This window comes from Erythrolamprus reginae, chromosome 2 (assembly GCF_031021105.1).
Source record: "Erythrolamprus reginae isolate rEryReg1 chromosome 2, rEryReg1.hap1, whole genome shotgun sequence".
Classification (NCBI taxonomy): domain Eukaryota; kingdom Metazoa; phylum Chordata; class Lepidosauria; order Squamata; family Dipsadidae; genus Erythrolamprus; species Erythrolamprus reginae.
In genome coordinates, this window is record NC_091951.1 from 99,070,244 (window position 1) to 99,133,186 (window position 62,943).

General features: G+C 42.3%; 3 protein-coding genes across 5 annotated transcripts; 1 reads left to right on the forward strand and 2 right to left on the reverse strand.

The window, feature by feature from the left end:
• The first annotated feature begins 349 nt into the window (after nt 1-349).
• On the forward strand, nt 350-3,019 carry LOC139160673 (alpha-2Da adrenergic receptor-like). The gene has a single exon (XM_070738819.1). The coding sequence runs from the start codon at nt 884-886 to the stop codon at nt 2,081-2,083; it is 1,200 nt and encodes a 399-aa protein (XP_070594920.1). The 5' UTR covers nt 350-883; the 3' UTR covers nt 2,084-3,019.
• An 11,536-nt stretch (nt 3,020-14,555) lies between these two features.
• Nucleotides 14,556-38,802, reverse strand: F12 (coagulation factor XII). Of its 3 annotated transcripts, none has more exons than XR_011557993.1 (14): nt 38,694-38,788; nt 35,012-35,048; nt 33,242-33,341; nt 32,965-33,035; nt 32,634-32,741; nt 31,408-31,542; nt 26,989-27,093; nt 24,641-24,812; nt 20,806-20,906; nt 20,452-20,725; nt 19,494-19,630; nt 18,836-18,979; nt 17,036-17,155; nt 14,556-15,192 (listed from the first exon to the last, which is right to left on the reverse strand). XR_011557993.1 is itself a non-coding variant. In XM_070738837.1 (14 exons), exons 1-14 carry the CDS (start codon nt 38,754-38,756, stop codon nt 15,037-15,039), a joined length of 1,752 nt encoding a protein of 583 aa, XP_070594938.1. In that variant the 5' UTR covers nt 38,757-38,802; the 3' UTR covers nt 14,556-15,036. The 3 variants fall into 3 exon arrangements, 2 of the variants coding, with proteins under 2 accessions (XP_070594938.1, XP_070594939.1); XM_070738837.1 differs by having other exon boundaries at nt 17,036-17,184; nt 38,694-38,802; XM_070738838.1 differs by lacking the exon at nt 35,012-35,048 and having other exon boundaries at nt 17,036-17,184; nt 38,694-38,802.
• Nucleotides 38,803-46,504: 7,702 nt separating this feature from the next.
• Nucleotides 46,505-53,838, reverse strand: LOC139158507 (uracil nucleotide/cysteinyl leukotriene receptor-like). The gene is made up of 2 exons (XM_070735828.1): nt 53,785-53,838; nt 46,505-49,345 (listed from the first exon to the last, which is right to left on the reverse strand). Exon 2 carries the CDS (start codon nt 49,343-49,345, stop codon nt 48,284-48,286), a length of 1,062 nt encoding a protein of 353 aa, XP_070591929.1. The 5' UTR covers nt 53,785-53,838; the 3' UTR covers nt 46,505-48,283.
• Nucleotides 53,839-62,943: the final 9,105 nt, after the last annotated feature.

Genomic DNA, 62,943 nt, shown 5'->3' on the forward strand with positions numbered 1-62,943 from the left:
AAAATAAAGATCTTGGGGTTGTTTTTCTTTTTCCATTCCCTCCCCGACTGGACAAACAAGGGCTGCAAATCCCAGTGCACTTTCTTAGAAGGATTTTATGTTGAGAGCCATGTTCGGCAGTGTTATAATTTCAAAAATAGTTGGGAATAGGTGACTGAGGCAGCTGGGCAAAGTCCTTCCCCCCCCACCCCATTCGCTGCCAGTTTGCACTTACCAGGTGGGGCAATAGAAAGTAACTCAGGGAGACTCTCCGAAGCTCATTAACATTGGTAGCAAACAGACTCTCCCACCACCAGTTAAATCTGGCTGGGTGCCTGCAGGCCGAACCGTGACTCCCTCAGCCCCTCCCTTCCCTCCTCTACAGGGAGCGCAAAGACCAGGCTCCGAGAGACTCAAGCCTGAGCAGCCCAGAAGAGGTTCACATCATTTCAACAACAACAACAAAAGGAAGTGTCCAAGAAGACTGGAGTTTTCCACCTTCCCACCAACATTGGATACTCCCAATAAACTCAAATCTGGAAAGGTTACAGCAGCAAGGAAGAACCGGTGATAATAGCTGGAGTGAAGCTGGGGGAAACTCTTAGATCTGCCGTCGGTCTCAAAGTATTCTGGAATCCAGACGGCCTCTCCAGGATCCATCCGACTCTTCAAGGTCCATCATGCCTTCTTGAAGACGGTGGTTCTGCCTTAACACCCAACGGGATAGCTTGAATTCTGCTATCAGGTTTGTGCTGTAGCTTAGAATGGTGTCTACCGAGAAGAAGGTTGGTGGCAGCGCCATGCTTTTCTGCAGCTACCCTGACTATACAACTTGCCATACCTGAGCAAGACTTGGGAGCTGGTGAACATAGCGCAGGCAGTCGGGGCATGGCCTGGTCTGGGGATGAATGGGATGGAGCTGCAGCAAAATGGATCTGGCAATCAGAGTGAGCAGGGACCCACCACCTTTCCGCACTCGCCCCTGGCCACAGCTCTCATCCTTGCGGCAGTACTGACGGTGGCTCTTGTGACGCTTACAGGGAACGTGCTGGTGGTGTTAGCTGTGTACACCAGCCGTGCCCTTCGGGCCCCACAGAATCTCTTCCTGGTGTCTATGGCCACAGCCGACATCCTGGTAGCCACCCTCATTATCCCATTCTCCTTGGCCAATGAGATCATGGGCTACTGGTGTTTCGGGGGTCTTTGGTGCAGCTTTTACTTGTCGCTGGACGTCCTGTTCTGCACCGCCTCCATCATGCACCTGTGTGCCATCAGCTTAGACCGCTACTGGGCGGTCACCCGAGCTGCCCGCTATAATCTGAAGAGGAGCCCCCAGAGGGTCAAATGTATGATTGGGACTGTCTGGGTCATTGCCGCTGTTGTATCCCTACCACCACTGTTTAAGTCCAGGCAGCAGGACCAGGTCTGCCTCCTGCATGACGATACCTGGTACGTGCTGGCCTCTTGCACTGCCTCCTTCTATGCCCCTTGCCTCATCATGGTTGCAGTCTATTGCCGGATTTATCATGTGGCCAAGCACAGGAACTCTATGGTCATTGCAGCACGGCGGCTGTCCTACCCCAACTTCATCCCTGTGGTCAAGTACAGAGGAAGCACCCAGCCTCCTGGAGAAACGCAGAAGATGGGAATGGAGTCCGGCCAGCTTCCTCATCCCCAGACTAACTTGCCGCGGCTCTCTCGGCAATGGAGAGTAGACGACGGGAGCCACAGCAATGCTCGGCCACCAAGGACCCCAAGGCTTTCTTGGTCGCTTCCCTCCAATCCCCACCACCGTAGAAGCAGGGACATGTCCCTCTCCACCAATCGGCTGATGCAGGCCCGGGAGCGCAGATTCACCTTTGTCCTTTCTTTCATCATTGGAGCGTTTGTCCTCTGTTGGTTCCCGTTCTTCTTTACCTACAGCCTGGAATCTGTGCTTGGGGAAGGCTGCTGCATCTCCGAGCCTCTCTTCAAGTTCTTCTTCTGGATCGGTTACTGCAACAGCAGCTTCAACCCCATCATCTATACGGTCTTCAACCGGGACTTCCGCAGAGCTTTCCAGAAACTCCTGTCGCCCATCCACTCGTCCCTGTGCCGAAAATGAGGACTCTGCTAGAGCAGGGGGTCTCCAACCTTGGCCACTTTGCGACGTGCGGACTTCAACTCCCAGAGTTCCTCAGCCAGCATGTGCTGGCTGAGGAATTCTGGGAACTGAAGTCCACACATCATAAAATGGCCAAGGTTGGAGACCACTGTGCTAGAGGGTTGTTGGAACCTCAGAGAGGCACGATGGACAGGGGTCTGGCTACAGAACATCCCCCTGGGGTCCCGGAGAAGGTAACTAGTGGAGGTTGGGGAGCTGAGTATTTCTGCAGTTGCTTTTTAATGAACATTTCCTCACCCCAGGCATGCATGTAGCTTGAAGAACAGAAGGGCCACATGAAGCAAGATTTCTGTGACTTACTGGCATGCAGTTAGTTGGCAAGAGACAGCTTCACACTCCTGCCTGTTTCTTTAGCTTGCTGTGGTTGCCTGGTCTATTGTTCAGCAAGCTAATTAACTGAGGTAGCGGGAGCAGAGGGTAGCTGAGGTAAAATGATCGATGTACTGTAATGGCTGCTAGGGAAGCTTTGACCCCCCTTGAAGACTTGCCCCCAATTTTGGTCATTGTTGTGATAAACCAGCAAATGTATGTCCTTGGTTAAACTAACCCTAATCTTTGGTTTTAGGAATGCAAGTTATATTGAACCACCTCAGTGGCTGGGCTCCATCCTTTAATCCTAAAACGGAAATTCTGCTCCAAAACCCAGTTCTAACTCAGAGAAGCTTTGGAAGTAACGTCCATTTATCCCAGCTGCTCTGTGGGAAGGGGAAAGAGAAACAGATTCTATTCAAGGGGATTCAGCAGGCTGGCTATTTTGGTACTGGAACTAAAAATGTACGTCTGTGTATTTTTCTGTCTCACGTATGCTGTCCCTTGCCAAAACAAGGGTGGGGGCATTTGGAGGAATCGGGGGCCTATTAAAATCATAAGAAGATCCATCTAGTGGTCTCGTACTCCGTCAGAAACACAGGGCAGAATGCGACATAATCACAACGATAGCCTCATGTTTTCTCTCATGGCATAATGGTAGCGAGAATGCCTCTGAGCATTATTTCCTTGTTATTTTGGGTCTGAGGCTCTTGACGTTTGGCTGATGTCCTCCACAGAAAGAGCGAACAGAAAAGGAGCAAAATCATGGATGTCCTAAGATAACCTTTCCCAGTCCCCAGAGCCCTCTGGGGTGGGCTACTGGCTGGACCCGGTGGGGGGGGATGCAGCGCGGTAGCAAAAATGGAGCTCCACCCCAGAGCACCCAATTTGCACTGAAAGATGTTGAAAAAAAAATGCATAAGCCACGCCCACAGTGTGGTAGTAAAAATTTTGGTAGCCCATCACTGCCTCTGGGGATCCCATATACACAGCTGTTGCTCTCACAGATTGGGGGTTTTGAGGGCATCAAGATGGGAATAACTTTTTCCAAGGACTGTAGATGATTTGACCAAGGAACCAACTTATCCTAGGGATGTTCTGGCATTGCAGTAGATGAACAGACCAACAGGGAGAGGGAGAATATTTCCTGCAGCATCAGTGGATGAGGGTACATTAAGTTTAAGTTTAAGTTTAATCAGATTTGTATGCCGCCCCTCTCCGCAGACTCGGGGCGGCTCACAGCAATAACAATACAATGTAAAACAAATCTAATATTTAAGTTAATTTAAAAAACACCACAAATTAAAACCAATCATACATACTAGCGTACCATGCATAAATTTTATAAGCCTAGGGGGAGGGAACATGTCAATTCCCCCATGCCTGACGACAGAGGTGGGTTTTAAGGAGCTTACGAAAGGCTAGGAGGGTGGGGGCAACTCTGATATCTGGGGGGAGTTGGTTCCAAAGGGTTGGGGCCGCCACAGAGAAGGCTCTTCCCCTGGGTTCCGCCAAACGACATTGTTTAGTTGACCCGGAGAAGGCCAACTCTGTGGGACCTAACTGGTCGCTGGGATTCGTGCGGCAGAAGGCGGTCCCGGAGATATTCTGGTCCAGTGCCATGAAGGGCTTTATAGGTCATAACCAACACTTTGAATTGTGATCGGAAACTGATCGGCAACCAATGCAGACTGCGGAGTGTTGGTGTGACATGGGCATATTTAGGAAAGCCCATGATTGCTCTCGCAGCTGCATTCTGCACGATCTGAAGTTTCCGAACACTCTTCAAAGGTAGCCCCATCTAGAGAGCATTACAATAGTCGAGCCTCGAGGTGATGAGGGCATGAGTGACTGTGAGCAGTGACTCCCGGTCCAAATAGGGCCGCAACTGGGCCGCAACATTACTTGGTGGTGTGGAATTGCCAGCTTCGGAGTCCTCTGGCTAGCCTGCCTTAAAGTTCAGGGAAAGCTGAGCTAAACAAGGGACACGCTGCAAAGCTTACTTAACCATCTGGCTCGAGGAAACATTACTTCTGATCCTGCTTCTGGGCAAATGCCAGGCATAGGACTTGGCAAAGAGGTTCCTGTCAATCATACTAAAGGTGTCTTCCATATTGCCTCCAGCGATTAAGTTTTTCCTGTTGTTCCAGTTTGTTGAGATTAGTTTTTCAAGCCACAGCCAAGCACCTGCCATCTCTTAGGCACTTCTGCCCAACAATCAACTTTTTTGGGGGGGTAAATGTCCCATAGGCTTAGCCAGATAACTCATGCTATTGCCCTGAATCACAACTGAGGCACAAGTTTGGGTTCTGGGCTCCTGCCTCATATTCCAACCTTCACCTTAACAGGCATTCAACCTATTGTTTGCTTCCTGGTTCTGTAAGGGAGTGGGGTGGACAGCGATGCAAGTCAAGTTCCCTTTGCCAAGAATTTAATTGATGTCTTAGACTTCGAGGCTCTTTAAGGACAGAGAAAGAGGCAACCTTTGTAACCCAGGGCCAATTCACAGAACATACCTTGCAGTCACGGGGCTGCATAGCTTTAATATGCTTCCCTGTGTATAAAATGGCTTTTCTACCCATCTGTCGCCTGTGACTGGACTGTGGATGTGGCTTTAAGCCCCCCCAATAGGCCTACTGCCTTGTCCTATTATGATAAATAATTATCAATGAGAGTGATTTCATGTGAGGTCTTTCTATAAGCATGGCTGATTATGTTGCTAAGGAGACCGATCCACCAATAAAGCTCCAAGCAAGGCAAGCATTTCTACCAGCTAATAGAGCGACATCTGGTAGCTCATTCTTCCCAGAAAACAGAGCAAACCAAGGATGGCATAAATTAGGTATCCACGGAGATAGGCTCATTTAGTTCCCAGTTCCAGACACCTAGAAGGGCAGCTGGTGTCCAAACTATTATCTCTCAGAGAGTTTGGGTAAACTATGTTCTCATGTACAGATTGATCAATGAGATAAACTGGAAGGAAAAAAGAACCCGAAAGAAATAAATTCTTGTTTTTTTCTAACATCTCAATGAACATGACACTAAAAGAGTTACCTTTTCATTATAAAGGATGTTACCTGTCATGCTTCAAGTACACACCAGCACCCAACCTGGAAGTCTACACTGCTTGTTCTCTTTCTACCCAGAAGTGGATTAAAATGTCTCCACCTCTCAACATTTCACTTTCGTCTTCCTGGGTTGCGTCCTCTGTACAACTTCCACTAATTCTACAGGGTTGACATTTTGCATTCTTCCAAGGTGTTTTGTTTAGTCCTAATAAAGGGTTGGTCTAATTTTGTTTGGTTTTTTGTTTTGTTCCCCCCTCCCTTTAAATGGAGCAACTTTGGCATTTGATCAACATGATGGGCAGTCATTTCAAGGTAGCCTGGACAAAGCATCTTCTACAGACTATTGCTCTGTGCCAGGGGTAGGCAAAGTTGGCTCTTCTATGACTTGTGGACTTCAACTCCCAGAATTCCTGAGCCAATCATGCTAAGTCAGGAATTCTGGGAGTTGAAGTCCACATGTCATAGAAGAGCCAACTTTGCCTACCCCTGCCCTGTGGTATGCTGGGATCATGAAAGGGTGAAGGTTTCCATCCAGAACCACTCTCTGGCTGGTCAGTTTAGCAAATTTGGTGGGTTTTATTTTAACAGAATGGCCTTTGCAACATCAAGGAGGGGGGAAACAGCTTCAGATCAGTGGAGTATCTTTTAAACTCTGTGTGTGTGTTATGTAGTGCTGCTACCACATCTTCTGTGAAACATTGAATTCCTGGATTGTCTAAGTTCTATTTTCAATGGAATGGGTGGGGTTGTTTATTATTTTTTAATAGGCAAATTACACCTACCTACATTCTGTAATTTTAAATTTAGCGAAAAGGCCGCATGATTCTGCAGCACGAATCCCAGCGACCAGTTAGGTCACACAGAGTGGGCCTTCTCCGGGTCCCGTCAACTAAACAATGTTGGTTGGCGGGGGCCAGGGGAAGAGCCTTCTCTGTGGCGGCCCTGGCCCTCTGGAACCAACTCCCCCCAGAGATTAGAATAGCCCCCACCCTCCTTGCCTTTCGTAAGCTCCTCAAAACCCACCTCTGCCGTCAGGCATGGGGGAACTAAGATAATCTTTCCCCCTAGGCTTCTACAATTTATGCATGGTATGTTTGTATGTATGATTGGTTTTATAACAAGGTTTTTTAGCTGTTTAGTATTGGATTTTTACATTCTGTTTTTATCACTGTTGTTAGCCGCCCCAAGTCCACGGAGGGGGCGGCATACAAATCCAATAAATAAATAAATAAATAAATAAATGAATGAATGAATGAATGAATGAATGAATGAACGAACGAACAAACAAACAAACAAACAAATAAACAAATAAACAAATAAATGTCACATGATTTCCACATGGGATTGTCCAGGATTCGGACAAATGTTAAATACCTGGTTCATGCAGATTGCAGTAAATAAATCCATATCCTAGGTAGTAAGATGCAGCTTGTTTGAATTGCATTAAAACATTTATGGCAATGGCCCTTCCCCATTAGGACATCTCTGAGTTGTAGGCAGCCAGCCGGCATGGGAGAGAATAGGGCTGGAAATGAATTGTGATATCTAAAGGGGGAGATGGGACCCTAGGGAGCAGTGTTGAAATGATGGAGCAGGGAAGCAAAAAGAGCAGCATGTTCTCAGAGTGTTTCCTGTTCCAGTTGTTATTTTATATCCCTCCCTTTTCTTCAGTTTCCCTATGCAAGTATCACCTTGGGGCAGAGAGTCCTGAGCCAAGATGGGAGATGGGCAATCCAGTTCTTTTGCAGTTTTGACCTTGGCTCCTAAGACATAGAAACATAGAAGATTGACGGCAGAAAAAGATCTCATGATCCATCTAGTCTGCCCTTATACTATTTCCTGTATTTTATCTTAGGATGGACTAGTCATGCAGTCATTTAAAAGATGAAATTTGGGTATCTGTATGTTAGCAGGGGGATATTTACTCTTCCTTTTCAAGCTCTTTTCTTCTCTTTTCAGTTAACAGGTTACTATCCCTGAAACCCCTTTTTAAAAAATTTCCACCAAATGGAAGATTAAGAAGTTAGATGAAGATGCAATGTAGCTATCATATATTTCAGAGTATAAGACTCACTTTAATTTTGGGGCAGGAAAATAGGAGAAAAAATCTACCTACTAGGTATTCATCTGGCTAGCGTCTTTAGTCTGGTCAGCTTCAGCACCTTATTTTATCCCCTGGTTAGGGCTTAAAAAAACTTTTTCGGAGGGGGTAACAATGAAATCAAGCCTGTAAAGACTTAGGGCTGGAAAAACACTTCTTTGGAATAGCAATGAAAAAAATCTGGCAAGCTGGGGAATTGCTGGGAATATCATTAGCATCTTGTTAGAGCTGCGGAAAAAAGCTTCGAAAAAGTTACATTCTGAATTTAAGACACACCCAAATTTTCAGCCTCTTTTGGGTGGTGGTGCATTTTATACTCCAAAAAATGCAGGTACTTTGTGCTGTTTCTATTGGTGCCGTTGGACTGTATCATAAAACGTATCAGGAAAGACTTAATGAACTCAATCTGTATAGTCTGGAGGACATAAGGAAAAGGGGGGACATGATCGAAACATTTAAATATGTTAAAGGGTTAAATAAGATCCAGGAGGGAAGTGTTTTTAATAGGAAAGTGAACACAAGAACAAGGGGACACAATCTGAGGTTAGTTGGGGGAAAGATCAAAAGCAACATGAGAAAATATTATTTTACTGAAAGAGTAGTAGATCCTTGGAACAAACTTCTAGCAGACGTGGTAGATAAATCCACAGTAACTGAATTTAAACATGCCTGGGATAAACATATATCCATCCTAAGATAAAATACAGAAAATAGTATAAGGGCAGACTAGATGGACCATGAGGTCTTTTTCTGCCGTCAGTCTTCTATGTTTCTATGTTTTGGGTTCCAAGAAGTTGCTGGTGAGGCAGCTGCCGAGAGGGCAGAAGGTGAGAGATGGTGAGGTGGCCCATGGATGGTGAGAGGCAGCCCAGAATTCCTAGGAGGGAAGACCTTGCAGCTTTCTGGAAGAGTCCAGTGACCTGGCATTTCTCACACAACATTTCCACCAGGGCGAAGTAGCTGAAGCTGACGAGGCTGTAATGTGTGTATGGAAAGACGGCCATGCAAAGGGGCATGAGAAGATTAAGTGACAGAGTGGGGAAAGTCTCCTCAAGAGGCAGGGTGGAATGCAACTTGGATCCGAAAGGACTAGACCGGCCAGCCCTCTTGGCTCAGACATGCAGAGGCAAGAAGCTGAGCCATTTCCCCAGCTTTGGGGCTGAAAATAGAAAAACTTGAAACACTGACCCTCAACCTATCTAAAAACAGCTGTTGGCGCCAAGGGAGCTGGATTCCACAAGCCAGAGGGCCTAGCTGCAAACGCCAGCCCTCCCTTTAGTTTCCAAGCTTTTTGCGGTCGTTTGTCTGAGCCGCTGCTCTTCAGAAGGAGATTGTACTAAACAACCATCAGAGCTTAGGTTGGTTTGAGGCTGGGCTTGTATGATGGACTCCACTCTTTTTCAGTTATATCACTTGCTGAGGAGCTCTGCAAGCAAACCTTAGTAACATTTCTTAGACTTTAGCTAGCAACGCTAGCTGGGGAATTCTGGGAGTTGAAGTCCACACATCTTCAAACTACTAAGGTTGAGAAACACTGCTTTAGAATATTCATACACACCCGCAGGCTGCATTCATTCCACACGGTTAATCACTGTTGATCACCATATTTCCGGATGCATGTGAACCTACCCAAGGTGATCATTAACTAAGCTGAATTATGTTTAGCAATGTTGATTGATTTCACCTGGGAAAGCATATTATCTAAAGGCGGTTGTGATGTTTAAGGATGACTGGGGGGGGGAGCAATTGTGTTTCTTTTGTGCATTCCCTGTGACTGAAAAGGGAATTTTAAAAAATTGGAATAAAGATATTTGCTATAGCTGCTCCTTCTCTCTCCCCCCCCCCCATACACACCAAAATTGTTCCAGGACTCTCCCTGCCTGCCAGCAGCAGGAAGAGAAAGTTAATTCTCTGTTAACCCTTTCTTTTCCTATTTCTATAATATGGCTAAGATTAAATAATCACAGGTGGTATTCAATTTATGTCCACAATTGAGCTCCAAATTTATATTGTTAAGCGAGGTTTTTTTGAGTGAGTTTTGCCCCATTTTATGACTTTTCTCACAGCATTTGTTAAGTGAATCACTGCTGGTCTTAAATTAGTAACACAATTGTTAAGTGAATCTCTCGTCGCCATTGATTTTGCTTGTCAGAAGGTTGCCAAAGGAGATCACATGACTCCAGTACACTGCAACATAAATGCGAGTCAGTTTTCAAGCTTTTGAATATAAATCACAAACCATCGTAAGTGTGAAAAATGGTCAGAAGTCATTTTTTTTCAGTGCCGTTGCAACTTCGAACGGTCATTAAATGAACTGTTGTAACTTGAGGACTACCTGTAAATTCCCTCTAAACCCAATGCCAAGTGGATGTAGCTATTTACACAGTACACTAGCTCTTATTTGACTCAGTTAAAGTTGTTGGCAACAGGGTCATGGTATATCAGAGCAACAGTTGGATTCCTGGGTTTATTTTACATAGGGACGATCTGAAAAATTCTATTTGTTATGGGTTTTTGATTTTCAATACTATTATATATACAAGAGTTTGGATCTGATATTGTTGGCACCATATTAAGCATACATATTAAGTAAAATATTAAGCATGTGACTCTGAGGCACAGATCATCTCGATGTTTCATAATCTACATGGTATTTATAGGTAACCATAACAAAAACAAAGATCAGAGCCATCTGCATACAATAGCCAAATGCAATTGTAGATCCAAATGTTTTGGGCACAACTCGGAACAAAGATAAATATTTACATGATTGTATTTGTTTGTTTGTTTGTTCGTTTAATTTATTTGACTTCTATGCCACCCTATCCCGAAGGACTCAGGGCGGCTTACCACAATATAAAAGATACAATAAAATAAAAATGGGATTGCCATGATTTACATGACATCTCTATTGAACTAGCAGCAAAGAATAAATCGCCATACGCATCCTGTTGTTTCCAGAGGACGGTTGGAAAATGTGGCCCGCCCCTTATCCTTGGGCGGGAAAATACAGAGCATAGATTGGCTGGCTCTGCCTGGCAGCAAGGGATATAAATAGCTGCCAGGCACGGCCATCTTGTTGTTGTTAGCAGTTGCAGTTGAACATTACTGTTAGTATCTCACAATAAACCATTCGAGAGTTTCCCTGGCCTACCGGTGTCTTATTTGGCAGATTTTACACATCCGTACACATTTGAGGTTCTCCAGTTGTAGATGTGCCACTTTCTTCTACTTGTATAATGTACAATATGGTTCTAAGCTAGGGATTTTCTTAATAAATGCTGAGAAATTTGGTTTATTATTTGCTTATCATTTCAGGAGAATCCAATGTAAACATCTTATAAAATCAGGAGGATTCCTGTTTGCTGTCTTGGGTACAACTTCCCAATTTTTCCCTTATATTCCGCCCACCAATTATAAACATATATATCGTGCAGTAATAATAATACTGCAGGAGATGACCAGGCTGAATTTAAGGGAATGGTCAAATTTATCATTAGTCATGAGTCCTTTCACAACCACAAAAGATCTAAGTCCAGCCCACCTTGAATTTCATTATCTACAATCAGTTTGCTTAGACTGTTGATAGTTCAGATTAATGTTGAGAGCTTAAGCTTGCAATAAATCTTTATACCCATTTGAGCTGCCTGGGTCTTGTGAATTTCCTGGCGCTTGTCAGTACAAATAATTCTCACTTACCATCTGCCTTGTTCAAGGATTGATGGAAGTTATGATAGTGATGAAAATATAACCTTATGACCTTTGCAGCATCTGTCAGTCAAGTGATTGTTATTACAACCAGTGTGCATTACATTGGGCCTGATTCGTTTTGTTCTTCTCCCGCCACCCCTCTTACAGAGTGGAGAGATTGGAAAGGAAGGGATTAGAAGAGAATAAGCAGGCACACAATGTAGAATAAACAGAGCTGTTTGTACAGTAAACTTGAGGCTCCCAGCCCCCAGCATACTGGGGCTGACAGTTCCACTACATTGCTTTCAATATGCATGCCTCACTGCGTGCCTGCTTACTCTTTTGCAATCCCTTCCTCTCCGATGAATGTAAATACAAACAGAAATACCCTTCTTGGTAATTATTCCAGAGGTGACGTGAGCATTCCAAAAGGTAGCGGAGTGAGGAAAAAGAAAGCAGTCACAAGCAGTCTGAAAGAGTAGTAGATGCCTGGAACAAACTTCCAGCAGACGTGGTTGGTAAATCTACAGTAACTGAATTTAAACATGCCTGGGATAAACATATATCTGTCCTAAGATAAAATACAGGAAATAGTATAAGGGCAGACTAGATGGACCATGAGGTCTTTTTCTGCCGTCAGTCTTCTATGTTTCTACATGATTTCCTACTTAGCAATTGCTTCACTTAGTGATGGAAAACACCTGTAGAGATGGATTGATCTTGATCATCTAATCCAAATATCTAATTTATATAGTAATTTATCTAATTATCTTGCACAGGCATTTGACTGGAAGGTAATAAGATTCTAAGCTTATTGACGGATCACACAAAGGGATGATTAATGGATATCATTATACTAAATCCATTAAGTTCTTTCTAAGACAGAGGAACAGAGGATCATTGGGAGTGGAATCTGTCTGTACCCCCAGTTTTCCTACTAGTTCCGCTTTCTGCAGATAAATACTTGCATACTTGACCCTCTTGTCTGGCTCTAAATATCTCCAAACAAGGAGAGCCTAGTGCCATTCATGTCTGCCTGTTCAAAAATCATTCAGTAGGAAGTTAGGCTAGACTGTTGTCTTGCGCACAGACTATGTGCCTGCACCTCCGAAAATATGTATTCTTTGAACGTAGCTTTCTGAGTTTTTGAGAAATGTGCTCCCAACTACTCCTTAACACTTAGCCTGCCTTCAGACCAATGGTATTTAGATTTTTTTCCTTTAAAAACAAGCATTCCAAAATTACTTATACGCTTGCTAAATTCTTTGTCCAAGCCATAAGGTCTGGGTATGTTGATCCCTAATAACAGTGTTAAGTCATTTACTTAACTTATCAGATTTTTCTGCATTCTCGTATTGCATTTGGTTGTTTTAACTTTTACGACTGTAATAAAATGTTTGTTCATTCTGTCGTTTTCTTGCCATTATTTCCATTGTGTCAACTTTTCCTGCTCTCTAGGCAGAGAACCATGTTCTGTGTCACAGCTCTCAGTTACTTGAACACAACTAGCTCATAAACCCTACATGGTCTTTGCCAAACTTAAGACTTTGTTTTATGTCATCATGAGATAAGGAAAAAGACTGCTTTTGAGGAGTTTCTCATATGGGGCCAGAGCAAATTTTCCCTCCGTGTTTTTGATTTTCCTTCCAGAATTAATGTGGACATGGGGTGCCCTCTGCTGTTCAGAGTCTATAGAGATTAATAACCTCTAATTCTTCCTTTCCCTTCACCCCTAAAGCTTATTTTGTTGAACTTGGTCACTTAAAATACAAAATAGATTCATAATTTTGATATTCTAGTGTAAAACGTTCTACCGAGAGTTCAGTGTTCAGTAATAGAGTGATCAATGCCTGGAATGCACTACCTGACTCTGTGGTTTCTTCCCCAAACCCCAAAATCTTTAACCTTAGATTGCCTACAGTCGACCTCACCCAGGGAAAGGCTACCAAATTTTTTACTACCACACTGTGGGCGTGGCTTATGCAGGATGCCCTGCATTTTCTTTCAACACCTTTCAGTGCAAATTGGGTGCTCTGAGGTGGAGCTACATTTTCGCTACCCCACTCCCATCCAGGCAATAGCCCATCCCTGACCTCATCCCACTGTCTGTAAGAGGTGTGAATAAGCGCACCACTGTGCCTACCATCCCTGTCCTACTGTCCTCTTTTATCATTACTTTTTACTTTTGTTACATATTATTATTATTGTTGTTGTTATTATTATTATTATTATTATTATTATTATTTATTAGATGTGTATGCCGCCCCTCTCCACAGACTTGGGGCGGCTCACAGCAGTAAGTCTAAAATAACAATTTTATATTAAAAACCTAAAAAAACCCTTATATAAAAACATGCACACAAGCATTCCATACATAAAACTACATAGGCAAGGGGAGATGTCTCAGTTCCCCCATGCCTGACGGCAGAGGTGGGTTTTAAGAAGTTTGCGAAAGGCAAGGAGGGTGAGGGCAGTCCTGTTCTTCGGGGGAAGCTGGTTCCAGAGGGTTGGGGCCACCACAGAGAAGGCTCTTCCCCTGGGTCCCACCAGCCGACATTGTTTAGTCGGCGGGACCCGGAGAAGGCCAACTCTGTGGGACCTAACCAGCCGCTGGGATTCGTGCTGCAGAAGGCGGTCTCGCAGATATCTTGGTCCGGTGCCATGAAGGGATTTATAAGTCATAACCAACACTTTGAATTGTGACCGGAAACTGATCGGCAACCAATGCAGACTGCGGAGTGTTGGTGTAACGTGGGCATATTTAGGGAAGCCCATGATTGCTCTTGCAGCTGCATTCTGCACGATCTGAAGTTTCCGAACACTCTTCAAAGGTAGCCCCATGTAGAGAGCATTACAGTAGTCGAACCTCGAGGTGATGAGGGCATAAGTGACTGTGAGCAGTGACTCCCGGTCCAGGTAGGGCCGCAACTGGTGCACCAGGCGAACCTGGGCAAACGCCCTCGTCGCCACAGCTGAAAGATGGTTCTCTAATGTGAGCTGTGGATTGAGGAGGACCCCCAAGTTGCAGACCCTCTCTGAGGGGGTCAATAATCCCCCCCCCCAGGGTGATGGGCGGACAGATAGAATTGTCCTTGGGAGGCAAAACCCACAGCCACTCCATCTTATCAGGGTTGAGTTTGAGTCTGTTGACACCCATCCAGACCCCACAGCCTCCAGACACTGGCACAGTAGTTATACAAACTACTATCCTATACATATTTGACTAATAAACAAACAAACAAACAAAGTTTTCAAGGGCTTCATTTAGCTGAGCTCCAGATTTTGTGGCTCTATCCATTGGAGGGGAAATCTACCTTTTCAGAATCTCCTCAAGAATGACACCAAGTTGATGCCCATCGCTGAGATGTATTTGGCATGGAGAACAAATGTGAGGCTTCGGGATACAGTGCAGGCATCCACCCCTTCTGGTGTTTCTAGCCTTCCTAGCAGAGAGGAGGGAGCAGTCGAACTCAAGCAGTAGTACGCCTCCCATTGTCTCAGTAATTATTATTTTTTGCCTACAACTTGGAGTCTGAATATTTGGTACGGGATGGTTTATTATCCCCCCAAATATCCCACACAACTGGTGTCTTCCAATTCTGTAATGTTCAACATCTAGCCTAGGGAACTGCACATACAACAAGAGAGAAGATGTTCAAGCCCATGAGGAGAGCTGACGCATGGCCCAGGATTTCAGTTTCACTGGCTTTCCACTCTTTGGCTTGCTAATGCATGTTGCTTTGAATCCAGCTGAGGTAGCGAGCGACATTGGTGTAAACTCCAGGTTTGCTCCTTTGGGCACAGCCTGTGCCCCAGCTAACAATGCCACGGATGGTGGCCTTGCCTCGCTCTTCACATACCAGGGGCCCGCCAGAATCTCCCTAAAGCACAGAAGGGGAGAAAGATGGATCAGCAAAGGGCAGCATCAAATAATCTCATTTCAGATTATTGAAAAGTTGAAAAGCTTCAACTTTTCTTAATGAAATTGGTAGGGGTTGCAAATCCATCTGCTGTAGCCTGCTCCGGTCTCTTTACTTCCTGAGGATAAACTACCATTTTATGGCTCCTGGCTGTGGGGATTTTGGTTACAGTGATTTTGTTTTGAAAACAGATTCCCCACAGGGCTGGTCTGAACCCTACGAAGTTACTGCAGCGCTTGTTCTTAAGCGGGATTGTTTCTTATGTTAGCAAAAATCCATAAACGGACGCCCGATTTCATCGAAGCAAAATCCCAAAACAGAAGCTATGCAACAATTCCATACCTTTTTATTTCTACAAGATAAATCAAATAGATTTATTAAAAGTAGAAATAATTGATAAAACAGGATAATATGAAGGAATCTTGATGCATATCAATAGTGGGGTTCACTTACCTTCGCTAACCAGTTTGGAACTTTGAACGTTGTGTAGCCTCCCACTGCTGTCGCTAGTGGTTTGCTCTAATCAAAGCAAACCAGTAGCAATCCACCACTGGTGCATATGCTTCAGCAAATGAAATATTAGGTCCACATTTGCCATATTTACCATTCATTCTTAGACTACACACACATTCTTCCAAGAATAGAATTCCAAGAAAAGAATGGTCAAACAACTGGCAACTTCAAATCTCAATCAACAAATGCTCTGTCTTACACATTGGCAAAAAGAATCAGAATACAAAATACAAATTTGGAGAAAACGAAGTTGTAGATGACCCCCACTCTGTCAAAGACCTTAGAGTACTCATATCTAATGACCTAAGTTCTAGAGTCCACTGTAACAACATTGCCAAAAAAGCACTAAGAGTTGTCAATTTAATTTTACGTAGTTTCTTCTCTGGTAACATAAAACTGCTAACCAGAGCTTACAAAACATTTGTCAGACCAATTCTTGAATACAGCTCACCTGTCTGGAACACGTATTGCATATAAGACATTAATACAATCGAGAGAATACAGAAATATTTCACAAGAAGAGTCCTCTTCCGCTCGCAACGAAATATTTTATTCCACCAGACTTGAAATACTGCAATTAGGCAATTTACAACTATGTCGCCTCCAATCTGATCTAAATGTAGTTTATAAAATCATATACCAAAATGTCCTTCTTGTTAATGACTATTTCACCTTCAATTGCAGCAATACACGAACACGTAATAGATTCAAACTAAATGTAAACCACTCCAAACTCAACTGCAGAAAATACGACTTCAGCAATAGAGTGATCTAAAGGGTTTTTTTTGCCAGTGCTTCAATTGACTATGGGGAAAGACCCATTTTTCACTTTAGGTTTTGTCTTCAGAGCTATGAAGAACCTAAATTGGAATAAACGTTTCTTAATATCACCACAAATTTCTAAAGTATAATTTTGTTGATATGGGGGATTTAGCTGAGAATTTCAGAAGGAAGAATAACATTGGAGAGAAGTGTAAAGTAGCCTATTGGCCTAGAGAGTGCTACAGAAAGACTGTCTGTGAAATCTAGGTTACAATATAGAAGCTTTTCTTCTTCAAATCTATTTTATTCTATTCTCTCCACCTCAAACTGTGCGACGGGCAGCACACGAATGTAATAAACAAGTAAAAATAATAAATATATACATTATGGGTACAAGCTGAGATTGAGCTGAGATGCAAAATGTGTGGCTCTATGGGAAGTTCACAAAACAACAACTACAACCCCTTCCTGGCCACTTGACAGGTTCTGCCCCACTTTCTGAAGACTCCTTTACTTCGAATCGGTTTACCTGACATGCATCGATTCTTCCTTCCAGGTATCCTGCACATAGCATGTGTTGGCCTATCTGGGCCCCATGGACCTCTGGGGAACGGCACTGCTCATGAGGAATGATGGGCACATCTGCCTCCTGCAGATATACAGAGAGTTTGTCAGCTCCTAAAGAGGAAGCCAAAGAAAGAAGCACATTGACACAAATGAGACCTCGCCCCAGTTTTTGTCAGTCCCTCTCACACATATTGGTAGCATTTATTCGGTTTTGATACTGGACCCACATACTTGGTTTTTTTAAAAAAAGTTTTTTATTTATTATAGATAAACAAACAAACAAAAACCCAAAAAGACATGGACATGATGTGACATTCCAGTTTACACATTTTCATCGAGTTGTTTCTCTTCCTAAATTATAAAATATAAATATAAAACTTTATCTCTATATAAATATATCTCCATTTTATGTACAGTACTAGTTCCATTTTCCTTCTTTAATAATATGAAAATCTATATATCTCCAACTTCTCACTAAGTTGTTGTCACATTCCATTCCATTCCATTCTTTCCATTCTATTCTATTCTATTCTATTCTATTCTATTCTATTCTGTTGTGTCCAGAGGACATTTAAGTATTGTTACCCACCCCCTATCCTTGGGTGGGAAAATACAGAGATCTGATTGGTTGGCCCAGCCTGGCAGTAGGGGATACAAATAGCTGCCAGGCACGGCCATATTGTTGTCGTTATAGTAATTCTTGAAGTTAATAACTGTTGCTGTTGCTGTGTTCCACAATAAACGTTCCAACAGTTCCAGGTCTACTGCTGACTTACTTTTACAGACATTTCATATCCTATCCTATCCTATCCTATCCTATCCTATCCTATCCTATTTCTTTCTATTCTGTTCCTTTCCATTCCATTCCATTCCTTCAGGAAATGTTTTTACTAACCAGACAGTAAATGAAATTACTGCTGCTTTTTAAAGCACCTTTCTTTGACGTCCTGTTGTCTAGATATGTCAATTTGGTATTCCTACACTTGTTAACCAGCAAAGTTGGACCTGTTTCCTAGGGATATCAGAGTGGAAAACTGTTTTAAGGACATTGTGTGCTAGACCTGAAAGCAAATATCTCAGCAGAAGACCAGCAAGTTTCAATGAGTCATTGCACTGGTATAGTTTAAGATTGGAAAAACCATTCTGTAAATTGCATTCTGTAAGCCCTATTTTGTTCTGCTTCCATAAAGTAATGGCTACGTGCCATGTCTAATATTAAATCTAAAGCAAGTTGCATCTGGATGACAATTACTGGAAAACACAAGCATAAGAAGGCTATGGCCCTTGTGTCCCCCTGGCTCTACATCTGGGAGCACAATATTGGGTTACATAGGCTCATCAAGCAGGTTATAAGGGGCTGGAGACAAAATGAGAAAACATATTTTTCCCCTAACAGTTAATGAATTATGAAGTTTGATATAGAATGATGGTCACTCAGTCAATCAGGCCACCATCAAGTCTAGCTTATAATTATCTGTTATTGCCTCCTTTGTTGTTGTTGTTGTTAGTTGCAAAGTCGTGTCCGACCCATCGCGATCCTATGGACAACATTCCTCCAGGTCTTCCTGTCCTATATCATCTTCTAGAGTCCACTCAAGCTCACATCTACTGCTTCAGTGACTCCATCCAGCCACCTTATTCTCTATCATCCCTTTCTTTTGCCCTCAATAGGTTCTTCTCCAGTGAATCCTTCGTTCTCATTAGGTGACCAAAGTATTTGAGTTTCATCTTCAGGATCTGGCCTTCTAAAGAGCCTTCTTACCTTCATACATATGTCCCCATCCTGCAATTTGGCAGTGTCCGTTGCTCTCAGCTGTCTCCAAGGAACCAGGCAGACATATAGGTGAAATGGAGTTTGAAAATCCAGTGCAATGCCCTGGGGATTTTTCCTTTAGTTTCACCAGAGCTGGGGATAACAGGGCAAAACTGAATCAGGGTTCAAATATGAAGATTTCAGGAAGCAGGCCAACTGAATGAAAAAGTAAAAAGGTTGGTATTGCTCCCAATGAAATATGACTGAAGGTATGGAGACTTCGACCAAAATAAGAGTCTTTCGTCAAGAAGCATATGACAAGTTCTGCCAAAACTCAGCATTATTTTTACTACAGCATGCTACAGCTACCACGCATGGATTAGGGTCCAACAATAAAGCTATGCTATTCTAGATAATGATTATCAATCTAATATCAATCTAATCCCATCCACTAGATTTGAATTGCTGCTGAAAGCTACTTGCACTTGATGGAAACTGAGGTATGCAATGAACACCTTGTGGACAATCTAAGATGCACTAGGCCTAGTTTGCATTGAGTCTGGAAGACACTGGAAGCTAAGCGATGTTCATTCCCAAAGCTAGAGAGAGGGGATGGAATAGATATTTGTAACCCTTGAGAGCTGGATTTAAAAGAAGAGGTCCTCACCAATGTCATGCTCCTTAGTTATTTGTGAATAATTCTCGTGCAGTTGATACTTCTGTACCTGGAACCTCACAGTGTTTTCAGTGCTGGTATTGTAGAAGATCTGCCCAAGCACCACTGAAATTCTAGACACATCTGGCCTATAGCACAAAACGTACAATCAGCAGAACTTTTCGAGGTGATAACTAGATTATCTAAAGAAGCCTTTAACAATGCATGATGTGTTAATTAGAAACCCCATGATTCCAACATTTTGAGGGCAGTGTGTTATGGAAAACTTCTCAGGAGCAGAAGTACACAATCTTTTGAAGGAGGGATAAATCAGCAGGACCAAAGTTAAAAATGGGGGCAGATATTCCCTTTAATCTTTCCACCCAATGTAGCACATTTATCAAGAAAGGAAAAAATCACTAATACCAGAGATCTCAAATGAATGCTTCAAGACCTTTTGAATTAGGACATCCAGCTACTTTTGTTTACACAACAGTCATCTAAATTTTAGCTAACTGTCATATGTTAAATGCTGGGGTTGTCCTTACAGTGGATCAGGAACTTGCAGCTGAGGTAAAATGTAGTAGCTAGGTTGTGAATAGGACTCCTAGCCGTGCAGGAGGTACGCTACAGCTGAAATAAATTCATGGCTGCCTGTTGTCCTAAATCAGTGTTTCCCAACCTTGGCAAATGGAAGATATTTGGACTTCAACTCCCAGAATTCCCCAGCCAGCATTCGCTGGCTGGGGAATTCTGGGAGTTGAAGTCCAGATCTCTTCCAGTTGCCGAGGTTGGGAAACACTGTCCTAAATAACTTGGAATTGGGACAACTTGTGGCAATCTATCTTTGCTATTGCAGTACAGCTCTGGTTAGTCACCAAAATCATCCATTCAGATCCTGCTGAAATTTCAAAGCTCCTAACATGCTCCCATGCTATACTCATAGCATGGAAAAGGCACTGGGACTTACCTGAATTCCAGGCAATGTGCAGCAGTCAAGATCCAACAGGAATCAATGAGGCTTCCTCCACAGAATTGCTCTCCAATGTAGAGAGCAGCAAGATAGGGATGGGCACCGGGAAGTGCTACCACACCCCCTACTATACGGCTGCGTGAGGAAATGACTTTTGTATAGCGTTGTCCACAAACAGGAGCTGAGCTAGTGGCAGTCTTGGGTTTGCTGGTCACATGGCTCCTGGTTATCTCTTCCAGAGGTGCTCCTGTCGCTTTCGTTATCCCTTCACCTGTGTGAAAAACCACCCGACTCATTCACTTCTGGGGTTCAGCCATACTCAGCTCTGTCAGAGAGAATGATTTGTCTTACCATCACTTTGGGGGTAACAGCGGCTAATGTTACAGTACTCCCAGGTGATTCGTCTGTCCTGTAGCAAAAAACACCATGGCTGGGTGTCGTTATCTGGATTTCTGCCCAAAGAAAATGTTTAGGATTGTTCAAGTTAGACTAACATTCCTTTACAATATAGTGTTTCCTTTCTTACAATTTCCATTTTCTTTAAGCTGTTCTATTGCTTAGGAGCAATTGGACATTTTACATCCCTGGATACTTTGCTTTTTCAACCCCTTATGCAGTGGTACCTCTACTTAAGAACACCTCTACTTAAGAACTTTTCTAGATAAGAACCTGGTGTTCAAGATTTTTTTTGCCTCTTCTTAAGAACCATTTTCTACTTAAGAACCCGAGCCAGGAAAAATTTCCCAGGAAATTTGAGAGCAGCACGAAGGCCTGGCCAGTTTCCTGCCATTCCCCCTGAGTTTCTCTCTCTAGCGCAGTGTATGGGAGGCAGCCTCGCGCTGGGTGTATAGAAGGCGGGTGCTCATCCTTGCCACCTCAGAGTTCCTCTTTTTTTTTAAGCCTTAAAGTTTTGGATTTTTTTGATTCCCCTCATCTCATCTTCTTCCTTCAGCAGCGACTGTCTTCCTCTTCTTCTTCCTCCTCCCACCCAAATTCCAAGCTTTTATTTCTTTCCTAATGGGTTTGCATGCATTATTTGCTTTTACATTGATTCCTATGGGAAAAATTGCTTCTGCTTACAAACTTTTCTACTTAAGAACCTGGTCACAGAATGAATTAAGTTCTTAAGTAGAGGTACCACTGTATTAATTTATGTAATTTTTATCAAATTTTTCAGCCACCCATCTAACCACATCGTAACTCTGGGCGGCTTACAATATATTGTCTCTTTCTTTGATTCTCATTATTTTGCCCATTTGTGCCTCTAACTACCGCATAAAGCATGTCCCATCAATGCCCCTTTCCCCCTTATGCTCCAATGAGGTTCCCTTCAACTAGTCTCAATTTCATTGATGAGACTGCCCTAGGTCATCCTTAGCCGACTTACTTTAGAACAGGGGTCAGCAACCCACAGCTCTGGAGCCACATGTGGCTCTTTCATCCCTCTGCTGTGGCTCCGTGTCATTCAAAATAGGCATCACATCACCAATGTGTGACACCCACCACAGTAATGGGTTGCTATTGGTATGACAGGGGATGGCACACAGGTAGCAGGCACCAGATTGTGCAATTTGCATGTGACCGCTACTGGTGCCATCCTATGGGTGCTGCCATCTTTTTTCTTCATTTTTTCATATTTTTGCTTTGGGCGCACGAGAGAGAGATTCCAATGATTTTTTGCTTTGGAATCCAAATTAAAAATCACTGAAATCTCTTGTGTGTGTGCATTCTCTCATGAGATTTCAGCGCATTTTTGCTTCCTGTGCATGCACAAAAGCAAAAACATGCTGGGGCGCGTGTGTATAGCACACATGCGCACACAAGAGAATTGAAGCTGAGCGTACAGCACTCTGGTAGCAGTGGTAATGGGAATACGCCCCTGACCCACCGGCACGCAATTTATTGAGCTTTTTGATCCCCAATAGGCGAACCATGGATAAATTTATTTATTTATTTATTTATTTACTTACTTACTTACTTACGTACTTACTTACTTACTTACTTACTTACTTACTTACTTACTTACGTACTTACTTACTTACTTACTTGATTTTTATGCCGCCCTTCTCCTTAGACTCAGGGCGGCTTACAACATGTTAGCAATAGCACTTTTTAACAGAGCCAGCATATTGCCCCCACAATCCGGGTCCTCATTTTACCCACCTCGGAAGGATGGAAGGCTGAGTCAACCTTGAGCAGATGATCAGATTTGAACCGCTGACCTTCAGATCTACAAGTCAGCTTCAGTGGCCTGCAGTACAGTACCCTACCTGCTGCGCCACCACGGCTCATCCAAGAAAAGAAAAGTTTCAGAAGGAAACAGGATGTTTAATTCAACTATATATGTTAGTTTTGTGGCCGCTCAAGAAATAGTCGGGTACAGGAAGGGTCTGTGGCTTCCGGTGTTTTCTTTTCTGTGGCAAACCGGCCCAAATGGCTCTTTGAGTGTTTAAGGTTGCCGACCCCTGTCCTAGAAGACAGGCCTAGGGGAAGAGCCTTCTCCGTGGCAGCCCCGCCCCTCTGGAATCAGCTCCCTCTGGAGATTTGCATTGCTCCCACCCTCCTCGCCTTTCGCAAGACCCTTAAGACCCATCTATGTAGCCAGGCATGGGGCAGCTAAGTCATGCCCCGTTCTTCTCTGACGGTTAAATGTTATGTGTGGATGTGATTGAGTAGACTGACTGTTTTTTAGCCTAATGGGATTTTAGCTTACTGTTTTAACTATTAGATTTGTATACATGTTATTTGTATTGCATGTTGTGAGCCACTCCGAGTCCTCGGAGAGGAGTGGCATACAAGTCCAATTAATAATAATAATAATAATAATAATAATAATAATAATAATAATAATAATAATAATTTCCCTCCTTTTTCTGACACCTTCCAAGGATGGGTGGCTTCAAAGTATGTACACTTTGTTTGGCTTGGTCACCTTTGCAGGTAGTGAAGTGGATGCAGTGACTTGAAAGAGACCCAATAGAAGATTGTCATATACAGTGATCCCTCGTTTCGCGTCCTCGAGCATCGCGAAAGGGCTATATCGCGAGTTTTCAACCCGGAAGTGAACAACACCATCTGCGCATGCGTGCCCTTTTTTTTCTATGGCCACGCATGCGTAGATGGTGGAGTTTCCCCAGCTGGGAAGCAATAAGAGCAACGGGGTGGGCGGGGGAAGGCCGGGCGGTGCGCGCGCGCGGGCCGCTTCCCAGCTGGGAAGCAATAAGAGCAACGGGGTGGGCGGGGGAAGGCCGGGCGGCGCGCGCGCGGGGGCCGCTTCCCAGCTGGGAAGCAATAAGAGCAATGGGGTGGGCGGGGGAAGGCCGGGCGGCGCGCGTGCGGGGGCCGCTTCCCAGCTGGGAAGCAATAAGAGCAACGGGGTGGGCGGGGGAAGGCCGGGCGGCGCGCGCGCGGGGGCCGCTTCCCAGCTGGGAAGCAGCGAGAGCAACGGGGTGGGCGGGCAAAGGCCGGGTGGCGCGCGCGCGGACAAGCGGCAGCAGCGAGGCGGCAGGGAAACCCCAATCTTCGGCTCCTCGCTGCTGCGGTGGAAGTAAAAACACCATCTGCGCATGCGCGGATGGTGTTTTTACTTCCGCACCGCTACTTCGCGAAAAATCGATTGTCGCGTGGGGTCCTGGAACGGAACCCTCGCGATGATCGAGGGACCACTGTACTAACAGCTGCCAGAATAGTATACGCCCAACAGTGGAAAACAGATAAAATACCGGAAGAAAACATAATAATTAAAAAAATGCTAGACTGTGTGGAGATGGACAGGCTATCCAAAAGATTAGAGGGAAAAGAAGAATCAGATTACTATAAAACATGGGCAAAATTTTATGATTGGCTAAAAGAAATAAATAAATAAAAATTTATGCAAAGCAACACGTCAAATAAAAGAATTCAAAAATTAATATTATGTAAAAGAAATGTACAGTAATTCTCTGATCAAATATCAAAAAAAAAAGTGGGGAAACTTTCATTTCCCAAATGTTGTATATATATGTTTTTATGTATGTTTTTTTTCCTTTGTCTTGTATGTCAAAATATAAATAAATAAATAAATAAATAAAATTTTAAAAAAGAAAGATTGTCAGTGGGACAATATTGTATTACCACAACTCAAGGGTAGGCAGATAGCCCTTCTACTCACCAGTGGGGAAAGGCCCATTCTAAAACTTCATCTCACCTGCAGAAGGCGTGTTCCCCTAGGCCCAGGCTTACTGCATTCCTGAGTTTGATGGAATACTCCATAAGCAGGATTGGGGAGTCCCAGGGTAGGCATGGTGCCCCCGAGGAACTACTCTGAGCCATGCCTCGGTATAGGTGCCCATTCCCACTGTAGCAGGTTTCAGTGTGATCTAGGGCACGAAGAGATCGGAGAGGGATTGTAAAATGTTGAAGAATAATGTGAGGAATCTTACTCTTTACCATGATTTCAGAATGCTTCTGGGTCACATATGGGGGGCATATTTTGTTACACGAGACAGGAGCAACCACAATGACGGCCCAAATAAGTCAAGATGATAGCCAAGATTGTGATCTTGATTTTCTTAATAACCACCTCCCCACAATGGCCCTGGGTGAAGTAATGGCCCACACATATAGAATATGTTTGTATATTTAACCACCAGTACATTGACTGGTGGTTAAATCAGCAAATAGGTACTATCTGATCAGAAATATAGAACATAAGCCTCTCTTTCTTTTTCCCTCGCCCCAAGTCTTTGGAGAAGGGTGGCATACAAATCTAATAAATAATAATAATAATTTTATATGACCAACTGCCAGCCTTCTCCATTTGAGGCAATCATTCTGCTCAGAGGTAGTGTTGGGCGAACCGAACTTGTATAGTTCAGGTCCGTGCAGAACTTTGCGGTGTTCGGCATACCAAACCCAAACCCGGACTTTTAAAAAAGTCTGTATTCAGGTTCAGCATTCGCTCGAACCTCACAGTGGGCAGGAGGTGGAGGTAGTGAGGGCTCTGACTCAGCGGAGCTGGCTGAGGAACTCCAAGCCTTTTCCTTAAGAAATAAAAGGAGACAGGCGGCCGCGGGCTGCTTTGGTGAAAGACGGGAGGGCGGGGCCAGAAGTGTTGGGGTTCAGGTTCGGGTTCGGGTTCGGCGAACTTACCCGAACTTCGCCGCCGAGTTCGGCTGAACCCGCCGAACCCGAACTTTGTTGGATTCACCCAACACTACTCAGAGGTGGGTTTCTTTTACCTTCCCCACCAGTTTGGAAGTTTGTCGAGTCAGAAGTATTGACCCTCTACACATGCGCAGAAGCCTTTGCACATGAGCAGAGGGTAATTTGCCAGCTACTTTCAAGCAGTGGTGACTGGAGAACCAGTTGGGGGTCATGGCAAGCTGGCTTTCACAACCAGTTCAGTGACCAGGGGCAAATTTCTGCCACCGGTTCGCACAAACCGATCCGAACCGGTAACAACCCACCGTTGATTCTGCTGCCTGCTAATTGTGCTGGCACTTGATTTTGTGTTCTCTAAAACAGCTTTGCAGCCAGTGGATGTTAATACTGGGCCAGAGGAATAAAGTTGGCTCTTGTTTAGAAAGTTTCTATTACATGGATCGTCCTAATCAATTCTGCTCCTCTTCTTTTACATTTAATGGACAAAACATGCTTTTGTGACTCAGAACCTACAACTCAAAAGCTTCTTTCTCTTTATCATACATCCAGCAGTAGGAGCCCATCTGTCCATAACATCAGCCTAGGAAACTATAAAATATAATTGCATTGACTGGATATTTTATACAGAATCCAAACCCAAAAACAGAAATATAACTGTTTTATTTTTTTCTCTGTGGGCTCATAATTTCGCCTTTGTTATTTTTTTCTCTTTTATGTTGGCATATGACATATCTGCCTTTTTATTTTTTATTTTTGCCCTTCCTCTAGCACAGTGATTTTCAACCTTTTTTGAGCCGTGGCACATTTTTTACATTTACAAAATCCTGGGGCACACCACCAACCAAAATGACACAAAATGACACTCTAAGACACCCTCCTCTCTTTTTCCATCCCTGTCTCCCCCCCCCCGTGTGTGTATGTGTATATATACACACTCTTGAACCATTTCCAAAAACAGGTGAGGGCTGGGTTTTTTCTCTTTCTTATTCTTTGGATGCTTTTTATCATATGCTTTAAATCAAGTCACTTCTCTCTCTCTCTCTCTTTTGTTTCTCTCTCTTTCCTCTCATTCTCTGTCTCAATCATTTTCTCATTTCTCTTTTTTCCTCTCCTTTTTCTCTCATTTCTCTCTCTCTCCCTTCCTTCTTTTCTCTCTCTCTTTGTTGCTTTTTTCTCTCTCTCTCTTGCTTTCTCTTTCTCTTTTCTTTCTCTCTTGCTTTCTTTCTCTCTCACTCTCTCTCTCTCAGCAAAAAGTTGCGAGACTGGAACCTGACCTTCCTTCTTCGCGGCACACCTGACCATGTCTTGCGGCACACTGGTTGAAAAACACTGCTCTAGCACAGCTTTATCACTGTGAAGATGGATATATGAAAAACAAGACTATAAACATACCTATGTCACACAATGGTCCAGAAAAATTTGCAGGGCAGCTGCAGACCAAGTTCTGACCCAGCTGTATGCACTGACCTCCATTCAGACAGGGGTTGCTTCTGCACGCTATGGGTTCCAACAGAGAAAGATACAGAAGAAGCTGTCATGCCAGCTCAAACAATGGTAGGCTCACATTTGGTAGCTTCTGATGACTTGGCACCTGGATCTCCAACAAGCCCATGTCCCTTGAAGCCTCCCAGGGCCCCTGCCGCTCCTGATTTGGTTTATTTTATTTCATTTTATTTTATATTTAAAAAGTGTTTAAAGTGTTTTTAATAGGAAAGTGAACACAAGAACAAGGGGACACAATCTGAAGTTAGTTGGGGGAAAGATCAAAAGCAACATGAGAAAATATTATTTTACTGAAAGAGTAGTAGATCCTTGGAACAAACTTCCAGCAGACGTGGTTGGTAAATCCACAGTAACTGAATTTAAACATGCCTGGGATAAACATATATCCATTCTAAGATAAAATACAGGAAATAGTATAAGGGCAGACTAGATGGACCATGAGGTCTTTTTCTGCCGTCAGACTTCTATGTTTCTATGTTTCTATACAATATTATTATTTTTAAATGGGGGCAGCTAGCATTATGGAGCAAGGCAACCCTTTGTGCTTCCAATTTGTCATTGACCCACCTAGACATTTGGAGGCTTTGTTACAAAATTATTTAAGGGTTGGCTTTATCTCATGCTGCCCATTTACCCAGACAGAATCTAATTCTTCTTGGATCAACCAAACGCCTGTAAGTTGTAGGAATTGACTGACCAGCTTATTGCCTGAGCTGACATCATGGAGGAAGAGAGGGAGAGGGAGAGGGAGCGAGGGAGAGGTTGGCTTAAAGTCACCTATCTAGCTTTTGTGCTGAAGGTGAGACCAGTACACCTGGTCTCCTAGTTTCAAGCCTGGAGCCTTAACCACAATTTAACATATTGTATAAACCAAGAAAATCCATTTATTCAATGATGTTGTGCAAACATGAGGTATAATTAGCATTACTGTAAGACTGGAGCCTAAAAGTACACACTGCACTGCACATAGGCCAAATTACAGCAGTATTTTAATGTGTGCTGCTGCTGTGAAAAGAGTACAGATCCCATGCTTGGAGAAGTACGAAAGGATTCAAACATACAGCCGCCAGTGAAACTGTACCCTCAAGGAAACCTATAGTGAGACCACACTTGGAATGGAGTCCCCACCAGTGGTGAAATCCATTTTTTTAAACTACTGCTTCTGTGGGCGTGGCTTGGTGGCATGGTGTGGCTTCGGGGGCGTGGCTTGGGGGGCGTGACAGGGAAAGGATACTGAAAAATCCCCATTCCCTCCTCACTCCTGGGGAAAGGATATTGCAAAATCTCTACTCCCACCCTATTCTAGGGGGTAGCCAGAGGTGTTATTTGCCAGTTCTCTGAACCAGGGGTGGGTTCTATTTACCTTCCCCACTGGTTCGCATCTCGACGTTTTGTGCACGCAATTCCTCATGAAATTTGGCTTCCACACATGCTGAGTAGTAGGAATCAGCCCAAAACACAGCTGAGGAGCTGATCAGCTGTGCTTTGGGTGAAGAAATAAAGGTCATTATTAACCCAGGGGTGGGTGGGAAGGCCCTTTTTCAAGCAGCGGAAGAGGAGGTGATCCAGTTCAGGGACATCACCAGCAGATTGCTACCAGTTCGGGCTTTCTGAACCAGGAGGAACCCACTTCTACTCTGAACTACTCAAAATCTCCGCTACTGGTTCTCCAGAACCCGTCAGAACCTGTTGGATTTCACCCCTGGTCCCCACCTCTTAAGAGCACTAGGCAAGATGCAAAATTGGCCAATCAAAATAAACTAGGAGGCTGAAACAGCTCCCTTCTGAGGAAGGATTCAGTAAGGAGGACACTTTGGCTCAGAATGAAAGAGAATGAAAGGAGCAAAGTGGTACATTATGTAAATCCATGTCTGGCAGAAATCATATTGTGAGAGGAAAGGTCCTCACCCTCTTTTGTCAAAGTTATTCAGGAAGAAAAGAAGGAAATATTTTATATAGCACAGTTAAGCTTTCTGGAATTTACTGCCAGAATTGAATGCCAACAAAGGGATTCAACAGCTTTGTGGATTATCAGGTTCTAACTGGCTACTATCGTTGGTGGGTATTTACTACCTTCCGAATCATAGGCAGCAGGAGGCCTTAAATAGGATCCTGGGGAGTAAAAATGGAAGAGGATTATAGTCCACCTGATCCAGGTGGTGGTAAGCATCTCAAATGCATCCTTGTGTTTAGTATGCTGGACTAGAAGGAACTGTAGCCTGATCCAGAAGGACTCTATGAATTCCTCCTTAGTGAATTTAAAGAAAAAGGCTTTTTCAAGAAGATGGTGAGAAGTGATGGGAGGTATGAACAGGAGTAAGAACATTTTCATGTAAACATGTCAAGGTCAATGAAGCCCCAAATATTTTTTATTTTTAAAAAATCCAGTACCTTCTGGACTTTTTGATAGAGCAATGGTTTCTATTCTAATAATACATACCTGTACTTATCAATCTTTGCATCTATAAGACAGGTGGACTTCAACTCCTAGAATTGCTGGATGAGTAATATTGAGAGTTGAAGTCCACCTTTCTTAAAGTCACCAAGGTTAAGAAAAACTGATATATACAGTTCACCTTTCCTTAAGCTCTGACAGCAGACTGATACAAATGTTATATTATGTCATGATCTCATGTGTGAGGTTTTACATGACTTCTTCAATTGATACAGAGTATATCCAATGAGGAATTTTCAATTACATTGATCACCAGGAAGGACTGTGTGATCTGCTTCACCCATTTGGGCTTCATCAGATATACATAGAATAACATCTGGCTACTCATGTTTGATGAGTTCTAATTGTTGTACATACTCCCGGTCAGTTGGAGGATGATGAAGATATTGAGGACTCGGATTCAGATAGTGTTTATGAATTAGTGTGTGTGTGGGGGGGTTACAGGTAGTAGAACAGGTGGGAGGCCAGCCACAGGATGGGGCTATGAGTTCAGGATCTAGCGAGGGAGAATCAGACGCTCGCTGGGTTAACCCTAAATTCAGAAGGGCCCAAAAACGTAGAGAACAGAGGTCTGGAAGAAGATATTAAGGAGAGGAATGGGTTAAATACTGTAGTGATGTATTTGGCACGTCAGGGGGTCAGTGGGGAAGAAGGGTATTCTGTGTGGTTAATAGTCAGGGCTGCTGTTTTTAGAGATCATGCATTTAGGAAAATAAATCTTGTTAAGTGGTGAAGGAGAAGGAATGTGAGAAATGCGGTCAAGGGAGATAATGGACCAACAGATAAGTGCGTGTATGAAATGTGTTTGAATTCCATAAGAGCAGAGAAATAAATGGAGTTTCTTTATTCATGATATAATGCATTTAATAAGAGTTATTTGTAATTGCTAAACTTCTACCAGAAACCAGAACACTAATAATAGACAAAATTGGCCATAGGGTGCCTTCTAGCGGTCATTGTAATGGTACCATCTTACTTGATACATGAAAAAAAAATAAAACTTCCTCAAATCAAGGACTAATTTTAGTTTCAAATTTGATCTTTTTTCAACTTCCCAATCTAGCCAATAGCCATAGGGTTGCTTACTGATCTTCCACTCAAATAATAACTAGGCCTAATCCTACTTTTTTTAAATTATTATTTATTTATTGGATTTGTATGCCGCCCCTCTCCATGGACTCGGGGCAGCTAACAACAGTGGTAAAAACAGCATGTGACAATCCAATACTAAAACAGCTAAAAACCCTTGTTATAAAAAACCAATCATACATACAAACATACCATACATAAATTGTAGAAGCCTAGGGGGAAAGAATATCTCAGTTCCCCCATGCCTGACGGCAGAGGTGGGTTTTGAGGAGCTTATGAAAGGCAAGGAGGGTGGGGGCTATTCTAATCTCTGGGGGGAGTTGGTTCCAGAGGGCCGGGGCTGCCACAGAGAAGGCTCTTCCCCTGGGTCTCGCCAAATGACATTGTTTAGTTGACGGGACCCGGAGAAGGCCCACTCTGTGGGACATAACTGGTCCCTGGGATTCATGCGGCAGAAGGCGGTCCCGGAGATAGTCTGGTTTGGTGCCATGAAGGGCTTTATAGGTCATAACCAACACTTCTTTTTGAGATCAGTCAAAGTCAGTTAGACGCTATCAGCTACTATTAAAACTATTAGTTTTAGTATTGCCTCACTATTAAGGTAAGAATTTTAAAGTAATTCTGACTTTATTCAAGTCTTTATGTGATCCTACTTCGTTAGAATGTGAAGCTTATACTTTGAGCAACAGGCAATGGAGTAATTTCTTCCCTTTATTTCAACATAACTGGTTTATAGCTTGCGTCTGCCCATTTTGGCATCTGACCTTTTCCGCGCACTGCCTTGCAGAGAATCTTCCTTATGAGACAGCGGCACTCCTTCAGTCCAGCAGTGGGAAAATATTGCAGCCATGTTTCCTTCTTGCCAATATGCAACCACCTTTGTGATCCAAAGCAGCCTTCTGTGAAGTCAAGCCACGGGGTGAGGAGAGACTCAGCTCATATTAACCTTCAGCAATTATGCCTGCTCCTCGGAGAGGTTTACAAAAACACCCCATCCCTCCCTACCCTACAGTTCCGAGGAAGCCTCTCATTAAAATATGGAAGACTTTAAAAATCGCCTGGCTTCTTAACATCCCATTACAACATCATAACATTCTTTCTCTTTCCTTTTGGACCCTCTATGCCCCCAGGAAGAAAAAATATGACACTATGAGAGTGATGGCGAACCTATGGCATGGGTGCTGTTGTGTATGTAAATAAGATATATAAATAGTTATGGAATAGTTATGGAAATAGGTTAATATGAAATTCAAGAAGTTGTCTAGACACGCCTAGCAGAAAAAAGTTTTTAAAAGAGCAGCACAACCGCGAGCCGGCATTCTTGCTTTCTATTTGTAGCCGTTCACTCCTGGTTGTTTTGTTACCATTCCTGCCCAATTCCTAATAAAACGAATCGGATCAGATCAGTGTCCGTTCATCATTTGCGATCTAACAGGTGCCACGGGTGACACACTAAGCCATATCTGTTGGCACGCGAACTGTTGCCCTAGCTCAGCTCCAATGTGCATGTGTGTGCCGGCCAGTTGATTTTTGGCTCACACAGAGGCTCTGTTTTTGGCTTCCAGAGAGCCTCCGGGCAGATTGGGAGGGCGTTTTTACCCTTCTCTAGCTCCGGGGAAGCCTTTAGAGCCTGGGAAGGCTGAAACATGAACCTACTGGGCCCATCAGAAGTTGGGAAACAGGCCTGCAGGGGACAGTGGAAGCTGTTTTTGCCCTCCACAGGAATTGAATTATGGGTATGGGTACTCGTGCATATGCGATTGCGCAAGCACACGTTCTTTCGGCAACGGAGGGGAAAAAGGTTCACCATCACTGCACTATGAAACACATGAATTCCTTTTAAGAGGGAGCTAGTCTCTCAGTCAATGAATTTGAAATGCCATAGGCCCCTGTACATTCCAGCAAGGAGAAGCATGGACCTTACATTGACCTTGGTTGTGCAAAGGCCTCTCTATACCTGACAGGGAGGAGAGAGGATTCAGAACCATACCTATCTCACAGCGTCTCCCATGGAAACCAGCTGTGCAGGTGCAGTGGAATCCAGTCTTCCTAGCTTCGCAGGCGCCCCTGTTCAGGCAGGGGTTAGGATCACAGTACCCTGAAAAGAGATGACTATAGGTTATCATCCTTGGATAGATACAGCTAATATTTGACTGTGTCGAAGCAGGGGCATAAAATTTGACACTGTGGATTGCAGCCATATCAAAAATACAGTTTCACCTGAGATGCATTCACAGGGAACGTTGCCCCTGGAAAAAATAATCCTTTGTTTGGGCCATAATACATAGGCTTAAACTAATAAATAAACACCACTGACTCACCTGTTGGCCTTTCCTCTTTCTGACAAAGCTTCCATTGTTGGTCTCCGTCATAGTTTTCTGTGGTGGCGCACCTGAGAGGGAAGAATCTCGTCTCGTGCAAAGTGTGTAGGGAAGATGGGGCCAGTGCCACAATTTGCACGTGACTTCTTCTTTCATTCCCCCATCCGCCCCCAAGGTCAATCAAGCCTCAAACGTCTTCTTCTCTGCTCCCTACTTGCTCCCGAGTTCTCCTTATTCCTGTATGTAATCCATACTTTTCTGGCCAATCAATACTTACCAAAGCTGAGATTTAAGGAAGTCACCAGGGAGACAGGAGTAGTGCATTTGGCGTTGGTAACGGAACGGGAAATGACAGGATTCCTCACTGGATGATGTCACTGCAAGGCAAAGGGAGATGGGTCTATTTCTTGGGCTAAAAGGCTGCCCTGCCACGTCCACTCCCTTACATCCCCTTACATAACACACTCCAGTGAAAGATTATTGCATTTCTTAAGTGCTAATGTGGTGGTGATGGTGATGGAGAGAGTAGAAGCAGCCTAGCCTTATTCCTGATAGAATAGAATAAAATAGAATAGAATTCTTTATTGGCCAAGTGAGATTGGACACACAAGGAATTTGTCTTGGTGCATATGCTCTCAGCGTACATAAAAGAAAAAGATACATTTGTCAAGAATCATGCGGTACAACACTTAATGATTGTCATAAGGGTCAAATAAGCAATGAAGAAACAATCAATATTAATAAAAATCTTAGGATACAAGCAACACGTTACGGTCATACAGTCCTAAGTGGGAGGAAAAGGATGATAGGAATGATGAGAAAAACTAGTAGAAATAGAAGTGCTGATTTAGCAAAAAGTCTGACAGTGTTGAGGGAATTATTTGTTTAGTAGAGTGATGGCGTTCGGGAAAAAACTGTTCTTGTGTCTAGTTGTCTTGGTGTGCAGTGCTCTATAGTGACGTTTTGAGGATAGGACTTGAAACAGTTTGTGTCCAGGATGCGAGGGGTCAGTAAATATTTTCCCGCTCTCTTTTTGACTCGTGCAGTATACAGGTCCTCAATGGAAGGCAGGTTGGCAGCAATTGTTTTTTCTGCAGTTCTGATTGTCGTCTGAAGTCTGTGTTGGTCCTGTTGGGTTGCAGCACCAAACCAGTGCAGATGACAGACTCAATGATTCCTCTGTAGAACTGTGTCAGCAGCTCCTTGGGCAGTTTGTGCTTTTTTGATTATGTTTTTGATGTTAGGTGAACATTTTAGGTCTTGAGATATGGTGGAACCTAGAAATTTGAAGGTCTCTACTATTGATACTGTGTTCTCTACTATTGTGAGAAGTGGAAGGGTAGAAGGGTTTCTCCTAAAGTCTACCACCATTTCTATGGTTTTGAGTGTGTTCAGTTCTGGATTGTTCTGGTCACACCACAAGGATAGTTGTTCAACCTCCCGTCTGTATGCGGATTCATCATTGTCTTGATACTTTGGGCTGCTACCGGTATATTATTTGCTTGTTTGTTTGTTTGTTTGTTTGTTTGTTTGTTCGTTCGTTCGTTCGTTCGTTCATTTATTTATTTATTTATTTATTTATTTATTTATTTATTTATTTATTTATTATTAATTAGACTTCTCTGCCGCCCTTCTCGAAGCAACTCAATATTAGCACATTGGCTGGTTCCTACCCCCAACCCCCTTCGTCCGCTTCTTCTATTCCTATTAAATGTGGTCCAGCTACAATTCTTGCTTTAATGGTCTTGGTTTCCAAGCAGCTCTAATGGTGAGATGATGGAGACAAGATCCAATTTCTTGGTGTTGCTCGTGGTACTGTAGTGGTCCAACGGTGAAAGATGGGGGTGCAGCCCTCAAGACAACCTTTTTGGGGGAACTCCCACTTTTAGGCTGAGCTGAAGGGAGTCAGAAGCTCCAAACTTGAACCTGGTAGGATTGCTCTCTTTCTTTAACTGACACAAGAATATCTCTTTCTCTCCCTCCCTCCCTCTCCAGTCATTCACGTCCAAGTTTCAGACCCATTATAGACTACGATAGCCATACTCACCTTCATGTTTCGCCTTGTGGGGCTTACCAATTACACCCTGCCAAAAAAGCAAATGGACGTGTCACAGTAACCTTACAAAACTTGATTTATATTCTCTGCAAAGCAACATTCCCTTCTTTCCAGGATAACAAAATACCTTGATAGATGCTAAGAGGCTTACTAGGAAAGGAACAAAGAGATCATCTGTTTCTGTAAGGTCTATCTTGAAAAGCTTTCCACTTTATTTGTAAGATAAGCAGTATAAAGTATTTACACATTTTCTATCCTGTTCTTTTCTACAAGCTATCAGCTTCTTTTTATTAAATGTCTCACATTATTTGATGTTTTTGTTTTCTAACTTGTAGGTAACCCTCATTTTCAGCAACTGTTGAAAATTATAACAGCATTGAAAAGTATGCTTACAATTGGTCTTGAATTTACAATTATTGCTGTGTCTCCATGGTTAGGATGTTTTACAACCGGCAGATATTAATGACAGTCATAACATTCCACAATCATGATTTGTGATCTTCCTAGCTGGCTTCCAACAAGCAAAGTCAATGGGAAAACCAGCAATTTACGTTGGAAATATGGAGGAATTAAGGGGTCATTTTATCATGCTTGATGGACTTGTAAAAAAAACCCCATACATATTTTGAATTCAGATACATACAGTGATATAAAGAATTCCAAAGAATAAGATTTAACTGGAAGCAGAACATTTTTGTTGGGATTAATAGTCAGCCAACTTTTTAAAAAGCCAAGCAAGATTATTTTTATATACAATCATTGTTGTGACACCACCCTTCGTGCAAAATTGGAAAGATCCTGATATCTTTCTCAAATGGAGGAATGGTTGGTGGAGATGGTGGAATTAGAAGAGATGGCAAAATTAACTCATTTGCTTAGAGAACTATCAACTACTGCATTTATTAGTGATTGGAAATCCCTAATGGACTTTTTGTTGAAAAAATAAAATATTAATTGATGGTTTATGGATTTGTTGATTAGAAAGGTAGAATATGCAAAGAAGAAAACTTTAATATAACCATAGAGAGAGTAAATATAAATGCATTTATCAATGTAATGGGTTGAGCATGATCATGGGAGGTTTCGCTTAAAGACTGTGTCACTTAGCAATGGAACTGCAGTTCCAACTGCAGTCAGTAAGTGAGAACAACCTGTATTTTACAATTCATTTGTAGCACCTTTTTATTTTAAGACAAACAAGCAACCATCTAGAAACTGCAACTGGTTCGGAATGCAGCAGCGCACACAGCAATGGAGAGTTTTATACATATAACATCTCTGTTATTTGGACTGCGCTGCCTTACTGGATGCAATTTAAGGTGCTAGTCATCATTGTCAGTGTATGAGAGTTCGTGAATATTTTAAAGAAATAAATAAAAGTTTTTCAAAATTTATCTGGCAAAATAAAAAGCCGAGAATTAAATTTACATATCTCCAAGACAGTAAAAGTAGAGGAGGCTTGGGGCTCCCAGACTTAAAACTATATTATAACGCCGCAGAGCCTGGGAGTGGCTTAGCTTGACTGATTTATATATAAGAGTTGCTTTGTCCTTGCAATATTACCTCTATATTATATTGCTTCTGTGAATATAGCTTCTGTGATTTTGTTTTCTGTGCTTCTGGATTCTGAGTTCTGGTTCTGGCTTCTGCTGCATGGGTACTGTATACATGCATCATGATTTAAATTACCGTATTGTATATACAGAAGTTTCTTAGATAAATGAATCCTGCAGAATTATTTACTTATTTTATTAATTGGATACTTGCGTGCTGGTTGGATTGCTGCAAACTCTAACAATCACCTTTAAAGTCCAGGTTGGTCCAGCCAGCTTATCTGCAGGATCACCTTTCCCAAAGGAAATCTATCTTTCCCAACTGGTCAGATAGAGGGGGCATGCTGCTAGCTAGTCCCTTCCACTAAATATCTGATGCAAGGGTGGGCTATGGTTCCATTTGTTGCTGGTTCACTCAGGGTTGCGGCAGGAATGCGCGAGCACAGCAATCCAAAAATAGCTTCCGCGCATGTGCAGAAGCAAAATCCAAGATGGCGGCACCCACAGAAGACACTGAAAGAACTAGTTATGTGACATCATCACTGGTTTACTAATGGTTCTAAAGAACCAGTTAGAATCGGTAGGAACTCACCTCTGATCTGATGGAAGCTAGGAAGTCTTTCCCATGGCAGCCACTGTCCTATGAAATAGCTTTCTCCCTGAAGATTGGCAAACTTCCACCCTCCTAGCCTTCCATAAAACTTTGAAGATCTGGCTTTTCCCCAGAGCACTGGCATAAGGGACTATATAACTTGAGGCCAGATTTTCAATGTTTTTGACATGCTTAGTTTTATAGTTGCTTATACTTTTTATTATGGTTTTTATATTGTTAGGAGACACCCAGAGTTGATTATAAAATAAACAGTGATATAATTTTTTAAAACAAATAAATATCGTCCACTTACAAAATATTACAACTGTCTGTAAATTTTAATGTCCTAAGTTAATATATGGAAGATTGTAACAGCTGTCTCTGTAAGCTGTTTTTACAGCTGCCTTCTGTAATACAGACTTGTACAATTTCTATCCCTGTCAGTTAGAGAAAGCTGCTATGTAGCAGGGACGTAGAATCCAGAAGATAATGTCATTGCCAGAAACTACACATTTCCCATTCTTGTTATACAAATCCTCTTTTTTTCTCCAGAAGCAAACAGGACTCACAGCAAAATAACTTATGGCTGAACATAATGGTATGAGGAATAACCTTGGGACTTGCAGGATCCCTGCAACTTAATGGCCTTTTTACCGCAGGAATCCTTTTTCTGCTACTTTTCAAATTGCACAGCGAAATCACTTCTGCTGAAGGGGGAAAGAAACAGACATACCTATTGTGTCCTCTTAAAACACACATACCTATTATGGCTCTTAAAAAGCTCACAAAAGAGTACAGCATTGTGCAGGAGGAAATAGCCTTGTGAAAGTTTTCCAATTCTTATTTGGAATTTAGTATGCGCGTGGGTGGTTTTATTTTGGAGTCAAAATGAAAGCTCCCATGGGAACAATTAAGAGCAGTGCTATTTGACCTCTGGAGTTCAAAATATAAATGCAAATGTTTAAAAATCTTCCATCTCTCAAGAAAATGGTGTTTCCACGAGGAGGGGAATAGGAATATGTTCGTTAGCTGTCCCTGGTGATATGGCAACAAATCCACACAGCTTCCACACATTTTTAAACAGGATCCCTAACATTAATAAACATATATAAGGATGGTCCACAAGCACCACTGAGGACAATAGATTACTTGAGTGCTGAGGAAACCAATTGTTTTCAACAATGGATATTTTTCTCCTACAAGACAAACGAGTAACAATGAAGCATATCTCATGTCACAAAACAATACACACAAAAAAAGCCTCCCGAGACTCACAAATCCCAATCTTATGCCTGAGTCGCTGGACTTGAGAGCACATCGCAAGTCTCAGTAAGGGATCTGAAATATTCTGGAGTAGGAAACAAAGTTAGGAAATAGACCACATTCTAGACCATGCCTCATTCATATTCCATTTCGTCTCCATTATATCTTCCCATATAGACAAATACCTAGTACGTGAAGGTTAAGAGTTGGATGTCAATACTAATAGAATGAAACAAATATGAAATTTGATGTTCTGGAATCTCACCAAGAATCGCTCCCATGGATTCAAAATCACCAATAGCAGGAGAAGCAGCAATTGAGCTGTCATGGTGGTGTCCGGGAACGGATGAAATAGAGAGGTTTTGTTGACTGCTTTGGGCAGAACAAACAGTTCCTGATCAATATAACTGAAAGCAAAGGTCTTCGTGTTAGGTTTACTCAGCAGGATGGAGATTGCACCATGGGGATAAACTGAATTGTAACAGACGGCCAGGAGCCAAATAAAAAAAGATTTAGTATAAGTCCCCAATGGGACCGTGCATATTATTTATGTGTCCCAGGCACACTTCTATCAGCAGAAAATTGGCCAGCATGACACATTGTGGGGATCCCAGCTACACCTGTATAAAAGATGCACAGGTGCTTTGAAGGTGCATGTTTTCAACGGTGGAAGCTTTCCTCCAGCGCTAGCACTGATGATGTTACCTTGTTTGGGTGATGAAATGTCTGCAAGAAAATAACCAAGCTCAGCAAGCACCAAGGACCTCTCCTTTTTCAACCCTGAGCTACACATATTCTACTTTTGGGTGACATTTCAGTTATTGAAGAAGCCTGCTGGTCCAGGTTCTGATGATGAAATATGTTGCTTACATCTCCCTGCCATGTTACTGTATCTCCCCATAAACCACCCACAGTTTCCTCCTAATAATAATAATAATAATAATAATAATAATAATAATAATAATAATAATAATTTATTAGATTTGTATGCCGCCCTTCTCCGCAGACTCGGGGCGGCTCACAACAATAATAATAACAATGTGCAATGCAACAAATCTAATATTTAAAAGAAAGTACAGTGATACCTCATCTTACAAACGCCTCGTCATACAAGCTTTTTGAGATACAAACCCGGGGTTTAAGATTTTTTTGCCTCTTCTTACAAACTATTTTCACCTTACAAACCCACCGCCACTGTTGGGATGCCCCGCTTCCGGACTTCCGTTGCCGGCGAAGCACCCGTTTTTGCACTGCTGGGATTCCCCTGAGGCTCCCCTCCATGGGAAACTCCACTTCCGGACTTCCGTGTTTTTGTGATGCTGCAGGGGATCCCAGCAGAGGAATCCCAGCAGCGCAAAAATGGGTGCTTCGCTGGCAACGGAAGTCCAGAGGTGGGGTTTCCCAGGGAGGGGAGCCTCAGTGAAATCACAACATCGCAAAAACACAGAGGTCCAGAGGTGGGGTTTCGAGGACTTCAGTGTTTTTGCGATGCTGCGATTTCACTGATGCTCCCTTTGCTGGGAAACCCCACCTCCGGACTTCTGTTGCCAGCAAAGTGCTTGTTTTTGCGATGCTGGGATTCCCCTGCTGTGATTTCCCTGCAGCATCGCAAAAACATAGAAGTCCGGAGGTGGGGTTTCCCATGGAGGGGAGCCTCAGGGAAATCCCAGCAGTGCAAAAACGGGCGCTTCGGCTGGCAAAAGGGGTGAATTTTGGGCTTGCACGCATTAATTGCTTTTCCATTGATTCCTATGGGAAACATTGTTTTGTCCTACAAACTTTTCACCTTAAGAACCTCGTCCCGGAACCAATTAAGTTTGTAAGACAAGGTATCACTGTATCTAAAAACCTGTCATTTAAAAACCATACATCACAAGCATACCATACATAAAACTATATAAGCCTAGAGAGATGTCTCAATTCCCCCATGCCTGGTGATATAGGTGGGTCTTAAGCAATTTACAAAAAATAAGGAGGGTGGGGGCAATTCTGATTTCTGGGGGGAGTTGATTCCAGAATGCCGGGGCCGCCACAGAGAAGGCTCTTCCCCGGGGCCTGCCAGATGACATTGTTTAGTCGACGGGACCCGGAGAAGGCCAACTCTGTGGGACCTAATCGGCCACTGGGATTCGGGCAGCAGAAGGTGGTGCCATAGGTATTCTGGTCCGATGCCATGTAGGGCTTTATACCAAAACCTCAATAGAAGGAAATGTGGCATTCACATGGGAGGAAAGTCTTTTTGCCAAAGCCTGGATCCAAATCAGACTCGCTTATGCTCCCTCCCTCCCAGGATAGGCTCACAATTAAAGATGCTGAGAGTTGGCTTGCAGATCAATACGATGTGTTGTTTAGCTCTTATTATCCAAAGGTTATGTCTTCTTCAAAAAAACCCTCAGTTTAAATTGCCAGGAGTGCCTAAATAAAGCATTCTAAGGACAAGAAAAGACATTCTCAGCACCTTCAACAGTTACCAAATTGGCATTGGATTTTCAGCTACCAGTCAAATTTCACATACCTCTTTTGTACAAAAATAAGCAGCAGCCCAGGGGGGATCTGACAGATTTACTCTCGTTCTGCTTGTTCCAGATACAAATGATGGTGCTGCAGTCAGAGGATAAAGATTCTAGCTCATAAGGGTTTTCCATCCAACAACATAAGTGTATTTCTTACAATAAGAGCTTCCTCCGGAGGGCCTTGGTCTCTATTACTGTTGGGATATTCTGCCTCACCTGATATACCATAAGTATTTATAGCCATGAACACATGGGCTGGGAAAGTTCTTGTGTTTGTCCTGACCATGATGAGAAATGTTCTGATCATGATTTTGACTTGGGGGCCTTCTTTTTTGATTGAAAGACAATCTGGAATACGTGAGTTTCAAAAATAGCCAGTTCTGTAAGTTTATCTTGTGGCTCATTAGATTTGTAAATGCTTTTTGTATGTTTCCTAGGGAATTTTATAAAAATTCATTGATGAACCTGATTTTATGCACATCTTTTGTTGGAAGTAAGTTCCACTGAATTGATGGGACTTTTCATTCTGTGTAGCCATCATCGGTGGGATTCAAAAATTTTTTAGTACTAGTTCTGTGGGTGTGGCTTGGCTGGCATGGCTTGGCAGGCATGGCTTTGGTGGGCGTGGCTTGGCTTGGTGGGCATGGCTTGGTGGGCGTGGCTTTGGTGGGCATGGCAGGGGAAGGATACTGCAAAATCCCCATTCCCTCCAGATCAGCTGGGACTCTGAAGGCATGGAATAGATGGGGGCGAGCCAGTCAGAGGTGGAATTTACCAGTTTTCTGAACTACTCAAAATCTCTGCTACTGGTTTTCCAAAACTGGTGAGAACCTGCTAAATAGCACCTTTGGTAGCCATGTATATATAACTGACATAACTCATGTTGCATGCAAGAGAGAAGGATCCTGCCTTGAGCAAACAAATCAGAAACTCCATGGAGGAACAGCTGGCACATCTGCCGGCCCGAGTCTTCGGAGAGGGGCGGCATACAAATCTAATAAATTATTATTATTATTATTAAAATCTAATAAATTATTATAATATTATTATTATTATTATTATTATTATTATTATTATTATTATTATTATTAATTGGCTGTTCCTCATAGACTGCTTTCCACAAACAGAATATGTGCCAGTGTGCATTTAATTTAGTTGTGCTTTTCCATGGCCAAAGCATACACTGTAAAGGTATTCATTCTTATTGCGTTTTTTAGCTTAATGAACTGATTGACCATATTTGGGTGAGGCATTTCTCCTGGAACCACTGACATTTGGGCCATTGCTGACCTTTGGGCAAAGACAGCCAATTTTGTGCAGTGATTAAAGCATCGGGTTAGAAACCAGGAGACCATGAGTTCTAGACCTGCCATATAAAAGCCGGCAAAGTGATTTGGGCCAGTCACTTTCCCTTAGCCTCACTTACCTCACAGGGTTCTTATTGCTATGGGGGGAAATAGTAGAGGAAGGTGTGCATTGAAATGCTTGAAGAGCTTTAAGAAGTTACAGCTGGATGCAAAGTGCAGGGGTGCAGGCAGTTCTTAGGCCACTAGAATGTCCCATGTTAATTCACTGCTTTGTGAGATGGGTGCTCCTGGCGCAAGATTCAGCTTCTGCACATGCACGTAAGCCGAATCTCGCATGAGAACAAGATTTTTGCTATTTTTGCTTTTGTGCATGCGAAGAAGCAATAATATAATAATTATTATTATTATAATTATTATTATAATTATTATTATAATTATTATTATAATTATTATTATAATTATTATTATAATTATTGTTATAATAATAATAATAATAATTATTATTATTATAAATTATAATTTATTAGATTTGTATGCCAAAAATGGACGAAAACCAGGTAAGTCCAGCCCCAGCACTGGCAGCCCCATGCTCACTGCCCTCCCAGCCCTGACGGTCATGGCCCCATCACTTGCAGCCCTGTAGCCCACCCAGCCTGGACACTCACAGCCGGCTCAGATCTAGCACTCGCTGCCCACTGAGCCCAGCACTCGTGGCCCGCACAGACCCACCAGCGATCATAGCATGCCTGGCCCCAGCCCTTACCTTTTGGAGAAGAGCTGAGGCCACGTGCTTTCTTGCTCCTTCGCACGCCCCTCCTGCAGCAGCAGCAGCAACCTCTTCCTGCTTCACCCTCACCACGCCAAGAAGATACAGCGCAGGGAACAAGCCAGGCGGACGGAGATCAGCGCTGCTGCTTGCATGGCTGGGGCTCTGCCGCTTTAGGTGCTGCAGGGAGATTCAGCTGTAAGATGTGGTATTTACCAGTTTGCATGTACAGCAACCAAAATCTTGCGCGAATACCCCTCGTGCATGTGCGGAAGCAAAAAACCAGTGATTTTTACCAGAATCTCAGCAGTTGCGCCTGTGCACAGTGCAACTCCATTTCCACTACCTGTTGTGGTTGACTCTGGGCCAGCTCCTGCAATGGGGAACTTGGACATTGGTTTAGAAGAATCCTCAGGTTCCCAGAGCCTTGTCTTATAGCCAGCATCTTCTGATAGTGAAGATTCATTGCCAAGGTCAGACGCTGGGGGAGTGGAATCAGACGGAGAGGTGGATGCAGCCAACCCATTAGATAATGACCACATTAGTGAGTAATCAGACTCGGAGGAGGAATGGTTGATAGATGCTCATATGCGCATGCTCATAGCTAGAAGGGACCAACTGCGCAGGTATCATAGAAGATAAGGGAGACTACCTGTGGCTGAGGCAATTAGGTTAATGGGGTTGCTGATAAATTGCGGGTGTTGCGGAGTGCGCATTTGGAGAAAGACTATTGTTTTGGTTTGAACTGTTCCAGGACTTACACAGACTTTTTGGATATTTCACAGTTAAGTACATCTTGTGAACTCATTGATGGGGTGTGTGTGGCTGTTACGCTTTCACAACTGCCTTTATCTGCTCTGTTTGTTTTTGCCTCTCGCAGCATTCCAGGACTGTAATCTGTGTGGGAGTAATTTTGACTGTTTAAAGTGCATTCGTTCAGCACTATTTTTGGATAAATGAATTTTCTTTTTACTCTGAGACGGTATGTGTTTGAATTTACATTCCTAACTCATTAGGGGGGAGAAATGGAGATAGCTCCAGCCATCCGTTGGGCAATTTTTTTGTCTCTGGGGCTTCAGGGAAGTTTACCTGAACCCTCTGGAATGCAAAAAAACCCAGCACAATAGCAAACCGGAAGAGCACTTTTCCAAACTTCTGGTTTGTCCATTTGGCATTGGGGCTTCAGGGAAGCTTCCCTGAAACAGCACCAGGGGGGAAACAGCCTTTCCCAAGGGCAAAAATCAGCTGGCCAGCACACACATGCAAGCTGGAGCTGACATAGGGCAACACCTCGCATGCCCTCCGATATGGCTCCACGTGACACCTGTGGCACGCGTGCCATAGGTTCGCCATCACAGGCCTAGGTCATCTTTGCGTAGAGCAACAATTTGTTTTTTCAGATGCTCAGAGAGTTCATTGCCACGAAGTGCCACGTTGAACTTCCAGTGACCAGTATGAGAAAGTGAGAGTGATAACACTAAATTTAGCCTACCTGCTCCTCCTTCACACCTGAGACCTTGTACCAATAATGAGTCATATGACACAAGGGAGGGAAAACAGCTACTTGGGCCCTATTTGGACATTATCACTTAGGGGTCTCCTCACTTTTGTTGCCAGCAGTTTGGACATTAATGGCTGCGTGTTGTGTTATTTTGAGGATACAACACATTTACACTGTTATACAAGCTGTATATTCACTACTTTACATTGTAGCCAAGTGTCATTTCATCAGTGTTGTCAAATGAAAAGATATACTTAAATATCTACAAAATGTGAGGGGGTGTACTCACTTCTGTGACATACTGTATCTACCGTATGTTGTGTGCCACCTGATTCTCAACGACTCTGGGTGGCTCACAACAACCCCAAACAAGAGAATTATAGTAAAAACCAATTAAGAGGAAGAAACAGACAAAAACAGACTGAATAGAAATGAAGGAAGGAGTCTCAATATCCTTGACAATAAGAGGGAGAAAAATGTGGCTTTTTTTTATAGTGTTAATTGTATTGTATTGTATTGTATTGAAAATAGTGGGACATAAAGCACCTAATGAACCATTTAACTTCTATTGGTACATTATTGATAGACCTTGATTTGGTATTTTATTATAGAGTGTTCCCCCCCCCCCAGTTTTTTTATGGATACATGTTCTCCACCTACATAATTCAGTAAAGCACTGGACACAAAAGTTCTATTAATTGCAATTAATGCAATTAATGCAATTAATAGTAACACATATACTGCATTAGCAATGTTTTAAATAGAAAGGGAAATAAAGCGAGGGTGGGATGGAGTGGAACATTCTGTGTAAAGACCAACCACACTCAGGAAGGCTATAAAATTGCTTCTCCTAATCTCTTCCGTTTTCTGATTAAAGCAACTGAAGCTAAAACTTCTATCTGTTCATTATTAACACATTACATTCAGCTAAAATAAAAATCTTCATGTGGAATATTGTTATTCTGTTCTACTTTCAAAGATGACTGCATTTCACAAGGACTTCAGTTTAGAGCAATTCTGAATTTGTGATAACAAAACAATGAGAAAGGTCAATCCTTTATAAAATGTTAGCAGCTTGTTGTGATACTCAAAAGAATTATTCTCTTGCAGTTGTTACGATTCACCTTGCTGTGTTGAAAGAATCCAGTTTCTTTAAAAGCCCTAAATACTTTTGTATTTCTCATTTTAAAAGGTTAACGTGATGAATCATTATCAGAACCCATTATTGCCTAATTTAGTTATTATCTCTGATTTGGGGTTTTGTGTTGGAATTTTGGGGCTACACTCCCCCCAAAATTGGGAGAGGACATTAAAATGATTTCATTTCATTTGAATTTAAATTAATAAACTATAACTGATACGATTATTAGATACATGAAATTAAGATTCCTTTTCTTCCCCATTACAAAGAACTACAGTTTGATAATAACTTTTAGATTGGCTCTGAGAACTACATCCAAGAATTTTAAAAATTACCCTGACGTTCTGTATTTTAGTGTCCTTAAGGGATGTGCCCCATTTGTAGTATCTAGAAGGTACTGTTGAAGGACTGTTTCAGAGGTGGGTTTCAGCAGATTCTGACCGGTTCTGGAGAACCAACAGCAGAAATTTTGAGTAATTTGGAGAACTGGTAAATACCACATCTCACTGGCTCCATCTCCATCTATTCTCTGCCTCCCAAGTCCCAGCTGATCGGGAGGGAATGGAGATTTTGCAGTAATCTTCCCCTGGAGTGGGGAGGGAATGGAGATTTTGCAGTATCCTTCTCCTGCCATGCCCCCCCCCCCCAAGGCATACCCACAGAACTGGTAGTAAAAAAAAATTGAATCCCATCACTGGATTATTTGTATATCATCACACTTTATCCATATAAATCACATTGTATCCATATAAATCATATTATTATAGCCATATAAATCATATTATAGCCATATAAATCACATTATAGCCATATAAATCATATTATAGCCATATAGAAACATAGAAACATAGAAGTCTGACGGCAGAAAAAGACCTCCTGGTCCATCTAGTCTGCCCTTATACTATTTTCTGTATTTTATCTTAGGATGGATATATGTTTATCCCAGGCATGTTTAAATTCAGTTACTGTGGATTTATCTACAACGTCTGCTGGAAGTTTGTTCCAAGGATCTACTACTCTTTCAGTAAAATAATATTTTCTCATGTTGCTTTTGATCTTTCCCCCAACTAACTTCAGATTGTGTCCCCTTGTTCTTGTGTTCACTTTCCTTTTAAAAACACTTCCCTCCTGGACCTTGTTTAACCCTTTAATATATTTAAATGTTTTGATCATGTCCCCCCTTTTCCTTCTGTCCTCCAGACTATACAGATTGAGTTCATTAAGTCTTTCCTGATACGTTTTATGCTTAAGACGTTCCACCATTCTTGTAGCCCGTCTTTGGACCCGTTCAATTTTGTCAATATAAATCACATTATAAGAAGTTTGTATTAAAATCCATTTAAACGTCAATGGACAATGCTGTTTATGAAGAGCCTTCTGAGTAGTTGCAAATGGAAATCTTTATATTTTCTCCAGATCTTCTTCCCCAGATGGGTATAGATCAAGATTCTGTAAAAGACCAGGTTCGTACGTATGTCCAGATTTGGCAGTGGTAAGAATGGAATAGACCATGCTATGCCAGTATAACCAGGACCTTAATGGGGCTTTTTAATTAAGTAGTTGAGAGGAATGCATTTTATACCTTGTGTGCTGTTGTAGCTCTTGATGCTTCAATTGTTAGGCTGAGAAATGTATTGGGAGATGGTAACATGTAATACAGTACATTAATCCATATCCTGCAAGATATTTCCAAAGCTGATTTGTACAGATTATTACTTATTTATCTCCTAATCTTCTTGACCTTGAGTCTAAATCTTGTACAATTATATAAATAGAAAGTAACAATCCCAACAATTGCAATGCTTCCAGTCTTGATTAACATGATAAACTTTCCTTGCCTCATATCATTCCTGAACTCTGAGTTTCTCCTTGCCAAGATTTTGTTAACCATAATCTGTTAAATGAATTATAATGGCTGAATCCACACACTACACAAAACTATAAAATCATAGCTTAGAAAGCACAATGCTAACTTGAACAGTACAGTAAGGCCAAACCGAATTATGTTTTGGTTCAGCACAATACAAGAAACCCAATTAGAGTGTCAACAAGCACAATCTTGTGTTGCTTCCCAAACCTTTATTTTCCTGCTGTCATCTGTATTAGACTGAAATAACTAGGCAGCAATTGTGTTCTTGTCAATGGATGGGAGCAAGGTCTGGATTTCTGGTTTATTTTTATTTCCTGTCCTCTAGACCAGCTCCCATTACTTCACCATGGTGGTTCTTGGGCTACAGTTCTTATGTGATCTTGAAAGAATATTCTAATCTAGTCTTCAACCTGATGACCAACCAGCACTGTCCATTTGGGGCACTGTTTGGGACAGTGGGAACTAGGGAATAGGCACTCTGGCGAATACAAGACTGGGAGGTACAGTTTCATTCATTCCTCTATATCTTAACTTAGACAAGACCATAATATAGGCTGGGCTAGGGATGTATCCTGCCAATCCAGGCAAGTATTAAGCCAATATCTCATATATAAAATTTCTCTCTCCCCCTTTCTCTCAGTCTGTCTCTCTGCCAAAGAGTAGCATATAACTTAGGTTACAGTAATATCCAGGGAAAGATTACCATTTTCACCTAGATGTTAGGGAGAAGTCCTAAGACAAAGTTTAAGTTCAGTCTCTAAGAATTATGCTCCTCCTTAGGGCACTCCCCTGTGCTATTAGCAACCTCACTTGCCTCCATAAAATTCCGATTGACTGAGCCACAGCATGTTAGCTTCCAATCGGCGGGTTTTATGTTAAAGTAATATACCAGGGGGTCAAGAGCACTGTTGACACTAGCAAGGGCCATAGCTGCACGTTGGGCTGAACAAGTGAAGTGCAACAACCCTGGAGCTGAAAGGACGCCAATACGGCCCAGGGTGTGTAGCACATGGATGATATGAAAAGGGAGGAAGCAGACGATGAGCAGGCTCGTCACCATCAGGAGGGTTTGAAGGGAATGCCTACGCAATGAAGACGCCTGCATTGTCCCCTGGCCCAGGTTCATAATTCGGTGGGCAATCACAATGGAGCAGGTGATGATGGTAAGGAAGGGCAGGAAGAAACCCAGGGCTGAGGAAGAGAGGACCATGGCTGCCAGACTTCCACTCCAAACATGGGCTGGGAAGTTTTCCATGCAGGCGGTGTTTCCATTGGAGAAGCGGCGAGTCACGGTGCTCTTGGAGAAGAAGACCAGCAGCCCAATCCCTACCAAAGACCAGATAGCCATGGAGAGCAGCACACGATACAGAGGCCATTTGTGATGCAGGTAGAAGATAGGGTGGACGACCGCCACATAACGCTCCAGGCAGATGCAAGCCAGGAAAAGGGTGCAGCTGAACATGTTGGCCAGGAAGAGGGCATTGGTGACCTTGCACAGCCCTTCTCCAAAGGGCCAGTCATTGTGCCTGGCGTGATACACTGCCTGCAGTGGCAGCGACAGGGCAAAGAGAAGGTCAATGATAATCAGGTTGTAGATGAAAATCATGATGGGCGGGGCCCGGGCTCGGTAGGCCCAAGAGCTCCATAAGGCCACGCCGTTTGAGGCCAGGCTCAGGATGCACACCAGGCTGTAAATGATGGGTAGCAGTAAGTGCTGGAATGCTGCTTCAGCCACACACTGCAAATGTGCTGACTTGTTAGGGAGAGAGACTGGCGCTTCCTTCAAAGGGAAGGATGCACCTGTGCCGTTCTTCCACATCTGCAAAACACAAAAATAAGAGTTGCATGTTAGCTTAACCCTGAATGGGAAACCTCTGGGCGTCTTAAGGAACGCCAATCACAGCAGGCCTAATGTGAAGTGGAAACTCTGAGCATCGAGTATTCCCATTGCTTTGCTGGCTGCATGTACCTGCAAGGGCAGAAATATGGGTGGAGGAAGATTGGACGCTCTACATTCTTTAAGGTTTCTTTGCTAAGGGCCTATCTGCTTGGCCTGGTCTGCAAAGATGCCTGCGGGCTGTTTCTGAAGAACGTGAATGCACAGCATCTGTCTGACTTGTTCCCTGATCCACCACAAAAGCCGTCTTGTTCTGTTTTTCTCTCTCCAAAAATGTGTGTTTTTCAACTTCCCCCAGAACATAATTATTGAAAAATCCCACCCAAATATGAATGTTCTACGTTTCCCTCCAAAACAGTTGGAGGTTTGTTTGTTTATTTATTTATTTATTTAATTATTCATTCATTCATTCATTCATTCATTCATTCATTCATTCAATTTTTATGCTGCCTTTCTCCTTAGACTCAGGGCGGCTTACAACATGTTAGCAATAGCACTTTTTAACAGAGCTAGGCTATTGCCCCCACAAACTGGGGTCATCTAAAGCAGTGTTTCCCAACCTTGGCCACTTGAAGATATTTGGACTTCAACTCCCAGAATTCCCCAGCCAGCGGATGCTGGCTGGGGAATTCTGGGAGTTGAAGTCCAGATATCTTCAAGTGGCCAAGGTTGGGAAACACTGATCTAAAGGTTAGTTTCACTTCAGCAGGTTTAACACAACTACAGTGTTCCCTCAGTTTTCGCAGGTTCGAACTTCGCGAAAAGTCTATACCACAGTTTTTCAAAAATATTAATTAAAAAATACTTCACGGGTTTTTTCCCTACACCACGGTTTTTCCCGCCCGATGATGTCATATGTCATCGCCATACTTTCGTCCGCCTTTAATAAATATTTTTTTTAATAAACTTTAATAAATAAACAAGGTGAGTAATAATCTAAATGGTTGCTAAGGGAATGGGAAATTGTAATTTAGGGGTTTAAAATGTTAAGGGATGGCTTGTGATACTGTTCATAGCCAAAAATAGTGTATTTACTTCCGCATCTCTACTTCGCGGAAATTCGACTTTCACGGGCGGTCTCAGAATGCATCCCCTGCGGAAATTGAGGGAACGTTTTATATACAGTATATTCATACACAACACTTCTGCTGCTAGAAATCGGCATCAAAGGAGTCGTTTTCCACTCGCTTCTTTTCCCACCCTCCCGCTTGTGCTCCAGAAAGACCCTCTCCTCTACTGCATTGCTAAGGCAAAATAGGCATCCAGAATGCAATCAGCACTTCTTCAAACCAGTATGGTTTTCTCCTGGCTTTTGCCTTGAATAATAACACTTTGGTGTAGTGCAGTGCTTCTCAATTATTTTCTGTTATGCCCCCCGCCAGGAAGAAGTAAACACTTCGTGCCCCACCACCCAACTTTCGGCCAGGACAATTGTTTGCAATATTTGGCACATTTTCACTGAAAAACTCCAGTTATTGGGGTGTAATGTGTTTAAATGACACCTTAATTTACTTGGCTACATGCTGTCCGCTGCCAACATTTTTAGACACAATAAGCATACTGGTCTTTCCTCATCTCCCACCGTAGTCATAGTGAAGCCAACCGCTTCATACGCTTCGTCATATTTCCTCGTCTTAGCTTTTGGGAGACTTACATTTGTCTCATTATCTCCGTCTCTCTCCTCCTTTCTTTTTATCCCTGTTAAATATTTTTCCTTTTTAAAAATTTTTTTTTTTTATTAAATTGTTTTGAAAAGTATAATCAAAAAAGTATATACATTGGTATATTTGCAATATTTACAATACACAAAGAAAAAAACATACACACCAAAACAAACAAAAAACACCATGGACAATTACAAAATTACAAATAACATTAAAAAAAATATCTCATCAATATCCTCCTGGGAGGAGGAAAGTTACAATCTTGTCGAATATCAAATTATTTTCTGGTGACTAGAAATCATCGGCATTCACTATTGTTATTTTTGGTTATCAATTGTTGTTATTGTTGTTTTTTAACCGCCTTCTGTACACTCTTTGTTAATTAATTTAGTTACATAAAAATTTTGTTTTCACAAAAACAGTTGTATTTGCATCATATCTCATTTTTTTGTCAACAAATACATGTCTTAACGCATTGTTATTATCGTAATTCAATTTAAACTTCTATTTCTCCTCTTAAACCAATCATAAAATGTGTTCCATATTTTATAATAATCGGAGTCTTCTTTGTTTTTTAATTTTAAAGTTAAAGCATCAAGTTCTGCACAATCTAGAATTTTTTTAAGTATTAACGAATCTTCCGGAGGATTAGGCTGTTTCCAGCATTGGGCTATTGCCATTCTAGTTGCAATCAGTGTATGTATCAGCAGGTAATATTTATTTTTGTCTAATTTTTGATTTATTATTCCTAGCAGGAACGCTTCAGGTCTTCTGTTTATTTTAATTTGAAATATATCTGTTAGCCAATCTTGTATTTTAATCCAAAATTTCTTTATTTTTGGGCAGGTCCACCAAATGTGACAGTAGGTCCCCATGTGTTCCTTGCATCTCCAACAATATGGATTTATCCCTTTGTACATTTGTGCAAGTCTTGCTGGCGGGAGGTGCCATCTATAGTACTATAGTGTTAAATATTTTTCCATGGTGTCTCTTAAGGGTTTGTTTTATGCACTTCCCATCTCCTGCTCTCTTGCTGTGTGCTATTGTTCAGTGCAAGAAACCCTACTCCCTGCATTAAAAAAAAAAGCATCTTCCCCGTGGTCACGCACCCCCCTGGCATTGCTCCATGCCCCCCATGGGGGCGCCCCATTTGAGAAGCACTGGTATGGTGGAACATTTAATGTTTTCTTTCCATCATCAACTGAAGGAAGCAATTCATATCCAACCATTCAGCTATTCATCCTTTCCGACCCCCAGGTAGGGACATGGCCAATAAACGGTTTCAGTTCTGGCACAGAACTTACTAAACTTGGCAACATCCCAAATCTTGAATTCTGAGGAAGAGCCGTTCTTGATGGCAGGATTCTGGGAATTGAACTTTTTCTATCTGGAAGACGCTCAGGTTGACGTGATACTTCCCAGTCCCTCCTCCTCCCTTTAAAATCTCCGTCAATAGGCACAAAATCGTACTTTCAATCCAGGAAGGAAGGATATGCAGACTCCCTAGAAAAAGGACGTATTTTCCATACGTGACGCGTATTCTCCTTGATTGACATGATTCTAAGAAAACAGCCTCTCTCAAGGATTCGTAATAGTTGAGAGAAATATTTTATTTAGATGGTTTTGTTAGAGACTAAAGCAAACTTCGGAACTGGGGGTGGGGGGAGCATCTGTTTCATTTGGTCCCACTGCCAGCTTCCCTGCCCCCCAAGTAGTTTTGACAACTCATTTCCTCTCTGCTTTCCACACTTCCAGCTGAAGCTTCCCATGCCCCTAACTTCTGTCATGAAAGGAAGCACTCACCATGCCCAAGAGAAATTAGTTGGCTGAGAGAGATTGCAACATTTCTTACTCAAAGATGAATATCAGTCTAACATTTTTTTTTTTAAAAAAAAGAAAAATTCTTACATACGCTGCATTTTTCATTAAGCTGAACCATGCTAAAATTCCATTTGCAAATGAAAGGCGGAGCATTCTGTAACTAATATAGGAATGGCTCAGAAAGCAGGAGCGGGTTGCGGTATTCCTTCCCACATGAATTGGCATATAATTTTCTTTTTTATCTGCCTTTCCAACATCTCTAACGATTTGTTTAAGAAGACATGCCGTTGTATTAAGAACGGTACCAATTTTAGACACTGCTTTGCTTGCATTATCTAAAATATTTTTTTTCAGAATTTTTCTTTTTCTAATGGCTATTTCACTTAACTCAGGGAGGCATTTAGAAACTGCATTCTACAGAGTAAAATGTCCACAAACAATGAGAACCCTGAAATTTTATTTTATTACTTTGTTTTGCAATTCAATACAGGACTCTTTGAAATTTGTATGCATTTCTACCTTGCTATTTTTTTTATTATTCCAGTAAGAAATATATCTAGTAGATTGGAAGAACTTAATGATGGAGTTAAAGGAAATGACATTGTCATTAAAACTTTATTATCCCAATTCCAGACCAAGAGCAATTCAGGAATAATCATCAGTTGTAAATATGTCCCATTTTTAGGAGAACAAAACAGATCTTATCCAAATTTATTTTAGGAAGTAAGCTGTGTTCACATTTTACCCGCAAAGCACAATAGTCTGAGGCTGTTAAATGCATTAAATTGAAAGGCATCAAAATAATGTGAAAGACAGATAAAAAGAAATGTATATTCCCAACTACGGCATTCTTGCTGCTATCTACAGTATCCATACCTTGGGTGAGTTGGTGATCTAGAAGATGCCTGCTTCTTTGCTGGCTCAAAGAACTTCAACAAGATGAAAATGAGTGGGAATTATTCTGAAACAACATAATAGGCCCCTTATCACCCTGTCCTGGCTTCCTGTTTCAAGGCTAGGCTGGTGTAGTTTTTAAAGAACACTTGTGGCATTTACCACTGCTGAGACCTCAGGGCTACAAGATTCATTGTAGTCAGTGGAAATAATTTCTGTCCCTCTAAAAATGACATTTCTTCAAGTGTGTCATATCTACTTTGGGGGAAACTGCAGCATAATAGAAATTTGCTTCTTGATTTATATTTTTGACCAATGGCAATTGCATCCTGACTTTCCTTGATGATCCCAAAGGACATAGTCCCTCCACAACAATCCTGTAGTTTGGGCTGAGTGAAAATGAATAGCCAGTGGCCTAGTGCACTGCTATGGTTGAGAAAATAGATCTCTTTAATTGTGGCACCACACATTTCCTTTCTGGTTTTACGCTTGAAGTTGTGTTGAGCTCATGAAACATTTCATATTTCTTGTTCTTCCGGTGGAAAATGTTTAGAAAATCCCACTGTTGCCATCCTGAGGTCCTGTAGTTGGGGACAGGGGGATTCCACCCTGGGCTGGATATTGCCCAATAGCTTCCAATGGTTGCCTTCCCTGAGCAGAAGAATTCCTTCTCAAATGGTCACAATCCAGGCTACAGCATTCTCAAGACACCATCCTCCAGCATCTGCCAAGAGACCTCCAGTCCACACATCAGATTTTGTATTCTATTTTTTTTAAAAAGAAAAACCACTGGTGTATTAATGAGCAAGAAGAGAATTTTTAAATTTTTACTGTTGGATTTGTGATGCATTGTGTTATTGTTATGTTGTGAGCCGCCCCGAGTCTTCGTAGAAGGGCGGTATACAAATCTAATAAATAATAATAATAAGGAGAATTATTTTCAAGAAGCCAAAGCATCTTAGTAATATAAATACTTTATTGTCATTGTATGTATATACATAGTGTACCTGTACAATAAAATTCACATGACGCCTAAAGACCAATCCCAACACACATAACAATCCCAAAAAACATGTCCCATCCACCACAAATTCCGCCACCCTGAACCACCCAAACATCTACACAACAGATCCAGTAATACAGCCAACAGCTCACTGATTGTGACCCTTTAATTCACTGTTAAGTGCGAGTATAGCTCTGGGATAAAAACTATTCAGAAAACATGTGGTCCAAATTTTAATTGTTCCATATTTTCTGCCAGAAGGCAACAGTTCAGAAAGATTGTACAATCTTCTACACATTATTAATAATTTGAACACACCATGAATGAAATCCTATGGCTGAGATATGCTTGTACCTTTTCCGTGGTCCCCTAGGAAGGAGAATTAAATTCGGGATATTTGGTTCACATTTCACCTCACTTATTCTCATTACTGTATACTCTAATAGCATCTTTTCTGCCTGTTGTGAATTTGCTTTCTGCAGTTCGTTTTGCAATGTTCTCAGATGATTTGGGTATAACAGATTTAATTCTCTGCCACCATATAATATTTACTTGGGCTTTACACGCACACCGGGGGTGGGGGGATTGAAAGGGGGAGAGGGAGAGGAGAGAATGAATTTGTACATTCTCTGTGGAGATGATGGACTAGATCCAACACATTTGAAATGAATACTGTAGGTTTAAATATGCTCCTTAGTTGGATTAAGCTGTATGAAATGCTTTAATTACTGTGAGCTGCTTTTTTCCCAACATATCATTTTGCTTCTATTATATACAGATCTGTAAGCTGGAGTAGCAATGGGGAAAAGTACGCTAACAAGTTGCGGAAGGTTTTAGGCGATGGGGAGGGGTGAAATTCCCCCCCCCAGGAAGTCATAGCAAAGGAACTCACCAGCCTTCCCTAAGCTGTCATTTTGCAAGAGCAATTGTGTCTTTCTCATAGCTGAAATTTTGGGGCATTTTAGTTGCAACAAAGTGACTAAATTTTAGAAGACCAGTATGTCTTCTAAAATTTCGAGTTGGTTCGAGAAGGGCGGCATAGAAATCTAATACAGTGGTACCTCGACATACGAATTTAATTCGTTCCAGACCCGAGCTCGTAAGTCGATCAACTCGCATCTCGAACAAATGCCTTTTGACTTTGTTTTTCGCGCTGAGATAACCGGAAGCAAGGAGATTCTTGCACCACCTAGTGGAAGCTCGGCTCGTATCCCGAATTTGAGCTCGGGTGTCGAACAGAAATTTCGCTCGTGTCGCGGCTCGTAACTTGGAATACTCGCATGTGGAGCAGCTCGTATCTAGAGGTATCACTGTACATACATACATACATACATACATACATACATACATACATGTGCAGTTGTGCGATATTGCAAGTTCAACTGTTTTCACAATTAACCATGTCAGTGTGGTATGATTGTTAAGCGTGGGCAAGAAGATCCAGAATCAGACACTCTTTTAGTGAGAAGCTCCTGGGTTACCTTGGACCAGCTTAATCTACCTCACAGGGTTGTCATCATCAGAAAAGTTGATGGTAAAAATCGTACATGCTGTGGGGGAAAAGTGCATGGATTTCTGCAAGGTAGTGGCAAGAGCCGGGGTGGCGTAACAAGTAGAGTGCTGTACTGCAGGCCATTGAAGCTGACTGTATATCTATAGGTCAGTGGTTCAAATCCCATCACCGGCTCAAGGTTGACCCAGCCTTCCATCCTTCCGAGGTGGGTGAAATGAGGACCCGGATTGTGGGGGCAATATGCTCACTCTGTTAAAAAGTGCTACTGCTAACATGTTGTAAGACATCCTGAGTCTAAGGAGAAGAGCAGCATAAAAAATTGAATGAATGAATGAATGAATGAATGAATGAATAAATAAATAAATAAATAAATAGTGGGAGGAGGGACAATGACAACGCATGCATGACGCTATAACTATGCATATGCTACTACGCTCCAGCCCACCAACTCGCAACTTTCACACAGCCCATGCGGTATGTCCAGATGATGCCTCCTTCCTGCCTCTGCCTCCATCTGCTGTTCGGACAGGCAATCAATTCACCTATGCTACACCAGCTGTGGCCCAACACTGTCCGCCCATGCGCGCTTTCCACCTCCTGTGCTGGCTACCTCCACACTCCTTCACTAAGGCTTATTTTGGGCGTAGGGCTTATATTAGGTGCACACTCATTTCTTTATTATTTATTATTTATTCCTGCCACTTATAGGTTGCCCAACCTCTTGCAGACTCTGGGTGGCAGACAGAAATATAAAAAGAAGGGTGACATACAAGTAATAATAATAATAATAATAATAATAATAATAATAATAACAACAATAACAACAACAACAATAATAACAACAATAATAACAACAATAACAACATCCATAACAATGACAATAATAATAACAATAACAACAACAATAATAATAATAGCAACATCAATAACAACAACAATAACAACAACAACAACAACAACAACATAAAAACAGTAAAACAATTTTTAAAACCCTTAACGTAAATGATTCATCCATTCAGCTGGGGCAAAATGAAACTATTCATCGGCTCCAAGCCTGTCGGAAAAGCCATGCATTTTCTGCCTTTCAAAAGGCCAGGAAGGTGGGGATCGTGCGGATCTCAGGACGGAATTGATTCCATAGATCCGGAGCTGCTACAGAGAAGGCCGACTGCCTGGCGGAAGGAACCGTGAGAAGACCTGGGCCATGACCAGCCACTGTGGCAGAATGCAGCCCCATACATAATCTGGTCCTAAGCCATGTAGGGCTTTAAAGTTGATAACCAACACCTTGAATTGACACAACACCCTGATAACCAATACCTTGAATTGTGTCTTAAAAATCAGGCTATAGCTTGTTTTCGGGGCAGGTCCTGTTTTCGGGAAAACATGGTACATCAAAGGGGCCTCCTCTCAGTTAAGGAGAACTGTATAATAGAATAGAATTTTTTATTGGCCAAGTGTGATTGGACACACAAGGAATTTGTCTTGGTGCATATGCTCTCAGCGTACATAAAATAAAATATACATTTATCAAGAATCATCTGGTACAACACTTAATGATTGTCATAGGGGTCAATAAGCAATGAAGAAGCAATATTAATAAAAATCTTAGGATATACGCAACAAGTTACAGTCATACAGTCAACATGGGAGGAAATGGGTGATAGGAATGATGAGAAAAACTAGTAGAATAGAAGTGCAGATTTAGTAGAAACTCTGACAGTGTTGAGGGAATTATTTGTTTAGTAGAGTGATGGCATTCGGGGAAAAACTGTTCTTGTGTCTAGTGTTCTTGTGTTCCCAGCCTTAAGCTACAATTGGGCGTGTGCTAGCAGAGTGTCTCCAGATGCTTTGATCTTAATGCATTCCGTCTAGCACGTTCAATCCAGAGTCAGATATCCCTTTCCCAACTGTGTGTGTGTGTTTCCATTTTGCAATCCAGTTCCCAGCCATTTATCATCTCCTTCACACTTGCTTGCACCTCTGGGAAACGGTTATCTCCAGAGAAGAACATCCTACTTATGCCACTTTGGCCCTTCTGGGAAGCTTCTGATAAAACATTAAAGAATCGTTTTAAGCTCGTGGATGCAAAAAGGAAAAGAAAAAAAAGCAGAAATGACTAACAGATGCTTACACAGGAACTAAACTTCAGAGAAGTCATCAAGCAGCAGAATTTCATCTCTCCCACTCTGCTGAAGCTGCTGCCTCCTCCTCCTCCTCCCACCCCCTCCCCGTGTCTTCCTTTCCTCGAGTGCCATCTGCTGCTCTAGGTCTGTCACAGCAGGAGACAAATCCATTGGGTAACCAACCACTTTGGCTTGGTGAACACTCCTGGTAAGTTAAGAACATGTCACAACATAACTCTGTGGGGTCCACCGTCTTCTGTAAAAGTTTTTTAATTTTTTTTCTTCCACATCATATACTTTCGATAGAAATCAATATACATCACATTTTTTTCCTTCAACAATTATTTATTGAAAACAATGAAACTTACACACAAGAAAGAATGATGTTTCTTCTACACTCCCTATTTTTCCACTTAATCTCTGTCCCTTTCTATGGCCTTCCTCCAGCGAGACACAAGGGCGTGTATGCCCTGTCGGTACCACTCCTTGTTCTGGTCATGAAGCCATTTCTGCACTGTGCAAATCATCTCTTTGTCATCCTCAAAATGCCTTCCGCGAATGGCATCCGTTCAGATCCTCCATAAACTGTACACAAACGTTTGTGAATTGTCCCAACAGTTTCTTTCTCCGCAGTGAGAAATTCAATGACACATTGCTGGTAATGTATATCACTTACAGACGCCATTTCAAAACACTGCTGCAGCTACGCTATCTGTCTGAAGAAACACAAAATTTACACACACACTCCTGACAATTCAAATAATGTATATCTAAAGTTTCGCATTTGTACCATTACTGTAGCCTGAGAACAAAAATTTGGTGCATTACCTTCTGAGCGACCCTCGTACATATATTGTCGCTAGTAATGGGTTCCTACTGGTGCACCTAATTGTGTGCAGCTCTGAAGCTTTGGTTCACAAACACGCGTCCAAACAAAATTTTGCTTTTTGTACCTGTACGGGTGGCAAAATCTTGCACGGGGACACATGTGCGTGCGTGTTTCAGTGAGGTTTTTCGCTTTTGCAGATGCAGAAACAAAAAAACTCACCAAATATGCACGTATGTATATTCAACTTCTTTTTTATTATTGTAATTTGTATTTTATATTGTTTTAAGCTTTCTTGAGTCCCATTGGGATTGGGTGGCATAGAAGTCAAATGAATGGATGGATGGATGGATGGATGGGCAGGTAGGTAGGTAGGTAGGAAGATAAATAAAATTGGTATGTCTTTGAGTCTGCTGGGCCAAGTCCTGCAATTTTCTTGGCAATATTTTTAGAAGTGGTTTGCCATTGCTCTTTTCCCAGGGCTGAGAGTGAGGGTCTGGTCCTAAGGCAGGACTACAACTCACAGCCTGTCTATTTCTAGCCTGATGCCTTAACCACGACAACAACCACTTCTCTATTTGAAGGCAGAGTTCAAAAATTGAGGGCTGCAGATCCTGCCTTTAAGAATCTACAGTGCTGAAGATCTACTTGATAATCCTTCATCCCACAAATCCAGTCAAATCCTGCCAAAAAAAGGTCTGACCTGTTTAGCTCTATTCATTCCGGGATTGCTTTGTGAGCTACAAAAGGTTGGGGTACACTTTTGTATTTTGGGTTTATGGCATGGCAGGTTGTGCAAATGCAGTCTGTAAGAAATATTTACTGAATAAATTTAAGATGACGCCTGGCCCAGTTGCAACCCCACAACCCCAGCCATTTAAGCTTCTCATGAAAGTGTTTTACCAGTACGTAGCCACTGACTCTGGAACTTCCTTGGCTTATTGGGAGAGGACCTAGAGCAGGGGTGTCAAACTCACGTCATCATGGCGGTGTCATGTGATGAGTTGGGACTTTTCCCCCCCTTCTCCTTCCCCATCATCCGGCTCATGGGCCAGGACTTCGACAGCCCTGACCAAAAGCTATACAGCAAGGTCACTGGGCTCTTTTTCAATAGATGAATTCAAGCCAAGGTTATAGAACACAGAATAACAGAATTGGAAGGTCTAGAGGTCTTGCAGTCCAACTCTCTGAACATATAGGAGAGTCTATATCATTTCAGACAAGTGGCTTCTTTAAAACCTCCAAAGATGGGACATCCACAACTTCTGCTAGTTAATTGTTCTCATTGTTAGGAAATCTCTCCTTGATTCTTCTCTCCTTGATTAGTTTCCATCTATTGCTTTTTGTCTTGCTTGTGGTGCTTTGGTAAATAGTTTGCCCCTTTATCTTTGTGACAGGCCCTCAAATACAGGAACCCTGTCATCATATATTCCCTACTCCTTTTTTTTAACTAGACTAGCCATATCCAATTCCTGCAACCATTCTCATATGTCTTAATTGCCAGCCCCCTACTCATCTTTATTGCTCTGTTTTGCACTATTTCTAGAATCTCAACATCTGTTCTATATTGTGGGGACCAAAACTGGATGCAGTATTCCAAGTGTGTCTGCATTAAGGTTTTGTAAAGTGGTACTAATGCTTCATGTGATCTTGATTCTTTTCCTCTATTAATGCAATTTAGGATTGCATTGGCTTTTTCAGGTGCTGCTGCACACTGTTGGTTCATATTTAAGTGATTATCCACTTGGACTCCAAGATTCCTCTCACAGTTGCTGGTATTGAGCCAAGCTTAACCTAGTCTGCAACTGTACAGTTGGTTTTTCTTGCCTACATGTAAACCCTTGCTTTTATCTACATTGAATTTCATTTTGTTAGACAGGGCCAAGTGCTTATTTATTTATTGTTAGAGTTGAAAGGGACCATGATGGCCATCGAGTTCAATCCCCCGCCCAAGCAGGAACCCTATAGCACACCAGTCAAGTGGCAGTTCAATCTTCTCTTAAAAAATGTCCAGAGTGTTGGAGTTCACAAGTCCGCTGGTAGGTTGTTCCATTGGTTGATCGCTCTGACCGTCAGGAAGTTCCTCCTTATCTCCATGTTGAATCTCTCCTTGGTGAGCTTCCAGCCGTTGTTCCTCGTTCGGCCCTCTGGTGCCCTGAAGAATAAAGTGACCCCCTCCTCTCTGTGACATCCCCTTGTATACTTGTAGACTGCTATCATGTCCGCTCTGGCCCTCCTTTTCTCTAGGCTATCCATGCCCAGTTCCCTCAGTCTCTCTTCGTAAGTCTTGGTTTCCAATCCCTTAATCATCTTGGTTGCTCTTTTTTGCACCTTCTCCAGAGTTTCAATGTCTCTTTTGAAGTGTGGTGACCAGAACTGAATACAGTACTCCGGGTGTGGTCAGACTAGGGCGTAGTAGAGTGGTATTAAGACTTCCCTGGTCTTGGAGTGTATTCCCCTGTTGATGCAGCTTAGGATTGTGCTGGCTTTCTTAGCTGCTGCTGCACATTGTGGGCTCATGTTTAGTTGATTGTCCACCAAGACTCCGAGGTCTCTTTCACAGTTGCTACTGCTAAGAGGGGTTTCTCCCAGGTTGTATGTGTGTCCAGTGTTCAACTATGATACTCAGCAATAGTTATAGGGAACTAAATCCTACGACTTCTATCTCAATAAACAAAAAGAAACCAGCATCTAGATAAATGTTTCAATCCCCATAAGGAAATTGAGTTGCCTCGTCAGTTTTTCATTCTCTATTGTTTCCAAGCCACTTTGTTTAGAGGAGACATGATAGATTACATACCAGAGTTCTGAAGCAGCTGGCAGATGTTATCTCAGAATCATTGTGCCATATGTTTAAAAAATACTGGAGCATCAGGGAATTACCAGAGGGTTGTAAAAGATCTGATGTGGTTCCCATCTTCAAAAAAGGAGGGGGGAAAACCAGATTCAGGAAACTGCAAACTTACCAGCCTAATATCAAAACCTGGGAAGATACTGGAAAAAATAATTTAAAAACAGATCTGTGAACATCTAGAAACAAATAAGGTTATAAGTAGTAGCTAGCACGAGTTTGTTAAAAACACCTCATGTGAAAACAATCTTATTCATTTTTTTACAGAATGACTAAATTAGAAGACCAGCAAAATGCTGTGAACATAGTATACTTAGACTTCAGCAAAGCATTCGATAAAGTAAATCACAACCTACTTCTTGGTAAACTAGAAAAATGTGGGATAGACTGCAAAGTCCCTGATCAAGACAATGTCTTCAGAGGGGCTAAAAGCAACCCAGCCAAGAGGGGTCACTCACGAACGTGAATCCTGGAAAGAAAACTTGAACACATTTCTCTCTGGGTGAAATGACACAGTATGGAGCTGTGTACCTCTTTTTATTTGGGAGCGTAAACAGATGGGGATAATTACACGTACATGTCAAGTGATATACAAACATCCAATAACATAACTTCAAACATGTCATATTTTTGAGTCCTTCCTTTCCCCCAGATATCACAAACCAATTTCCTTCAATTATTTCCTTTGAGCAAATGTTTCTCACACCTAATTTCTCTGAAGCCTTCTGCCTTATCACAACCAATCTCCTTTTATCATAGTCTCGTCCTGTTTTGCTTCAGGCAATGTAAATTTCCCCCTTTGATCATATAACGTCCTGTTTG

Bases quoted from the DNA above. Each gene is read 5' to 3' on its own strand.
- LOC139160673 (XM_070738819.1), top strand. From the start codon at position 884: ATGAATGGGATGGAGCTGCAGCAAAATGGATCTGGCAATCAGAGTGAG.
- F12 (XM_070738837.1), bottom strand. From the start codon at position 38,756: ATGACAGCTCAATTGCTGCTTCTCCTGCTATTGGTGATTTTGAATCCA. The intron at 31,543-32,633 runs GTATGGTTCTGA...TTGACTTCACAG, and splicing joins TGGGAGACGCTGTGAGATAG to AAGGCTGCTTTGGATCACAA. The intron at 15,193-17,035 runs GTAAACCGATTC...TCTGTGCTTTAG, and splicing joins GAAGAATCGATGCATGTCAG to GGAGATTCTGGCGGGCCCCT.
- LOC139158507 (XM_070735828.1), bottom strand. From the start codon at position 49,345: ATGTGGAAGAACGGCACAGGTGCATCCTTCCCTTTGAAGGAAGCGCCA.